General features: G+C 39.3%; 2 protein-coding genes across 2 annotated transcripts; one reads left to right on the top strand and one right to left on the bottom strand.

Moving 5' to 3' along the window:
* The first annotated feature begins 19409 nt into the window (after positions 1–19409).
* LOC138902282 (uncharacterized) lies at positions 19410–19901 on the top strand. Its single transcript, XM_070190125.1, has one exon. It carries the CDS (start codon positions 19410–19412, stop codon positions 19899–19901), a length of 492 nt encoding a protein of 163 aa, XP_070046226.1.
* Positions 19902–24264: 4363 nt separating this feature from the next.
* LOC138902281 (uncharacterized) lies at positions 24265–24657 on the bottom strand. Its single transcript, XM_070190124.1, has one exon. The coding sequence runs from the start codon at positions 24655–24657 to the stop codon at positions 24265–24267; it is 393 nt and encodes a 130-aa protein (XP_070046225.1).
* Positions 24658–60948: the final 36291 nt, after the last annotated feature.

Genomic DNA, 60948 nt, shown 5'->3' with positions numbered 1-60948 from the left:
CTGGACGTTAGTGATTGAATGTAGCTATTTTTCGGAGACTTCAAGGTATACCTGCTCGAGACCCGCAGGTCTCGAAGTCACCTTCCATTATCTTTTCATTCAGTTTTGTTTCCTATTCAAACAGTGTTGTAGTAGATATTCAAGATTATTCTGTAGAGCTTATGACTCAGTTCCAGATCCTACTTTGGAAGTTTATATGAGCTTATTAGTCTTACTTTAGTATTTTTATTTACTATTTCTATTAAGTTATTACTAAATGTTAGGCTTACTTAGTCTTAGAAACTAGGTGCCATCACGACATCCTAAGTTGAAAATTGGGGTCGTGACACTAAATAAGGGGGAGGCTAACACTAAGTTTTTTCACATTTCCATTATTCAACGGCGCAGACGAGGACAGACTACACCTGACCAGACCCCTTTCTGAAGTTGAAATCCACCAGGCCATCAAATCCTTTAAACCTCTTAAAGCTCCTGGCCCAGATGTCTTCCACCCAATATTTTTTCAAAAACACTAGACTGACACCAAGTCAGTTGTAATAAAAATTTGCAAAGATGCCTTCATGTCCTCCACCATACCACTCGAGCTTAATAACACCTTCATCACCCTTATACTAAAGGTAAAGAAACCCGAGCATATCTCGCAATATAGAACATTAGCCTTTGTAACAACAAAAATAAGAAGAACAATAATAACATATCCAGTATTATGCCTCAACCCTTATAACACCATTTACAAAACTATCAACAAAATTATTGTTAATAGAATCCGACCTTTACTTAAAAATCTTATCAGCCCCACCCAATGCAGCTTCCTCCTAAGGAGATGAGTTGTAGATAATGCCATCATCGTCAAAGAATCCATCCATTCATTTCAAAGAATGCTAGGTCGCATGGGCAATATGATGCTCAAATTAGACCTCGAAAAAGCTTTTGACATACTAGAATGATCCTTTATTCGAAAATCACTCCATAACTTAGGTTTTCCCACCCCCTTCGTTAATCTCATCATGAATTGTATCTCTTCTCCTTCCTTTTCCTTCATGAGAGGCATTCGCCAAGAGGACCCCCTCTTCCCCTATATCTTCATAATATGTATGCAATTCTTGAATCACCTAATTAAACAGGCCACCCTAAATGGAGACTGGAATCCAGTTAAACTCAACAGATCCGGACCACCAATCTCACACCTATTATTTGCTGACGGCCTTATTTTATTCTCCAGGGTTGATATATAGAACGCTTCCACAATTACCAATATCTTCAACTCTTTGCATATTCAGCCGGGTAGAAAAAATAAATTTCTCCAAATCAAAAGATTTCTTCTCCAAAAACGTATCTAGTAACACCCAAGTAGCTCTAAAAAATACTCTCAATATTTGCTCCTCTACAAATTTTGGCAAATACCTAGGTTTTCATCTATGAACACATTATCCCAAAGATTGAGATTATCAATTCATAATTGATAAAATGAACAACAAATTATCGGGTTAGAAAGCTAAGCTATTAAATCTAGCGGGAAGAACCACCCTTGTTCACTCAGTCCTAGCCACCATTCCTAATTACTCCATGTAAAACAACCTCCTTCCAGCTTCTACTAGAAACCACATCGACTGCATTCAATGCAACTTTCTTTGGGGTTCCACCCCTGAAAGAAGGAAGATTCATCTTGTCAATTTGGAAATAGTCACCATGCCAAAACACCTTGGTGGCTTGGGACTATACAAAACCCATGAAATGTTTTTTTCAATGCTAGCAGGACTTCTATGGCGATTCTCTCGCAACACAAGCACATTGTGGGCTAAGGTACTCAAAGTAAAATACACTCAGCACAAACACACAGGGACATACCAAGTAAAAGCAACTGACTCATATATATGGAAAAGCATGATCAAAGCTCATGGTCTATTTCAAGCAAGGTTCTCTTGGAAGATAGGTGATGGATCTACCATCAACCTCTGGAATGATAACTGGCTACCAAACAACAACCGCCTCTGCCAATCCATCCAAGGCCCCTTCAACCAGATGGAGGAGGAACTCAAAGTTTCAGCGATCATATCCAATCACTCTTGGTCGCTCGATAGTCTCTCATTCACATTACCACCTATTGTCATAGACCAAACCTACCATACTTACATCCCCTTCTCAACCTGCAGTCCAGATTACTCTTTCTGGAACTAAACAACACTTGGTATCTTTACCACCAAGTCAGCTTATCTACTTCAACTACAGCTCACCCACCAACTCTCACAAACCACACTCACCAATCGCCCTTGGATTTAGCATATCAATTGCTTTTATTAGAACAAGTTCTTTCTCTGGTTAATGCTCCAACACAAGCTCTCTATTAGGGACTTCCTACATAGAAGAGATATACTCCAATCAAATTACTTCCACTTCTACCCTGATTTTACGAAAGATATCCACCATATTTTCTTTACATGCACAAAATCCAGTTACCTATGGCCCATGTTCAATATAACCTTCCCTCAAAAGCACACCCTTGACATATGGCTTAAGGAAATATGTAAAAATGACACCAATATCACTACACAACATACAACTATCACTACCTCATACTCCACCCTCCTACCAGTCCTCATTTGGAATATCTGGGTTAACAAGAACTCAAACCTATTCAACCATGCATCCTCACCTACTTTCCCTCCAAAAATCATCCTGTAAGTCTAGGAATTCATCTCACTCACTACCCCAGCTTCCTCAAATCCCAGGCACTCTGTCCCAATCAAATGGATGCCACCACCCCCAACGCATTATAAGCTCAAAATAGATGGTGCCTTTGAACCAAATAGTCACCCCAATGGTGTAGGGGGCTGATCAGAGATCACACGAGCTCATGGGTCGTAGGTTTCGCCAAGAGCTTGATTGCAACATCCGCTCTACATGCTGAACTACTTGCCCTACTACCAGGGCTGGAACTTGCTTTCACAAAAAATCTTTTTCTAATTATAGTGAAAACAGACTCTCAGGTATTATGCAAATTATTTACTTCTCAACACCATCGCTACTCACATCTTATTTCTGATTGCAGTTTTCTTCTTGATGCTGTGAAACTTGATGCGATAGAACATATATTTTGGGAAGGAAATTCTGTGGCTGATACACTGGCTAAATATGGAAGAAATATGACTCCAAAAACTACCGAAGTGGACAACACTATATTTCTAGGAAACATCTCGAAACTTTTTTTAAAATGCATTCAATAAAAAAAATCGGGAAGGGTTGCTATGCGATCTCTATCCCTAGTTTGTAATAACTACTACAACAACAATAACAACAACAACAACCTAGTGAAATTCTATTAGTGGGGTCTGGGGGAGGGTAGTGTATACGCAGACCTTACCCCTACCCGAAGAGGTAGAGAGGCTGTTTCCGAAAGACCCTCAGCTTAAGAGGATAGTTTGTAATAACTAAATAGCATATTTTCTTTTAGTAATGAAGTATTCCTTTCCTTAGCAAAAAATAAAAGGTGCAGAATACTAGTAATATCATTTAAATGACGTAAATTTTGAACTGAGAATGACTTCTAATATATATATATATATATATATAAAACTTTATATATACTTATTTTTCCCCACGTATATGAAGTTCGACTTCAAACCACTAAGTTCTACTAAATTCACAAACTCATTATTGCATCTGCAGACTGCCTAAGCTAAAGATACAATCTCATAATTCATCTCAAATTGTTAAATAAATAACTAAATTAAATGTTTTAAATGAGAAAGTACATACATTTCAGTATCATTAATATAATTTATATTAGATAATCCAACCTACTATGAGAAGCTGGAGGATTTACGATTGGAGAAATTGTGGATAAGGTCATACTGACATGGAAACATACGTTCACTCTTTTCGCATTTTTCATTAATCTGTTCTTGAGTAAAATTCTTAAATAAATCCCATCCATATTCCACATGATTATCCCGTCATTGTAGATAGCAAAATAACTTCTTGTCTTCTTCAGGAGTTATACAATTTACCAATGTCATTGAAATAAAACTAAGACAAAAATGCAGATTTGCAACACTACCATAATTTGCTCACGATACATTTTTTTCGCGATATATTTCCTGCAAAATAAAAATTTGTGTTAATCAGCATCAACTCGCCCAAATCCCCCCAATTCAAACTATAATTTTGGATGATAAACGTTACCAACACATATACTACCTTATACAAAATGATCTCACAACTTTATGACAATATCAGTTTAAAAAAAAAAAATTGTTTGATGGGATTTAATTGATATAATTGAGTAGCAACATTTACCGCTGCTATATGGATGAAATAAAAAAGAATTATTAAATAGGAACTCTTTGCATTTTACACCCTAATAAGGAAGAAGTTTGATGGAATTCTTTCTCAAACGTTATCCTTGTTTCCTTCTAATTCATCTTCTTCTTATCTAATATTTGAATATTTCCTTCCATTTTATTTATTCCACTTTCCCCTCAGAAAATGAACGGTTTTAATATTTCCATCACTATACTTTTAAGTTTTAAACGAGGAATACCAACACATGATTTTAACCTAATAAGAGAGGTTGGACCGGTATTTTTCTTTATATATTTAATTTTGGATATGGTCAGTGCTGTCAATATGAGAGGAAATATTCTCTTTTGCGCACTTACTATTTAAATAGAAATAGCTTATAAAGACCTCTTGTGTTTTATTTATAGATCTTTTGTCTTATTTTTTACTGATCTTCTATGAAAAAATCACACAATATATATATAATAACAATTGTTTTGGACTACATAATAATTTCTCCATCAATTTCACATGGCAAATATCTTTCACCCCTTTTGCACTTTTCAATAATTTGTTCTCAAGTAAGATCCTTAAATAGGTCCCAACTATTAATCGTATAGGCTTCCACACAGTCCAGATAACAAAGGTACTCTATTTCTTCAGGAGTTTTACAATTTATCGATGTCGCAGGAAATAAAACTAAGACGAAAATGCAAATTTGCAACATCGTCATAATTTGTTTACGACAAATTCTTGTTTGATATATATTTCCTGCAAAATAATACTTTTGTGAGTGCCAATAAAAATTATTTGGTAACCTTCCTTTCTAAAACAAATCAGCACCTTATAATAAAAAGGCGTCTTTTTAAAGTGTTACCCAAAATAAAAAAGGTAGAAATATCTACTGAAATTTTAAAATCCACATTCCCAAATAGATATTTCAACAAGTGTACAAATAAATTTAAAAAGCAAATAAACTAAAATAAGTTTGCTTACGCAATTTTGATAGTCAAACTATGTCTGTAGAGTAGTTTTATTCTGATTGGTAATGCTTTATCAAATTCATGTGAGACACAACAAATGTTTATTTATTTTTCCTTTTTCCAACAATAGATGGTTCATAAATAGGTCTTTGACATTGTAACGTTTGGTCCAAATTTATTTACTCTTTTGGGAGTTTCAAAACGCTATGTATGTTTCATTGTCAATTGTGAAAATGACATGGACACATTCATCGCATGCAAGCAATAATCAAACTTACATTGAATGAGTTCACCAACATATATTATGGAGTAATTTTATTAAATGGCATAACAGTTGGGGATATGTTATTTATAGATCCATGTTACAATATCAACCACTTAAAGCAACCTATTTCTAGGCATTGTTTTTCAAAAAATTGTATACCAGAAGGGGACTTCTTGGGGGCAAAAAAGAAAGAAAATTTCTGGCCAACTTTATTAAATGTTCTTCTTCTTATATCCATAGTTAAGACTGTGTGACCTTTTATGGTTAACATTGAAAACAATTTATGTTTTGCAGTACAAACATAATTTTGCCCTTGCATGCATGTGACTTTGTTTCTCTCCACATGATCAGAACAGAGAAGAATAATAAGTAGAAATTTTGGGATATTAATGTAAAAAGTCATGTGTGATTACTAGGGGTGTACATAGGTTAGGTTGATTCGAATTTTTCGATTACCAAACCAAACCAATGGTGTCGGATTTTTAAATCTACAAACCAAACCAAACCAAACCAACAAAGTCGGGTTTTTCAATCTTGATTTTTCTCAGATTTTTTGATTTTTTTTTCCGGGTTTTCGGATTTTTTTACGTTAACAATATGTTAGACATTCTCTTGAGATGGATGTGATATATAACTAATTCTGTACTTTAAGACAAAACTTCAACGTAGAAGTTTTTTAATCTCCGATTTTCATGGCTTCATGTGGAAGAGAAATGAGTGCTGTTTTAATATATGAAATACAATCCCAAAACAAAGAAAGAACACAACACTATGCAAACTTCGGATTGGATTGTCTGAAGTTTGCAACGGGATAGAAGAACTTCAGACGCAATTATATGAAGTTTGCACTTAAAAGCTTACACTGTTGGGAAAATAAATATATCTTGTCCATGAATAATATCCACGATAAATAATAATAACACAAGAGAGTAACAATAACACCAAATCTTTTAATGGTGTAAAATACAATTCTCGAGCGGGAGCAATATTACCACTATAATATTACAACTTAGTATTGTCAAAAGATTACTACAACTTCAAAAGAAATAACACTCTTTATTTTAAAACATCTCACTACAATAATACTGCCACTCACTATTTACCTCACAGACAACAATCTGTGGATTACTCTCACTGCTTTGCTTTATGCTTAGCTTCTCTTTGTTTTTGGTATATTAAACAGAGAGGGAAGCATCTCTATTTATAGGCAAATTTGCCAACAAACCAACCAATCATATTGGCTCATTCAACAAATTGTTCAGCCGCCCAACTTGGCTTCAGCCGCCCACCTGCTTTATGCCACTTTTTACACCCTTTTCTTTATTTCATTTACGGGTCCCACAAATCTCCCCCTTAATTTTAAATTTTCTTTGTCATTCTAAGTCTTGATCTCAACCTCTAAAAATCTTCAAACTTGAGAGACTTTGTAAAGATATCCGCAACTTGATCATGAGACTTCACATATTTAAGCTCGACTTCTTTCTTGGCAATGCATTCTCTGATGAAGTGATACCTTGTGTCTATATGTTTGGTTCGATCATGATACATCGGATTCTTCGTGAGTGCCTGTGCGAAATTGTTGTGAATACAAATCTCTGTAGCTTCAATTTGTGATAAATTGAGCTCCTTCAACAATCTTCTCAGCCAAATAGCATGACATGTACAAGATGTTGCTGCTATATATTCAGCTTCACAAGTTGAGAGAGTAACAATGGATTGTTTCTTTGAACTCAAAGAAATAATAGAATCACCCAAGAAAAACACAAAATGAGTTGTATTTTTTCTATCATCAATATCTTCCGCATAATCACTATCACAAAATTCCATAAGGTTGAAATCACTAGAAGAAGAATAAAATAGCCCAAAGTCAATCGTACCTTTTAGGTAACAAAGAATTCTTCTAGTGACTTTCAAATGGGTGGAGGTAGGAGCTTCCATGAAGCGGCTTACTACTCTAACTCCAACGAGTATATTTGTCCTGGTACAAGTCAAGTACCTCAAACTTCCCACAAGACTTTTGAAAAATGTGGGATCAACATTTTTCCTTCATCAAACTTGGATAATTTTTTCCCACTCTCCATCGGTGTGTTCACGGTGTTGCAATCGAGCATGTTAAACTTCTTCAAGATCTCCTTCATATAGCTTTCTTGAGAGATGAAAATTCCATCCTTCATCTGCTTCACTTCTAGGCCCAAGTAGTATAACATGAGCCCTACGTCTGTTGTCTCGAACTTACGGGACACATCTTTCTTAAAAGCTTCAAATAAAATTGGATTATTACCCGTGAAAATAAGATCATCAACATAAAGACAAACAACCAAGATATATCTATTAGTATGAACTTTAAAGTAAAGAGCATATTCTTGGAGACAACGAGTAAACCCATTATCTTGAAAATACTTGTCGATGCAACTATTCCATGCTCGTGGGGCTTACTTTAATCCATATAAAGCTTTCTTCAACCGCAACACTTTATCTTCATGGTATTTTACCACGAAGCCCAATGATTGTTCAACATAGACTTCTTATTCAAGATAGCCATTCAAGAAGGCTGACTTGACATCTAAGTTGATGGATCTTCCACTTCTTTTGCGCCGCCAAAGAGATCAGCAAACGAATCGTCTCCATGCGGGCAACAAGTGCATAGACTTCTTCATAGTTAATGCCTTGCCTTTGCCTATAGCCTTTAGCCACAAGTCGTACCTTGTATCTCTCTACATCTCCATCAGCATTTTTCTTTGTCTTGTATACCCATTTTACTCCAATTGCGCGATGACCCTTGGGAAGAGTTGTTAACTCCCAAGTATTGTTCTTCTCTATTGACTCAATCTCCTCCTCCATGGCTTCTCTCCACCTTTTGTCTGTAACAACTTCATCAAAGTTCATTAGTTCACTATCAGCAAAGAGACAATTTACAAAATCAAAATTAGTAACTTCTTCTATGCCATCATAGAGCTCTTGAATGCACCTTGTCCTTTGCGGTTGCTTATTTGAACTTTGTTGAGAAGGAGGAGATGCAACATTGGTTGGAGAAGGAGGTAGAGTTGTATCCTGCACAAGTTCTACGATCTCTGCTTCTTCTTCATCGCCAAAGTATGGAAGAAAATCATACGAAGTTTCTTCCTGAGCTTCCCAATTCCATGCCAATTCTTCATCAAATTCAACATCACGACTCACTACCATCTTGCCGCTACTTGGGTTGTATAGCTTGTAGCCTTCTAAACTCGTATCATAGCCAACAAATACATGCTTGATACTTTGATCTTCAAGCTTTGCTCTCCCTTGATTTGGCACATGAGCATAGGCTATGCTCCCAAAGATTCTCAAGTGCTTGACACTTGGCTTTCTTCCACTCCATGCTTCTTGAGGGGTTTGATCTCTAACATTTCTTATTAGAGACTTGTTGTTCAAATAAACTGCACAAGATACAACTTCTGCCCAAAATTCTTTGGGCATACTTTTAGCTTTTAACATACAGCTAGCCATATTAAGAATCGTTCGATTCTTTCTCTATACAACTCCATTTTGTTAGGGTGTATAAGGTACCGTTAGAGGATAACGAATTCCATGAGACTGACAGAAGTCATTAAATTCTTTTAAAGTAAATTCGCCTTTTCTATCGGACCTTAATGCTTTTATTTCATAGCCACTTTTTTTTATCCACAAGTACTTTGAAATTTTTAAAAGCAACAAAAGCTTCAGATTTTTGGTTCGAGAAATAAACCCAAGTCTTTCTACTAAATTCATCAATGAAAAGTAAAAAGTATTTACTTTTACCAAAGGAAGGTGGATTGATTGGTCCACACATATCAGTGTGAACAAGCTGAAGCAATTTAGTTGATCTTGACATGGCCTCCTTTGGAAAACCCTCCTTGCATGTTTTCCAAGAAGAAACGTTCGCACAATTGATTAGGATGGTTGATTGATGGTATCCCTTGCACCATGTTCTTTTATCCCATTGATTTGAGTGCTTCCAAATTCAAGTGCCCAAAGTACATATGCCAATACCATGATTCATCTTACACATTAGCCTTCAAACATGTAATGACTTAACCGATCATTTTGATTTTTATAACCCCGTTCCCCTAAATAAAACTCCTTGTATGCACTTTTACTAATTTATGACTTGCGGGGATGGTTGGTTCAGAATTTGGAAGAGTTCGGGTTGAAATCGGAACACTTGATTCCTTAAGTTGGCCTTAAAATGCTAAGTTTGACTTCGGCCAACATTTTGAGAAAACAACCCTGGAATCGGGATTTGACGGTTCCAATAGGTTCGTATGATGATTTTGGACTTGGGCGTATGTTCGAATTAGGTTTTGGATAACCCGGGAGCATTTCAGCGCTTAATATGAAAATCAACTATTTGAAGGTTTAATGTTCTTTAAATTTGGTTTGGAGTAGGTTTTGGAGTAATTGAGGTCCGTTTGAAATTCCAGGCCTGAGGATACGTATGGTGATTTAAGGCTTGCACGCAAAATTTGGTATCATTCCGAGTAGTTTAAGTATGTTTCGTCGCGTTCGTAGTAGGTTTGAAAATTTTGAAAATTCTAAGTTGAATCCATTTGGTTCGAGGTATGATTCTTAGTTTTGGTGTTGTTTTACACGTTTCGAGGGTTCGAGCAAGTCCGTTTTATAATTTCAAACTTGTTGGTATGTTCGGACGGGGCTACGGGGGCCTCGGAGGTTAACCGAACGAGGCTCGGATCAATTTTGGAAATTTGAGCAACTGCTGAAGCTTCTAGTTTCTGCTACAATCGCACCTGCGGCTGGGAAGTTGCAGGTGCGAGTAACGCTGGTGCGAAGGAGCAGGCACAAAAGCGAAAATGGAGCAGGTGTGAGGGCATTGGTGCACATGCGGACGCGCAGAAGAGGCCCACTTCACCGTAGGTGCGAAGCCAGGCCAAGTGGAGAAATGCGCACTTGCGAGGCTTTTTGCGCAGGTGCGAAAATGCTGCTTGGCAGAATGAGTTAAAAATCGGGGCTCAGCCATTTTTGGCCCCATTTTCTCCATTCTTGGGCGATTTGGGAGCTTTTTGAGAGAGGATTTCAACTAGCAACATGGAGGTAAGTTAATTCTACACACTTTGAGTTAAATACATAAATTATGGGTAGATTATAACCTGTAAATCTTGGAAACCAAGAGTTTAGATGAAACACCTAGGTTTTGACAAAAATGAGATTTTACCCACGAAAATGGTTATGGAATTGGATGAAAATTATATATTTGAGTTCTTGAGATTATGGATAACGTTTTCCTCCAAATATTTCCAGAATCCCGGCACGTGGGCCCGGGGTGAATGTTAGGAATTTACCATTTTTGGATAGGGTAATTTATTTAATAGTCTAATTTCGAATTAGCGAGCATGTATTAATTATTTTATATAACTTTTGGATAGTTTCGGATTTTTCGGCATCGAACTGAGATTTTTCACGACCATGTGATCGGGAAGTGGGCTTTGAGACAAGGTAAGTCTCTTGCCTAACCTTGTAAGAGGGAATTTACCCTATAGGTGATTCATATTAATAATTGATGCTAATTGTGGGGGCTACATACGCACGAGGTGACGAGAGTCCGTACGTAGCTACTAATTATGTTAATGTCCGGGTAGTTTAGGACTCAAATCATAAATTACTTGTGATAATTGCTCCTTTTATTTAATTAAATTACTGGAATTATATTGCAAATTATTTGAGGAAATAATAAAAGATCGAAACTTCATATACTCGAATTTTTGTGTAAATTATTGAATTGTTAATAGAGATTGAACATACTAGGTGTTAATATTATTAATAACTTCTCATTCTGGAGGTTCATAAGAAAATATCCTCCTTTCTTGTGGAGCGGCCGAACGCTTCGGTAGCATAGATGCATATATGGATCGCGTCGCACGTCCCTCGGCAATGTACACGATACTCTGGATTAGGTCGTACGATCTTGGCAGAAATCGTACCTAATAATAATAATTATACGATACCTTAATATTTTAATTGCTGCTTGTGAAGTTAATTGATAAATTGAAAATTATTGAAATGTAAAGAATTAATTATTTCTGCTTGTTAAGAAAATTAATGTTGTTCATCTAAAAATCATGTTTAATTCAATATATTCTATTATAATATTATTGGCCCATAGTGAGTGTTAAAGTCGACCTCTCGTCACTACTTCTTCGAGATTAGGCTTGCTACTTAATGGGTACACATTGTTTACGTACTCATGCTACGCTTGATGTACTCTTTTTCTGCAGGACCTGAGACAGGTACTATCGGAGGACCTATCGGTGCGCACCCACGTTATCTAGAGGCTTAGTAGTGCGCCGTCTTTCTGAGCCGTTCTGCAGCAACTAGTGCCTCTTCTTGTATTTGTATTATGTCTATTTTATTTCAGACAGTATTTAGAATTTTGTATAATCTACTAGATGTTCATACACTTATGACACCAGGTCTTGGCACACACACTAGTAGAAATTATGGATTTAATTATTTTTACTTGGGTTTTAATTTATCTTGTTTTCTCATATCTTCCTTAAATTTTGAAATTTCGAAGAGTTTGATTACTTGGATAATTTTTAAAGAAATGAATATATGTTTAAATCATTAGTTGGCTTCCCTAGTTGGGATGTTGGATGCCATCACGACTTATAGGTGAGTTTGGGTCGTGACAAAACAATTTGCATCAATTGTTTTAAGATTAAGAGAAAATAATCTATTCTTTGTCATATGCACTTTAACAATTAGAATTCCACTTAAATCTCTAAGCCAAAGATGCATATTTTTCATGTGGATGTCATATTCCTTTTCAAGAAGTTGACCCAAACTCAAAATATTACTTTTTAATTTTGGCACATAATAAACATCTTGAATTAACTTGTGACTTCCATCTTTACAGGAGATCAGAATCGTACCTATCCCTTCGATTTGAATCTTTGAGGTATCTCCAAAGGACACATTACCTATCAATGTGTTATTGATCTCCACAAATTTCTCTTTGCATACACACATATGATTGCTTGCTCTATTGTCCAAATAGCACGAGCTGCAATCATCCCTGTCTTCTTCCTTGAGTGCCATCAACAACGTTGACTCATATTCTTCTTTTTTGTCGTCAACAAGGTTAGATTTTTCTTCAATATTGCTACGACATTCCCAAGAGTAATGGCCAAATTTATGACAATTATAACACTCAATTTTTGATTTGTCATACCTTGGTCCATTATTTTTTTGGTAGTAGTCACGTCTTCTTCCTCCTCTATGTCCACGACCACGACCTTTGAATGTCTGATGGATTTTAACTTCATTGTTGAAGTTGTTACCATTACTTCTTCCTTTTCCATGACCGCCACGACCACGTCCCCGTCCATTCCCTCGATAGCTCTTTTCACCTCCATAATCCTTGTAGGATGCCTGAGTTTTAAGAAGTTGCTCCAATAGAACTTCTTGTCTCCTTTTGATCTTTTCTTCGTGGGCCTGTAAAGAGCCCTCCAATTGCTCTACCATCATAGAGTCTAAATCTTTAGACTCCTCAATAGCACACACCACAAAATCAAATTTACGTGTTAAAATACGAAGGATCTTTTCTACCATACGGACATCTTCTATGTCCTCCCCGTATCTTCTTAGTTGATTTACAACAACCTCCACTTTTGAACAATAATCCGAAATGCATTCAGATTCTTTTATTTTTTTCAAAATCAGCTCTTAGAGTTTGAAATTTTACCTTCCTCACCTTGTCAACTCCTTGAAGAGAATTTTGTAAAATTCCCCAAGCTTCCTTTGAGGTGGTAGCATCTGCCACCTTCTCAAACATGGCATCATCCAAACATTGGTGCATGAGTGTGAGGGCTTGTTGATCTTTCTTCCTCGTTTTTGTCAAGACCTCTTTTTTATTTTGAGGCAGAACTTCCTCATTATCGGGGGTTTGCGTACCCTCTGTCTACGATTTTCCATACATCCTGAGAGCCAAGAAGAGTTTTCATACGTAGACACCATTTCTCATAATTATCTTTTGTGAGACGGGGGTACTGAAAAGATAGCGGACCATTATTTGCCATGGTTCTGATACTACGTTGTTGGGAAAATAAATATATTCCGCCCAGGAATAATATCCACGGCAAATAATGATAACACAAGAGAGTAACAATAACACCAAATCTTTTAACGAGGTAAAATATAATACCCGAGCGGAGCAATATTACCACTATAATATTACAACTTAGTAGTGTCAAGAGATTACTACAACTTCAAAAGAAATAACAGTCTTTATTTTAAAATATCTCACTACAATAATACTACCACTCACTATTTATCTCACAGACAATAATCTGTGGATTACTCTCACTGGTTTGCTTTCTGCTTAGCTTCTCTTTGTTTTTAGTGTATTAAAGAGAGAGGAAAACATCTCTATTTATAGGTAAATTTGCCAACAAATCAACCAATCATATTGGCTCATTCAACATTTTGCAACGGCACAACTTGGCTTCAGCCGCCCACCTGGTTTCTGCCACTTTTTTCATCATTTTCTTTATTTCATTTATGAGTCCCACAAATCTCCTCCTTATTTATAACTTCATATGCAAATTTCAGAACTTCACTTGTCTGAAGTGTGTTCCAAAGGAAATAAATTTATAAATTTTTGTGCAATACATAATATGATTTTAATGGCGCCCCTTTTGTGCGTTGGCATTTAAATTTGCAAGAATTTATGCCGGGTGTCCCCTGGAATAACATCCGTTTAAATTTTGACATTATTAAGAAAGCTCTAGCAATTTTAGACTCTCGCCATGAACTCCTTTTTTCCTCCTCCTTGTCCATCTTCTTCTCCTGCTGCTTCCTCTTTCTTCTCCAACTACTACTACTACTTCTTCTTCAAATAAATTATAAGTACGCAACTAAATTTAAAATTGTACTACAAAAACAAGTTGCATAAAGGTAAAAGAGTAATAATCATTTGTGCCGGCTGCCTAACACAGACAACTCTTTCAGTTTTTTAATCCGGTCACCTTCACGTAAATTGAGACGGATGGAGTAGTATACCTTTGAGCAGATTTGTGTATTGTAAGACAAGTATATAACGTTGTTACTAAAATATTTATGCTTATGTGACCATTTTTTTCTACTTTTGGAGCAGATTTATGTTTTGCAGAATATAACCTCTTTATATGCATACAGATCATCGCTTAATTGGTTGAATTAAGCTTATATCATTTTAGAGATGATTTTGTGGTGGTTTAGTTAGGAGATAATCTCAGGAAATAAATGAATCCCTTGAAGTATAACCATATAAATAATTTACTGAACAACTCATATGATAATTTACTGATGAAGACCATGCCTATGAACTTTTCTACATAAGCCAGTGATTATTACATAAGAACTCTTTCCTATAGGTTAGTCGTCTCTATGGATGGCAAACAGGTGGGTCGGATCGGATATGGGACGAGTTAAAAATCGGTAATACAAAAACGGATAAATTATCCGATCCTACCCATTTTTAATATAGATAAAAATAGGTACGGTTAACCGACGAATAATATAGATATCCATATTATCCATGACTTCTCGAATATGATCACTTTTGGGAGAATCCCTAACCTCCCAAACTTGAGGAACCCCAAATCGAGGCTTTATAAATGTAAAAGTTAAACTCATTAGTTATTCATTGGTTATGCATTTTCTAAGTGAATAATATGGTTTTTATCTATATTTGATCCGTTTTTAAAAAGTTCATTATCCAACCTATTCTTTAATGAATAATATAAGTGGATAACTGTTTTCTTTTATCCATTTTGCCACCACTAGTCGTCTCGGAGGAGCTGGATTTTCCATAGGACGCGCCGGTATAACGCCAGTATCCTAAATTGTAAAATAAATAACTAAATTAAATGTTTTAGACAAGAAAGTACACCTTTCAGTATCTTAATTATATCACATAGTCTACCCTACTATGAGAAGTTGGAGGATCTGCTGTTGGAAAAATTGTGGATAAGGTCATACTCACATGGAAACATACTTTCACCTCTTCTGCATTTTTCATTAATCTGTTCTTGAGTAAAATACTTATAGCAATCCAGATAGCAAGATAGCTCCTTTTCTTCTTCAGGAGTTTTACAATTTACTGATGTCTTATAAAATAAAACTAATACAAACATATGAGTTTGCAACACTGCCATAATTTGCTTACAACACTTTTTTTTTCGGGATATATTTCCTGCAAAATAAAAATTTGTGTTAATTAGAATTTAAACTAATTACACCATAGAGGGCATTGCTTTTGAAGTGTTACTCGAAACAAAAAGAAAGAAATATCTAGTGAAATTTTAGGGGAAGTATATTCTTGTGCATCCAGATAAGTATAGAGTAATTGCACTTGTTAATTTAAAATCCAGAAAACTTTTGGATGATAGACGTTATCAACACATTTATATTGTACATTATATATAATGATTCTCTTAAATTCTATGAAAAAATATTATTTAAAAGTTTTTTATATCATGGGATTTAAATCTTAAAAACGAGTAAAAACATTCACCACAGCCATGTACATAAAATAAAAAAGGAAATATTAAACAGGAGTTCCTTGTACTTTGCAACCCTAGCATATCCAGTATCTTTTTTTTTTATTTACACTGTATTCCCTCGGTTTTTACACTCTTAATCTATTTGTTTCCTTAAGAAAAAGTATAAGATAGTTCATTTTGTGAGATAACAATAGGAAGTATGTAACATAAAAAAAAAATATTAGAGGGAGAGGAAGAAGAGAATGAAAAAGAAATCTATCAAAATGGACCCTTTGTGAACTTTCTCCATCATTTATTGATGCTCATATTTTCTATAGTGAAGGGGTTTAATATTGATTATACCAAATGAGAAAATTGTAATGAATAAAAAGAAGAAGATGATTTACTTGCATTTTGATGTGGTTAAAATTTTGCTTTTGACAGATTCAAAAAATAAGAGAAGTGGAAAGGAATTGAAACATGGAACGGTGAGAGCCTGCTGGAAGGTTTTAAAATTGAGGAGATAAATCTTTTTTCTAGGCACATGATAAAAATAAGAAGTTTTCCCATCTTATCGCTCGTAAAATGAATTGTATTAAATTAAGCACAAAACGAAAAGGGATGAATTAGGAGGCAAATCATAAAACCTAAAAGGGTAGAATCAATAAAGAAAAACATAAATTAGGAGTATAAAATACAAAAAACTCAATAAATAGAAAAAGCAAGAAAGCATATAAATACATTCAAGAAACAACTAAAATTAAGTTGGCTTACGCAATTTTATTAGTCAGGCTATGCCTGCCAAACAATTTTGTTTTGATTGGTAATGCTTTATCAAGTTTATTTGAGACAAGAGATGGTTCATAAATAGGTCTTTAACATTGTAACGTATGGTCCAAATTTATTTTCTCTTTTGGGAGGTGAAAGCCATCACCCAGGCTTTCACCTCCTGTGGTGTTGGGGGTTTGGCTAGACCCATATCTTATCTATTATATAAACAAAAAGTACATACTTTCACCTATCATGAAACGAATTGAGTCTTCGATTTTCTACCTCGACCTGTCATGACGTCATCCTTGTGACGTAAGCGACAAGAATGACTGAAACGTCCCATCAGTACAGTTCCCCAAGTCATTAATGAGTGTCAGTTGGTGGTCGGCTACTAGAGCCTTTGAACCGTCGCCGTGAATCCAAAAAATAGACCTCTTCCTCATTGATTCAAACTTTACTTTCACTTCCTTTTAATCTCTAAAGCTTTTACATCTCTTAAGTTCTTCCCTTTTACAAATCTTCAGGTTTTGTTGTTAATCCTTTCTCAAACGTCAAGTCCTATTATCTTCTTCTTCTTCTTCAAACTTACACAAAAATGGAAAAAACATCGAAAACGGTACCACAAAAAGAAGCTGCTTCATCTTCTCAACCGGCTGGCGGGAAAACGCCGGCGGAGCCCCGTCTTGAGGAATACATTCCTGGGGGGTGCGCGCTAAACTCCAATTTAAGACCGATAAGGCCTCGTCATTTCCTGGTCGATGCGAGCCAATGTCGAGATATATATGCTCGATAACTGAGGGATACCTTAAGCAGGTAAACAAAGACTGCAATTGGGAGGTCAAAGAGGTGGTGATCCCGATCCCCGAAGAAGACATCACCAGCCATGTGGAAGAGTTTCTAAGTGTTTACACTTACTCTTTCACATTGGGCTCCCTCGTCCCCGTCATTGTTGATTTTTTCCGTCAATACCAAATAACCCTAGGCCAAATCCATCCTTCCCTTTGGCAAATTTTTATTCTGCTCCTATTCTTCGTGAGAAAAGTCGAGGGGCGCCCTTTCACCCTCGATCACCTTATCAGATTTAATAGCCCCCACCCTGATAAAACTCCAATGTCGGGCTACCAAAGTGGTGTCATCGAGCATATACGAGGACAATGATCGAGGCTGGATGGGCCGGTTCATTTGAGTGAGGACTTCCGACCTAATCCCAGCCGAGAAGATGCCATTTCCTGAGAAATGGAACATGAATCGTAAGTACCGTCTCACTATTAGCTTCCATGTATTATTTGTTCCTTTGTCTTTTTCTTATTTATGTCTTTTCGCTTGGATGCCCCGTGCAATTCCCGACCTCGAGAGCTGGGTTCGGAACCTGGCCTCGACCTCTACATACGCCGAGTGCTCATAGCGCGATTTAGCAAAGGGCCGATGGGAGGCCAATAATCATGGTAAGCCCACTTTTTGTGTATTTGTTGATTTGATTAAGATTCCCTTCTTCTACTTATTCAATTTTCTCGTGTACAGGCCTAGGCAAGGATGCGATCATGAGGCCCCCGTCTGGTGAAGAGGAGACTTCGACCCCGGTTTCGAAGCCAGCAAAGGATAAGAAGAGGAAAAAGACCTCAACCTCTAAGGATCCAAAGCCTAAGAAGAATCCGGTTCGTAAGACAAAGAAAGACACTGTTGCCCTGCCTGCAGATGTGATTCAATGGTTAAGGGAGGAAGAAGAAGAAGAAGAAGATGATGGCTCGGAACTGGTGGCCCGAGTGAAGAAAACTATCGAGGCCCCAAAGGCCGCTGAGTCGGTGGTAGTTGAGGAAATTCCGCCTCGAGCCGAGAAGGTCTTGGAAAAGGACTCGGGCAAAGTCCCCGAGTCGTCGAAGATCAAAGATGCCTCCCGCCGAGATGAGCAAAAGGTGGGTATGTCTGAAGGGGCCGACTCCGAGGCCCTTCGCAGTGAGGAGAACGCCCCAAGTGGCTCACTTGGGGCAATAGATATTGGAGACTCGCCGATTCTCCCTGCGTTTTCCGAGGAGGCAATTCGGGAGGCCTAAGCTACGAGGACTCCCGAAGTAGACGGGGCCTATGGAGGGGAGGACCCATTCCGTGGTTACTTTATCGGGGTCGAGGATTCTACCAACCTGAGTGAAGCATCGAGTCTCTTCGCTGAGGCTCAACAAGCCTTGAATCGGGTGATTCTCAACTCCCTTTGTCGATATCATACTTAGTTTATTTATTCTCTCTCTGTCTAATTTCCTTTCTTTTTTCCGTATATAGGCTTTGGTGCTCCATCAGGAGGCGTTTTCAAAGTCCCGAGCAGAGCTGAGCTGATCTGAGATTGACATCCGAGGGCTCACGGAGGAGAGAAATGCCCTTAAACTTCTCAGTGGGCAAAAAAAAGAGGAGGCCAAGGACCTCTGAGCCGAGTTGGCCAAGGCTCACCAAGATCAGACCGACCTGATCGAGTAGGTAATGAAAATCTTAAAAGCTCATGGGCTCGATTCGGGAATGGTGGCTAACATTTCAATCTCACAGTTACAGCAGAAGATCGAGAGGATCGAGCAGTTCCGCGAGGAGATCAACATAATGAATGTGGAGACCTTGGGGTAGAAATAAAGTATGGACCGCTTTGCTGCTAAAATAGAGGCTGCTCGAGCCCAATTGTCATCGGTCGAAAGTCATCTTCGAGGCATGAAGGAGAAGAGCTTAGCTCAGACAAAGAAAAAAGAGGAGCTCGAGGCTCGGTTGGCTTCCGAACTTGCAAAGGCCAAATCTAAAGCCGAAAAGGCAAGAGCTGAGGCAGAGGCGATCGTGGCTGTCTACCAGGCCGATGCTGAAGCCGCTCAAGTCCAAGCGAGAGAGGCAGCCGAGACCGCTAAAACTCGAGCACACTGGATTGCTGAACTCGCAAAATGCCAATCTCGGAGAGAAACCCTCGAGGAGATCCATGCTCGAGGTTTCGATCTTACCGATGAGATAGTAAAGGCTAAAGAGAACGAATCTGATGCTAGAGCGCTGGTCTCCGATGATGATGATGATGATGGCAGCAAAAGTGGGTCCGAGAATGGGGAGGACCTCGATGGAGAAGAGGCTGCCCCTAAAGAATATTAGGAATCTTAGGCTTTTTCTTTTTTATTTTTTATGCGGGACCCTGATCGGTCCTTGTATATATTTTCGTATAGATAAAAGATCTTTTTTCTCTTTGACTTGTCTTTATTCTATTTTCTGCCTCGTGAAAATTCTATTTCATTCATGCCTTCATGCCTTATGGAGATTTTGCTCACAATTTTGGGACTTTCGGCAACTAGATCAAAGTCGGACCAGTGTAGTCTTTAAAATCGAGTGAGTACTTGCTCGAACTCGAAGTAGAGTGATCCTTAGGTTTTAGTTGAGTAAGGAAGATTTCTCAAACTCAAAAAATAAAATGGCCCTTAGGCTCTTGAATTAGGCCGATATGGCCTCAAAAGAATGGCTTTTCCCCTTTTTCAGCTTGAAAAATTAATCATAAAAATTTGTCATGCCTTAGCACGAGATAAATTTGTTCCCATTAAGTTTTTCGAGGATTGGTGTTATCGAAATCCTTGGCTTTGTTATGCCTTAGCATTGAATTGTCCGGGAGTTCGAACAATTCACTACCCCTTAAGGTTTTTCGAGGGTCGATATTATCGAGACTCCTAGTAATTCAGCCAAGGTTTGCCTTTTTTAACCGGTTTATGAGAATATTTGAAGGCATGTTTTATAGCGGAATTCGGACATCTCCGAACCGTGTTAATTTGGTCGTAGCCTTTAGTTTGGGATTTTTCCCTTGGGCTTGTTTCCCTGCTATACTTTGAACTCGTTCGAAGTGTCAGTCCCCGAGTGGGATGGCTGTGGCCTATAAAAACGAGGATTGCCTTTTTAAGGTCTTACGATTTCGAGGTTTAGTAATTCGATCATGTCGATTTTTTGGACGACAGTCCCTAAGTATAGGGTAAATTGTTTGAACTTCAGTTGTGATCTGCCCTTAAGCCAGTTTCCACAATAGATCATAAGTATGAAAATGTAAAGTATAAATTTCTCTAAGGCATTGAACATCTGGTAAGGAAAAATATTTCTTTCTATAGATTATACATGCGTACACATGTGTACATGCTTTGCCATTAGGGCTCGAGTAATCCACATGGACATGGTTCATTTGACCGTTTGGTCCTTTACCTATCGATACCCTGTCGACACGAAGTATTTTCCTTGTAACTATCCGAGGGTTATGCCCCCCAGTATTCGAGGTTGATTGTAAATGAGCCTCGAATACTGTTGAACTGCTCTAATTTAGCACGAACAATGGTTGCCTCGTTAAAAACCTCGCCGCAAAAAACCTATTTGGGACAAAAACCGGTCTAAGGAAAAAAGAGTCCAATGTGTGCTTTCAGACCTAAGGACTTTGTGTTTGAAGAATCCTTTGGTGTCTTCGATTAAACACCTGCAAATGGTTAGTATAAAATATAAACAAAAATGGAGAAGGTCGTACCTTAGCAGTAATATCGTTTGAGGAGTGATATGTTCCAATTGTTTGGTAATTGTTCGTCGTTCATCATGCCATGTTTGTAGGATTCTAGAATTTCACTACAAGTAATAGTCTAAAAGAAATACAACTGTTTGGATGAAAGAAACAGTAAAACTGAAAAGATAGATGGGGACTTCAAGGTCTGTGAACGCCGACGGATCTACCTTGAATCTCCGGATAGCGGGTCCAACAGCTAAAATCTCGATCAATACGAGCCGGTACCAAAATCGGCATAGAACCGACCAAAGTGCATTATCAGTACAACCGACCCTATGTACTGGTAAGTGTCGAGCCTAACCTCGACAAAGTAATGACGAGGCTAAGGCGAGGCACCTACAAATCAACCTGTACAATTTAACAGTGTGTATATAAATAACAATAATGAAGAGCTAGACAAGAATTATCGGGAGGGGGAAATATTCTGGGGAAAATAAAAAATAAAAAGCTACAGCAGAATGAGAACTGGAACAATCAATATAATATGAATTAACAAGAGCACGAATACAGTAAAGAAAAAATGCACGGCATCACCCTTCGTGCTTTTACTCTCAATCTCACCATAAAATCAATAGAAACATCAAGATATCACCCTTCGTGCATTAACTCTCAGATCATGGCACGACATTACCCTTCGTGCATTAACACTCATAATATGGCACGACATCACCCTTCGTGCTTTTACACTCACAATATAGCACGTCATCACCCTTTGTGCATTAACAGTCTCCCTTACCATAATGCAATGAGTAAATAACAACAGGGAGATAGAATAACAAGTACAAACCTTACTTCAACATTTGGTTCCACAATATCAATCTCAAATTTGAAATAAATACTCAATTATCACCAAAGAATCCGTAAACATTATAAGAACGATCAATTTAACAACACTAGTATAAACACGTAGCAATTAGGCATAGGAAAGAGACAATATAAGAAAAACGGGAGAAACAGGGAAAACAGGTAAATTGGTGGCGCATAAGTATTCATCACCTCACATATACGCCGCTCACATAAATTTCACATAACAAATAGTGTGAGGTTCCTAATTCCCTCAAGTCAAAGTTAGACAAAACACTTACCTCGCTCCAAAGGCCACTCAATACTCAATCACAGCTTTTCCTTTAGAATCCACCTCCAAACCACTCGTATCTATTCAAAAATGACTCAATAATATCAAATATTGCTAAATAAATTAATTGCATTGCATAAATTTAGATTTCCCAAATTTTCCTCCAAAAAGTCGAGAATCGACCCCTGACCTGCTTGGTCAAAACCCGAGGTTCAGACCAAAATCCATTTACCCATTCACCCCAAGCTCGGATATATAATTGGTTTTGGAATCCGATCTCAAATTGAGGTCTAAATCTCCAAATTTCCGAAATCCCTAGTTTCTACTCAAACCCCAAATTTTACCATGAAAACTCTAGATTTGTGATTGATAATTCATAAAATATAATGGGTAATTGAATGAAAATGGTTTAGAATCACTTACCAACACCTTGGGGAAGAAAATAACTCTTGAAAATCGCCTCTAGCCCGTTTGTTTTGGAGAAAATGAATTAATGGCCAATTCCCGTTTTTGGATTCTTTTTAAGTGCTGGGCGACAATGTTCATCGCGTTCGCGAGAGCACTGTCACGTTCGCGAAGGGTATAGGCTCCCAAGCCTTCGCGTTTATGAGACCGTGTTCGTTTTCGCGTAGGCTACCCCCCCGGCCTTCGCGTTCGCGAGACATTGCTTGCGTGCGCGATGGAGGAAAGATTGACTCCCCCCCAGTGCCTAACACTACGCGTTTGCGATGAGCTTGTCGCGTTCGCGAATGGTAACGCCCCCATCGCTTTGTGTTCGTGACCATGCCTTCGCGTTTGCGAAGAAGAAAATTCTAGCCTGACCAGCTTACCCTTCGCGATCGCGAGAGAGCCTTCATGAAGGCGAAGAAGGACATACTAGAACACCTGCTGCAGCAAAAAACCAGATTTTCTAAGTCCCAAACATCCCGTAGCCTATCTGAAACACACCCGAGCCCTCGGAGCTCCAAACCAAACATGCACACAAGTCTAAAAACATCATACGAACTTGCTCGAGTGATCAAATCGCCAAAATAACACCTAGAACTACGAATTTAGCACCAAATCAAATGAAATTCTCAAGAACACTTTAAAATTTTTATCTTCTCAACTGGACGTCTAAATCACGTCATACTAACTTTCTTTCTCACAAAATTTCACAGACAAGTCTTAAATATCATATTGGACCTATACCACACTCCGGAACCAAAATACAGACCCGGTATCAACAAGGCCAAACATCAACCAATTCTTAGAAACAAATAAATTTTTAGACTTTTAGTTTTTAGGGACCTCCGAATTCGATTCCGGGCATATGTCCCAGTCCCATAATTCGATACGAACCCACCGGGACCGTCAAAACATGGATCCGGGCCCATTTACCACAAATATTGACCGAAGTCAACTAAAATTAACTTGTAAGGAAAAAATTCTTATTTTCTTCAATTTTCAACATAAATTTTTTTCGAAAATACACCCGGACCGCGCATGCAAATCGAGGAGGATAAAAATGAGATTTTTAAGGCTTAAGAGCGCAGAATCGAGTTCTAAAATATAAGATGACCTTTTGGGTCATCATTTCTCCACCTCTAAAACAACCGTTCATCTTCGAACGGACATAGAAAAGTACCTGAACTGGTGAAAAGGTGGGGATATCTACTCCGCATATCGGACTCGGACTCCCAAGTAGATGCCTCAACATGCTGGCCTCTCCACTGCACTCGAACTGAAGGGTAATGCTTTGATCTTAACCGGCGAACTTGCCAGGCTAGAATAGCCACTGGCTCCTCCTCGTAAGTCAAATCCTTGTTCAACTAGACAGAGCTGAAGTCTAACACATGGGACGGATCCCCGTGATCTTTTCAAAGCATGGACACATGGAACACCGGATGAGCTGATGATAACCCAGGTGGCAATGCAAGCATGTAAGCCACCTCTCCCATTCTCTCCAGAATATCAAAAGGTCCGATATACTTAGGGCTCAACTTGCCCTTCTTTCCGAACCTCATTACACCCTTTATGGGTAATACCCAAAGCAGCACTTTCTCTCCGACCATGAATACAACATCACGAACTCTGCGGTCGGCATAACTCTTCTTCCTGGACTGAGCTATGCGAAATCGATCCTGAATAATCTTAACCTTATCCAAGGCATCCTGTACTAAGTCTGTGCCCAACAACTGAGCCTCCGCCGACTCGAACCACCCAGCTGGCGACCGACACCGCCTACCATATAATGCCTCATAGGGAGCCATCTAAATGCTCGACAGGTAGTTGTTATTGTAGGCGAACTCTGCAAGGGGCAAGAACTAATCCCACGATCCTCCAAAGTCTATAACACATGTGCGGAGCATATCCTCCAAGATCTGAATAGTGCGCTCAGACTGCCCGTCCGTCTGAGGATGAAATGATGTACTCAACTCAACTCACGTACCCAACTCATACTGTACTGCCCTCCAGAAATGCGAGGTGAACTGCGTACCTCGATCAAAGATGATAGATACGGGCATACCGTGAAGACGGACGATCTCACGAATGTAAATATCTGCCAACCGCTCCGAAGAATAGGTAACTGCCACTAGAATGAAGTGCGCTGACTTGGTCAGCCTATCCACAATGACCCAAACTGCATCGAACTTCCTCTGAGTCTGTGGGAGTCCAACAACAAAATCCATAGTCATACGCTCCCACTTCCACTCAGGAATCTCTATCTTCTAAAGCAAACCACCAGGTCTCTGATGCTCACACTTTACCTGCTGGAAATTTAGACACCGAGCTACATATGTAATTATGTCTTTCTTCATTCGCCTCCACCAATAATGCTGCCGTAAGTCCTGATACATCTTGGCGGCGCCCAGATAAATAGAATACCGGGAACTGTGTGTCTCCTCAAGAATCAACTCACGAAATCCATCCACATCAGGCACACAAATACGACTCTGCATCCTCAAAACTTCGTCATCTCCAACAGTAACCTACTTGGCACCACCGTGTTGCACTGTGTCTCTAAGGACAAGTAAATAAGGATCGTCATCCTGCCGATATCTGATGCGCTCAAACAAAGAAGACCGAGTAACTGTACAACCTAGAACACGGCTGGGCTCAAAAACATCCAACCTCATGAACTGGTTGGCCAGGGCCTGAACATCCCATCCAAGCGGTCTCTCTCAAACTGGAATATAAGCAAGGCTACCAATACTAGCTGACTTTCTACTCAAAGCATCGGCCACCACATTGGCCTTCCTGGGATGATACAATATGGTGATATCATAGTCTTTCAATAGGTCCAACCACCTTCTCTGTCTCAAATTGAGTTCTTTCTGCTTGAACAAATACTACAAGCTCCGATGATCAGTGTATACCTCACATGGCACGCCATAAAGATAGTGCCTCCAAATCTTTAGTGCGTGAACAATGGCTGCCAGATCTAGATCATGAACATGGTAATTCTTCTCGTGAACCTTCATTTGTCACGAAGCATATGCAATATCCTTTCCACACTGCATCAATACTGCACCTAGACTAATACGAGATGCGTCACAATATACTGTATAAGATCTTGAACCTGTGGGTAACACCAATACCGGTGCCGTGGTCAAAGCTATCTTGAGCTTCTGGAAGCTCGCCTCACACTTGTCTGACCACCTGAATGGGGCACCCTTATGGTCAACGGGGCTGCTATGGATGAAAACCCCTTCACAAATTGACGGTAATAACCTTCTAATCTCAAGAAACTGTGGCTCTCTGTAGCTGATGTAGGTCTAGGCCAGTTCTGAACTGCCTCAATCTTCTTAGGATACACCTGAATACCTTCTGCTGATACAACGTGACCCAAGAAAGCAACTGAACTCAACCAATACTCGCATTTTGAGAATTTATCATATAACTGGCTATCTCTCAGAGTCTGAAGAACGATCCAAAGGTGCTGCTCATGCTCCTCTCAGTTGTGGGAGTAGATCAAGATATCATCAATAAACACAATCACAAAGGAATCCAAGTAGGGCTTGAACATGTTGTTCAACAAGTCCATGAATGCTGTTAGGGAATTTGTCAGCCCAAATGACATCACTAGAAACTCATAATGCCCATACCGAGTCCGAAAAGCTGTCTTAAGGACATCAGATGCCCTAATCCTCAACTGATGGTAGCCAGATCTCAAATCAATTTTTGAAAACACATAGGCACCCTGAAGAGGATCAAATAAATTATCAATCCTCGGTAATGGATACTTGTTCTTGATGGTGACTTTGTTCAACTACCGATAATCTATACTCATCCTCATCGACCCATCTTTCTTATTTACAAATAACACAGGTGCATCCCAGGGCGAGACACTAGGTCTAATCAAGCCCTTATCAAGCAAATCTTGCAATTGTTCCTTCAATTCCTTCAACTCTGGCGGGGCCATGCGGTATAGAGGAATGGAAATAGGTTGAGTGCCTAGAGCCAAATCAATACAAAAATCAATATCCCTGTCGGGTGGCATCCCCGATAGGTCTACCGGAAACACCTCTGGAAACTCACGAACAACCGACACTAAATCTATGGAAGGAATCTCTGCACTAGAATAGCGTACATAATCTAAACACCCCTTCTTGACCATATGCCGAGCCTTCACATAAGAGATAACCCTGGTGGTAGAATGGCCAAGAGTCCCTTTCCACTCTAATCGAGGAAACCCCTGCAAGGCTAAGGTCACCGTCTTGGTGTGACAATCTAATATAGCATGATAGGGTGACAACCAATCCATACCCAGTATGACATCAAAATCAACCATATCGAGAAGTAGAAGATCTACACGAGTCTCAAGACTCCCAATGGTGACCACACACGAACGATAAACACAATCTACAACAGTATCATCCCCCACTAGTGTGGACACATACACAGGAGCACTCATAGAATCACGGGGCACAATCAAATATGAAGCAAAATAGGATGACACATAGGAGTAAGTAGACCCCGGATCAAATAGAACTGACGCATCTCTGCTGCAAATTGAAACAGTACATGTGATGAAAGCATCAGATGACTCAGCCTCAGGCCTGGCTGGGAAAGCATAACACCATGGCTGGGACCCACCACCCTAAACTACGTCCCTGGGACGACCTCTAGTTGGCTGGTCTCCACCTTTAACGGCCTGACCTCCACCTCTAATAGTATGGCCTCTACCTCTAGCTGCCTGACCCCTGCCTCTAGCTGGCTGATCAGGTGGTGCAGCAATTGGTGCCGGAACCATGGCACGAGAACTCTGATGTTGTGAGCCGCCCGTTGCCCGAGGGCAAAATCTCAAAATGTGCCTTGGATCACCACAAGTATAATATAACCTCGGATGTTGTGACTGTTGACCCTGAAACTGACCCTGTCGGCCTGAATAACCACCCTGATAACTCTGGAGTGGAGGTGCACTAATAGGAGCTGGTGGTGCACTGTAGGCTAGCTGGTCGAAATAATGCATCTGAGGTCCACGACCACTTGAGGCACCGTGGGATGCCTGGAATGCTGAATGAAATGGCCTAGGGGGGATGGCCTCCACCAAAAGCACCCCTTCCTATAGATGAGGCACCGCTGAACTCACCGGAATAACGAGGTCTCTTGTCGGACCCCTAAACTCCCTGAGTAAGAACCATCTCGACTCATTTGGCAACATTAGTAGCCGCTTCGAAAGAAATCTCACTCCCAATCTCCTTAGCCATCTGCAATCTGATAGGCTGAGCAAGTCTGTCAACAACCCTCCCCACCCTCTCTATCTCGGTGGGAAGTAGAAGAATAACATGACGGGCCAAATCCACAAAACGGGTCTCATACTGAGTAATAGTCATACTGCCCTGCTGGAGAAGCTCAAATTGACAGCGATGCTCCTTTCTCAATGTGATAGCAGAAACTTCTCTAGGAAGGGCTGAGAGAACTGGTCCCAAGTAAGAGCAGGCAACCCAGCTAGCAAAATCGACCCCATTAGTCTCCACTATACCTATGTTCCGTAGAACCTCGTGACAGCTGTCAAGATACTCCAGGGGATCCTCTGAAGTAGCACCACTAAAGTGAAGAGAAAAGATCTCGGTAAACCTATCCAATCTCCATAAAGCCTCAGAAGACATAGCTGACCCATCATCGGTAGGTGCCGCAATAACCGGCTGAACTACTCCGACTGGATGAGCGGCTGGAGTCTGATACTGGGGAGCCATCTGCTCCGGAGTGTGAGTAGCATGAGTCTAGGCTCCTCCTCCAGCCTGAGAGATGGCTGGTGCCATGGGAAATGCGCCAGTATGGGCCATACTCTCCATAAGGCCCACCAAAGAGACCAAAGCGTCCAGAAGCACTGGGGTGGCAATGAACCCCTCCGGAACCTGAGCGGATCCGACAGGTACAGCCTGGGCTGGAACCTCCTCATCAAGCTCTACCTAAGGGTGCACTGCTGGGACTGCTGCTCGGGCTCTGGGATGAGCTCTGCCCCTGCCTCGGCCTCTGGCACAACCTCGACCTCGCCCTCTGCTCCTCATAGAAGCTGCCACTGGAGGCTCTGGTTGCTTCTCAGCTAAGGAAGTGGTACATGTTCTTGCCATCTGCGAGAGAATAAGAGTAGAAGAATTCAATCAGTATTGAGAAAATAAAATCGCATGACAGAGAAGAACAGAAGCGAAATTTGTTCCTAAACTTCATAGCCTCTAGAGGATAAGCACAGACGTCTCTGTACCGATCCTTCAGACTCTACTAAGCTTGCTCATGAATCGTGAGACCTAGGCAACCTAGTGCTCTCATACCAACTTGTCACGACCCGAAATTTCCACCGTCGGGACCGTGATGGCGCCAAAAATTTCACTTGCTAGGCAAGCTAACGTTAGAGAATCATTAACCCAAATCCTTATTTCCATTCAGTAGATAACAATAATTAGCTAAGATGGAATATAATAAGTGCGGAATAATATAAAAACTGCATTAATTACTACCACCTGGATCTGGAGTCACAATTCACGAGCATTCTAGAATTTCACTACAAGTAATAGTCTGAAAGAAATACAACTGTTTGGATGAAAGAAACAGTAAAACTAAAAAGATAGGCTGGGACTTCAAGGTCTGTGAACGCCGACAGATCTACCTTGAATCTCCAGATAGCGGGTCCAACAGCTAAAATCTCGATCAACCCGAGCAGGTACCAAAATCTGCATAGAAAGTGCAGAGTGCAGTATCAGTACAACCGACCCCATGTACTAGTGAGCCTAACCTCGACGAAGTAGTGACGAGGCTAAGGCAAGGCACCTACAAATCAACCTGTACAATTTAACGGTGTATATACAAATAATAGTAATGAAGAGCTAGACAAGAATTATCGGGAGGGGGAAACATGCTGGGGAAAAATACGAAATAAAGAGCTACAGCAGAATGAGAACTGGAATAACCAATATAATATGAATTTACAGGAGCATGAATACAGTAAAGGAAAAATGTACGGCATCACCCTTCGTGCTTTTACTCTCAATCTCACCATAAAATCAATAGAAACGACATGACATCACCCTTCGTGCATTAACTCTCAAATCATGGCACAGCATCACCCTTCGTGCATTAACACTCATAATATGGCACGACATCACCCTTCGTGCTTTTACACTCACAATATAACACGACATCACCCTTCGTGCTTTTACACTCACAATATGGCACGACATCACCCTTCGTGCATTAACACTCTCCCTTATTTTAATGCAATGAGTAAATAACAACAGGGAGATAGAATAATAAGTACAAACCTTACTTCAACATTTAGTTCCACAATATCAATCTCAACTTTGAAATAAATACTCAATTATGACAAGAAAATCCGTAAACATGATAAGAACGATCAATTTAACAACACCAGTATAAACACGTAGCAATTAGGCATAGGAAAGAGACAATATAAGAAAAATGGGAGAAACAGGGAAAACAGGTAAATTGGCGGCGCATAAGTACTCGTCACCTCACATATACGCCGCTCACATGAATTTCACATACCAAATAGTCTGAGGTTCCTAATTCCCTCAAGTCAAAGTTAGACACAACACTTACCTCGCTCCAAAGGCCACTCAATACTCAATCACAACTTTTCCTTTAGAATCCACCTCCAAACCACTCGCATCTATTCAAAAATTATTCAATAATATCAAATATTGCTAAAGGAATTAATTACATTGCATAAATTTAGATTTCCCAAATTTTCCTCCAAAAAGTCGAGAATCGACCCCGAGCCCACTTGGTCAAAACCCGAGGTTCGGACCAAAATCCATTTACCCATTCACCCACGAGCCCGGATATATAATTGGTTTTGGAATCCGACCTCAAATTGAGGTCTAAATCCCCAAATTTCTGAAAATCTCTAGTTTCTACCCGAACCCCTAATTCTACCATGAAAACTCTAGATTTTAGGTTGATAATTCATAAAATATAATGGGTAATTGATAGAAAATGGTTTAGAATCACTTACCAACACCTTGGGGAAGAAAATAACTCTTGTAAATCGCCTCTAGCCCGTTTATTTTTGAGAAAATGAATTAATGGCCAATTCCCATTTTTGGTTCTATTTAAGTATTGGGCGATAGTGTTGATCGCGTTCGCGAGAGCACTGTCGCGTTCGCGAAGAGTATAGGCTGCCTAGCCTTCGCGTTCACGTAGGCTACCCCCTGGCCTTCACGTTCACGAGACATTGCTCGCATTCGCGATGAAGGAAAGACCGCCCCTCCCCCTAGTGCCTAACACTATGCGTTCGCGATGAGCTTGTCGTGTTCGTGAAGGGTAATGCCCCATCGCTTCGCGTTCGCGAAGAAGAAAATTCCAGCCTGACCAGCTTACCCTTCGCGTTCACGAGAGAGCCTTCGCAAACGCGAAGGACATACCAGAACACCTTATGCAGCAAAATACCAAATTTTCTAAGTCCCAAAAATCCCGTAACCTATCCGAAACTCACCCGAGCCCTCGGGGCTCAAAACCAAAAATACACACAAGTCTAAAAATATCATACGAACTTGCTCGCACGATCAAATCACCAAAATAACACCTAGAACTACGAATTTAGCACCAAATAAAATAAAATTCTCAAGAGTACTTTAAAATTTCTATCTTCTCAACTGGACGTCAAAATCATGTCAGATCAACTCCGTTTCTATACCGGGCACCGGAACCAAAATACGGATCCGGTATCAACAACGCCAAACATCAACCAATCCTTAGAAACAAATAAATTTTTAGACTTTTAATTTTAATAAAAAATTCATAACTCCAGCTAGGGACCTCCGAATTCGATTCCGGGCATACACACAGGTCCCATAATTCGATACGGACCCACCGAGATGATCAAAATACGGATTCGGATCTGTTTACCAAAAATATTGATCGAAATCAATTAAAATCAAATTTTAAGGCAAAAATTCTTATATTCATCAATTTTTAACATAAAAGTTTTTTTGAAAACATGCCCGGACTGCGCACGCAAATCAAGGAGGGTGAAAATGAGATTTTTTAAGGCTTAAGAGCGCAGAATGGAGTTCTAAAACATAAGATGACCTTTTGGGTCATCACATATTCATAGCATCGTGATTTGACACTTCTGTTGCATATCGAAACCTGACGCTAGGTTCCCCGACTTCAACTGGGATCAGAGCTTCGGTGCCATATACTAAAGAGAATGGTATTGCCCCCGTACTGGATTTTGACATTGTTTGATACGCTCAAAGGACTCCAGGCAATATTTCTCTCTATTTTCACTTAGCGTCATTCAATCTTTTATTTAGATTTTGAATAATGGTTTTGTTTGTCGATTCTACTTGTCTGTTCCCACTAGGATGATATGGCATCGACATGATCCTTTTTATTTTGTAATCTTCGAGAAACTTTGTCACTTTGCTGTCGACGAATTGCTTTCCATTGCATACGATCTCGGCAGGCATCCCGAATCGGCATATAATATGGTCTCAGATGAAGTATATGACTTCTTTCTCTCTAATTTTCTCGAAAGCCTCTGCTTCAACCCACTTAGCGAAATAGTCAGTCATAAACAAAATAAATTTAGCTTTACCTGGGGCCGATAGTAGAGGGCCGACGATATCCATTCCCTATTTCATGAATGTCCACGGGGATAAGACTGAGTGGAGTTGCTCTCCGGGTTGGTGAATCATCGGCGCATACCTTTGACATTTGTCGCACTTTCGAACAAACTCTTTTGTATCCTTTTCTATATCAGCCCAATAGTATCCTGCTCTGATGACTTTTTGAGCCAATGATTCGGCACCGGAATGATTTTTGCATGTGCCCTCGTGGATTTCTTGTAGGACGTAATCGGTATCTCCTGGTCCCAAACATATTGCCAATGGTCCATCGAACATCCTTCTATATAGTGTTCCATCTTCAGCTAATGTGAATCGTGTGGCCTTCGTACGTAGAGTCCTTGATTCCTTAGGATCTGATGGAAGCTTCCCGTTCTTTAGGTACTCGATATATTTGTTCCTCCAATCCCAAGTTAGACTTGTGGAGTTGATTTCGGCGTAGCCTTCTTCGATTACTGACCTTAAAAGTTGTACGATAGTCTCCGAGCTAATCTCGTTGTCTTTGACTGATGACCCCAAATTTGCAAGGGCATCGGCCTCGCTGTTTTATTCTCGAGGCACATATTGTAGGGTCCATTCTTTAAACCGATGTAGAGTCACCTGTAGTTTGTCCAAGTACCTCTGCATTCGATCTTCTCAAACCTCAAAGGTTTTGTTGACTTGGATTACCACGAGCAGGGAGTCACATTTGGCCTCGATGACCACAGCTCCCAAACCTTTAGCTAGCTCGAGACCTGCAATCATGGCCTCGTACTCGGCCACATTGTTAGTTAACTTGGAAGTTTTGATAGCTTGTCTAATTGTATTGCCCGTGGGTGGCTTTAAAACGATGCCTAGGTCGGACCCCTTCATGTTCGGAGCGTCGTCTGTGAAGAGGGTCCACACCTCCGATGATGTACCCGACTTTAAAAATAGTTCCTTTTCGACCGCGGGTACGAGGGCTGGCGTAAAGTCGGCCACGAAGTCCGCTAAGATTTGAGACTTGATGTCCGTTCGGGGTCGATACTCGATATTGCACCCACTGATCTCGACGGCCCATTTGGCCAATCGGCCCGAAAGTTCGGGCTTATGCAAAATAATGCAAAGAGGATAAGTAATCACTACATAGATCGGGTGACACTGAAAATATTGTTTTAATTTCCTAGAGGCTCTTATTAGGGAAAGCGCTAATTTTTCTAAGTGTGGGTACCGGGTCTCGACCTCACCTAAAGTTCGACTAACATAGTAAATAGGAAATTGCGTACCTTGCTCTTCTCGAACTAGGACCCCACTTACCGTGATTTCCGAGACTGCTAAGTACAAGTAGAGTTGCTCGTTCACTTTCGGAGTATGAAGTAGTGGCGGGCTCGAGAGGTACCACTTTAATTCTTCTAATGCTTGTTGGCATTCTGGGGTCCATGCAAAATTGTTATTCTTTTTGAGCAGTGAGAAGAACCTATGACTACTATCTGAAGACCTCGAGATGAATCGGTCTAGAGCGGCTATGCACCCTGTTAATCTTTGTACGGCCTTAACATTGTCCACGATTGTTATGTCATCGATTGCCTTGATCTTATCGGGGTTGATTTTGATCCCCCGATTTGATACCATAAAGCCGAGGAACTTGCCCGAGCCGACCCCGAATGACCATTTCTCCGGGTTGAGTTTCATGTAGTATTTCCTTAGTATATCGAAGGTCTCCTGCAAATGTGTCAAATGGTCCTCTGCTCGCAGGGACTTAACTAGCATATCGTCAATATAAACCTCCATTGATTTACCTATTTGTTCTTTGAATATTCGATTTACTAAGCGTTGATAAGTGGCACCAGCACTTTTTAGTCCAAACGGCATTACATTATAACAATAGGTGCCGTACTTAGTGATGAATGAAGTCTTTTCCTGATCCTTCGGTATTTAATTGTACCCGGAGTAGACATCGAGAAAACTAAGGATCTCATGGCCGTCCGTGGTATCGATCATGCGATCAATATTCGGCAGAGGAAAAGAGTCTTTAGGACATGCTTTGTTTAAATCTTTATAGTCTACGCACATTCTAAGTTTATTTCCCTTTTCAGGGACTATGACTACGTTTGCTAACCATTCGGGATATTTTACTTCCCGAATGGATCCTATTTTGAGAAGTTTGGCTACTCATCCTTGATGAATACATGTTTTACCTCGGACTGAGGCCTTCTCTTTTGTTTTACCGGGCGGAACTTCGGGTCCAAGCTCAGTCGATGTGTAGTGATCTCCGGCGGGAACCCTGTCATATCTAGGTGGGACCAAGCAAAACAATCCATATTATTGATAAGAAATTTAATGAATTTTTCCCTGAGCTTGGGGGTTAACCCCGTACCCAGGTATATCTTTCGATCGGGTAGATGCTCGATCAGTATGACTTGCTCTAGCTCTTCGACTGTCGATTTGGTGGCGTCGGAATCCTCGGGGATTATGAAGGATCGAGGGGTCCAGTAGTCATCGTCCTCGTCTGTTCCCTTCTTCTCCGACTGAGTCGAGGCTGGTGATTGTGGTTGCTATTTAGCTTCCTGTTTTCCTTTGGACTCTCATCCCTTTGTTGACGAAAGCGCCGATACCGGTATTACTTCGTCGACCGCGAACATTTCTTTGGCAGCATGTTGTTCCCCATACACCATTTTTACTCTATCCAGTGTTGGGAACTTCAACATTTGGTGAAGGGTTGAGGGGACTGCCCTCTTATTGTGAACCCAGGGTCTTCCGAGCAGTGCGTTGTATCTCATATCACCCTCGATCATATGGAACTTTGTTTCTTGAATAGTTCTGGCTACATTTACTGGTAGGATGATTTAACCTTTAGTTGTTTCACTCGCCATGTTGAAGCCATTGAGAATCCGAGCTGCGGGTATGATCTGATCTTGTAGGCCGAGCTACTCCACGACCCTCGATCGAATAATATTGGCCGAGCTTTATGGATCAATTAAAACACATTTAACATGAATTTTATTCATAAGGATAGAGATTACCAAAGCATCATTGTGGGGTTGTGAGATCCCTTCTGTTTCCTCATCCTTGAATGATAAAGTGCCTTCTGGCACATAGTCTATAGTTCATTTTTCCCTGGTGATTGATACTTTAGTGCGTTTGAACATGGACCCTTGTGGAATATCGACCCCACCAACGATCATGTGAATCGCGTGATGTGGTTCTTCCTTCTCGTTTTTCTTGTTTGCATCCCTGTCTCTGAAATGGTGTTTAGCTCTGTCTCTTAAGAATTCTTGAAGGTGACCCTCATTGAATAGACGGGCCACCTCCTCCCTTAGTTGTCTGCAGTCTTCGGTTCTATGACCATGTGTACCATGGTATTTGCATATTTGATTAGGGTTTCTTTGGGATGGATCAGTTTGTAGGGGTCTGGGCCATCTAGTATCTTTGATTCTCCCAATGGCTGACACAATACCTGATGCGTCGATGCTGAAGTTGTATTCTGATAATCGTGGTGCTTCTGTGGGATCACCATGTTTATCGAAGCTACTTTTTCTCATGAGCCCTCGAGAGATCTTTCCTCGTCGTTCCTTCGATCATTTTGGATGGGATTGCATCCTGGGCCACTGTTTCTACAATCTGCATTGTATGGTTGATACCGATCTCTATTCGATCGGGGTTCTCTATCGATATCCCTTTGAGTTCTGCCAACGGGCCTGTTTGGATAAACGGAACCGGAAGGGGTCTCCAATTGATCATCCTCGACCCTAATCTTTGACTGATACCGATTATGTACATCGGCCTTGCTTACCGCTAGATATTCAATTAAATTCTACTTTAGCTATCGTGATGCCACTGAATTTCGTTCATTCAAACCTTGAGTAAAGTCTTGAACAGCCCAATCATCTGTGACCGGTGGTAGTTCCATGTGTTTCATCTGGAACCGAGATACAAATTCCCTCAACATTTCATTGTCTTTTTGTTTCACCTTGAAGAGGTCTGACTTCCTAGTCGCAACCTTTATTGCTCCGTCATGGGCCTTTACGAAGGAGTCTACAAGCATGGCGAAGGAATCGATGGAATTAGGCGGCAAATTATGGCACCAGATCATTGCTCCTTTTGACAAAGTTTCTCCAAATTTCTTTAGTAGAAAATATCCAATCTCATCGTCTTACAAGTAATTCCCTTTTATTGCGCATGTATAAGAAGTGACATGCTCATCAGGGTCGGTGGTCCCGTTGTACTTAGGAATTTCTGGCATTCGGAATTTCTTGGGAATGGGTTTCGGAGCCGCATTTGGAGGGAAAGCCTTCTGTATGAATTTCTTTGAATCCATACCCTTTAGAATCGGCGGTGCCCCCGATATTTGGTCAACCCAGGAGTTGTATGTCTTTACTTTCTTGTCATTTGTCTCGATTTTATTTTCTTCCGATTCAATCCGTTTAGTGAGCTCCTCGAGCATTTTCATAATGGCGGGGTCAGTCCCCGATTCGTTGGCGTTCCACCTTTCCGGCACAGGCTCGGTCCTGTGGACGACTTCTGGTTCGATCCTACTCGGTGTTTGGTGCTGATTTTGTAGTTGTGCTATAGCGGCTTGTTTAGCCTATAACATTTCGAATATCAATTGGAGGCTAATTCCACCATATTCTATGCCTTGCGTACCTCGACCACCTGATCGAACTTCCCTGCGTACACTACCTTCGGGGTCAATGTCCAAATTTGCATTTAGGGTGACATGTGAACTGACATCGATGAGATTTGCAATTGGTGCTCCCTCAAGGTCAGCCTGAGGCGCCTCGATCCCTGGGGCGGATATATTGTCATTTTCACCATGAAATCAGAGGCCGTTGTCACCATATGTAGGTGCTGCTTGTGAGTTTGACATGTTTATCCTGAAAACAAAGATTCTTACGAGAACAAGTGTAAAGCAGTGTGTGTTATTAGAATCAATATTAAGCAATCACTATTATCCTTGGCCCCACGGTGGGCACCAAACTGTTTTCCCTTAAAATTGGATAACAATTAAACTTATAATGTGGTTCTAAGGACACGTGATTTCACTTAATGCCAATTGATAAATATAAAGATTAATAACAGAAATGAACTATAAAGTAAAGCAAACCAGTGTTAGAATAGAACTCAGCCCTCAAGTTTGAATACCCTCGAACTGGTTGATGTAAGAATAATTAAAATATCATAAGCTGATGAACAATAGTATAAACAAGAAAGAAAATTATATTGCTTTAATATCTGTGAACCATGTGTCATACAAATGATTAGAACCATGATTAGCTAATTAACCATTTTTTATTTGATCTGTTACGAGATTTACGCCATGATCCTTGACCAGTCACGGATATCTCGCCTTTCTGTTATTGTGTTATCTTCGATCTTGCTCGATGTCTGTCTCATTTGGCTTCGATCGCTACTAGCCTCGATCTCGTTAGGTACCTCGATTCTAAACTCGGTACCTTACCCTCGTGATTTAGTCTGTTCCGTTACGAGGCCATTATTCGATGCAACCTCCCGGTCTCGGTCAAATAGTAAAATCAGATGGGTCCGATTTTAACTATATACAATTAGTCAGGCTATGCCTGCCAAATAATTTTGTTCTGATTGGTAATTCTTTATCAAGTTTATTTGAGACAAGAGATGGTTCATAAATAGGTCTTTAACATTGTAATGTATGGTCCAAATATATTCTCTTTTGGGAGTTGAAAGCCAATCACCCAGGCTTTCACCTCATGTGGTGTTGGGGGGTTTGGCTAGACCTATACCTTTTCTATTATATAAACAAAAAGTACATACTTTCACCCCTTCTACATTTTTTATTAATCTCTTTTTGAGTAAAATACTTATATAGGTCGTACCCATAAACCTTATAGTCATCTAGGCAATCCAGATAGCATGATAGCTCCTTTTATTCTTCAGGAGTTCTACAATATACCGATGTCTTAAAAAATAAAACTAAGACAAATATATAAATTTGAAACACTGCCATAATTTTCTTACAACACATTTTTTTCGATATGTTTCCTGTAAAACAATTTTTTTTGTTAATTAGAATATAAACTAATTACTCCATAGAGGGTATTGCCTTTGAAGTGTTACTCGAAACAACAAGATAGAAATATCTATTCAAATTTTAGGGGAAGTATATTATTTATGTGCATCCAGGCGAGTATAGAGTAATTAAATGCATTTATTAATTTAAAATCCACAAAACTTTTGGATGATAGTGTTAGTCAGTGTGTGACTCAAGCCCAATCCAACAAAGGAAAGCAGTTGGCCCAATAGTGTTTACTGAAGAGAACCGGCCAAGCTATACTTTTACTTGTATTATATATTTTTACTTGCATTTTTCTCCTTCCTATACTTGTAAATATAAAAGGGCATTATGTGGGAAATGAATGAGTTTTGGTCAATTATTATTTTGACCAGCTTATATCTTTCTCTCGAACATTTTGTATCTCTCCTCTCTTTTCTCTCAATGTTAGGGTTTCCTTTTCATTTGTTCTGCCATAGATGAGGTGTGTACCAAATTAACATGGTATCAGAGCACGGATCTAGATTCCTCTCATCGTGAGATCTCTTTCGATTGTACCCTTACCGGAAGTTTTTCTCGATTTGGTTTTGGTTGATGTTAGAGGTAGTCGAAATAGTGTTGTTCTCTTTCACCAGAGAAATTTGGGGCTTTTCAACTTCGATCCTTGGTTGAGGTATATCTTCTCTAAAACTTTTGGTTTTCACGAAGGTGCCATTACATTTGGGAGAGAAAATCATGTCTAGGGTTTGCGATTAGACGAGACCTTACTTCTTCGGGTTTTCAGAAAGAGGCTAGTTTATTGTTCCCTATTTGCTTATGTTGATTTTCTGTTGATTGAATCTATGTTTTACCTATGCTGTTATCAATCGACTTTTATCTTTTGTATTGTGAATTCATTCTGATTGGGTGTGAGAATGGGTAATATAATTGTTGGTTCCGCAAGTACACACAAGTATACGTGGCCGTCAAGTAATAAAATGACTCGAAAGTCGGATGTCAAACCCACAGAGACTTAGATTAACCGTTAACTAAGCAAACTAAAATCAACTTACTGTCCAATATGATCAAAAGTTTAACTTTTCTATTACAACTACCATTGCGATATTCAAATAAGTAACAACTAATTTATCAAGAATTCAAATATGTATGATGAGATTTTAATTCAGAGGAGATGAAGATTCTAGGGTTGTGGTTGGTTTATCAATCCTATTAAGTTCAATAATCACACTTGTTAATCCAGATTATGCATGGTTGCTAATTAACCTGATCGTTTATATGAATAGCATGTTCCCACAATACTACTCGCCTGCCTACAATATTGTGATGACCCAAAAGGTCATCTTTAAATTTAATAATTATTTTTGTATTCTGAGACCTCAAATAGCACTATTTAGCTTTTCTCAACTTGCGTGTGTAGTCCGTAAATTTTTTCGGAAAGTTTTTACATTAAAAATTGATTAAAATGTGAAATAGAGCTTTAAAACTCAATTGGGTTGCTTTGGTCAACATTATGAGCAAACAGACCCGGATAAGCATTTTGACAGTTTCGGTAGGTCCGTATCATAATTTGAGACTTGGGCGTATGCCCGGAATCGAAATCGGAGGTCCCTAGCACGAGTTATCGCATGTTGTCAAAAATTTTAAGTTTAAAGGTTTAATGACTTAAGAGATTTGACTTTGTTGATACCGGGTCCGTATTTTGGTTCTGGAATCCGGTATAGCTCCATTACTATATTTATGACTTGTTTGCCAAATTTGGTGAGAAACAGAGTTGGTTTGACGTGATTCGGACGCCCGGTTGTTAAAATAGAAATTCTAAAGTTTTCTTAAAATTTTTATTTGATATGGTGTCTGATTCGTAGTTCTAGGCGTTATTTTAGTGTTTTGATTGCGCGAGCGAGTTCGTATTGAGTTTTTGGACTGGTGTGCATATATGGTTTGCAACCCCGAGGGCTCGGGTGTAATTCGGATCATGATCGGCGCATTTAAGAACCATGAAACTACTGAACCTGTTGCTACTGGTTTCCTTTTATGCAATCGCGTGACTGTGTCTGCGATCTCGAAGGCTTAATGGTCACGGATGAAATTTGTACTATGTGATAGCATAGTGATGTCCGCGATTACACAGTTGTAGCAACTAAGTCACCGTGAACGCGAGGGCCAAGCCGCGTTCGCGAAGAAAGAATGAGGCAGAAGCTAAAGCACAAAATTTATGCTACGCGATTGCATAAGGTAGTCCGCGATCACGGAAGGCTGAGAAGTTGTGCTTCGCGTTCGCGAGAGCACTGCCGCGTTCACGTAGAGCAAATGCTGGGTAGCCTAAAAATGTGTTTCGCGATCATGAAGCATTGTCTGCGTTCGCATAAGGGATAAACCTGGGCAAACAGAACTTAAGTTCTGTAAATGGGATTTCGCCCCATTTCCTACCATTTATGATTTTGAGCTCGGGTAAGGCGATTTTTGGGCGATTTTCAAGGGAAAGAATTGGGGTAGGTATTCCGTATCCTATATTGATTATATTTCATGATTCCATACTCATTTACATCATGAATCCGTGAATTTATGGAAGAAAAATTAGATTTTTATAAAATCTTCCAAAAATGTAAAATTAAGATTTGAAGGTCAATCCGATGTCGGAATTCAATAATATTTGTATGGTTGTACTCATATCGGAACAGGTGTTTGGATTTTGTGAGTTTTTTCGGGATTCGAGACGTGGGTCCCACTGTCGATGTTTTAGATGAATTTTGAATTTTAATCCGGAAAATTAGTAAATTAATAGGGAATTAATTTCTACGATTTTTATTAAGTGTATTTAATTGTTTATGACTAGATTTGAGGATTTTGGACACGAATTCACAAGGCAAAGGTTTATTGAAATCTTGAATTTGGTTGCAAAGCGAGGTAAGTGTCGTGGTTAACCTTAACTTGAGGGAATAGAACCCTTGAATGATTTGTTATATGAAATTCATGTGAACGACGTATAGGCGAGGTGACGAGTGTGTATACGTCGCCAAATTAATTGTTTGCATAATTACTTAAATATCATAAATTATTTTTAGACACAAATTAATTATTATAATAATTATTTCTCTCATATTCATTGTCAAATATTAATTCTTGAATTCATGCAATAATTGTTACATGCTTATTTGATTTATGTGTCTTAATTGCTGCTTAACATTTAGCATATTAAATATACAATTACCTATTTTCTCTCTGATTTTCCACAATTAATTGCTACTTGTCATTACTTTTTTCCTGAATAAATTATAATCATTGTATGCTTTGTTGCCTAATAATTTCTTATTGAATGTGGTATTTATTGGAGTATTTTTATTACAATCAAGAGTTGTTAATTTTAAATTGTTGGAGCGGGTTGCACGCCGCAACGAAAATGTATTGAAGAATTATATTATTGGCGCGGGTTGCACGCCGCAACGGAATTAAAAATGCATATATTAGGGGATCGGGTTGCACTCCGCAACGAATTATATTTTAAGTTTATATTGTTGGAGCGGGTTGCACGCCGCAACGAAAATTTATTGAAGAATTATATTGTTGGAGCGGGTTGCATGCCGCAATGGAAATGGATTGAAATAATAGTTGGATATGACTGCCGAGTTAGCTTCAACTGTTGAAATGAGTTACTTATTTTATTTTTATTATTGTTGTTATTACTATTATTGCTTACAGGTTATTGTAAGTGTCCTGCCCTAGCCTCGTCACTACTTCGTCGAGGTTACGCTCAACACTTATAGAGTACATGGGGTCGGTTATACTCATACTATACTCTATACTTCTTGTGCAGATTCCGGAGTTAGTCCTAGCGGCGTATTGTAGATTGTGCTTGGATTCAGCTACCAGTGGAGACTTGAGGTATATATGTACGGCGTTCGCAGTTCTGAAGTCCCCTTCTATTATATTTTAACTGTGTGTTTTCTTTCAGACAACTTTATTTTGTTCAAACTCTTGTTTGTATTATTCTAGAAGCTCGTGCACTTGTGACACCTGTTCTAGGTTGTACTTGTATTCATTATTTGTTGCACAATATTTATGGCGTACTTGTCGCCCTGCTATGTATATTACTGGTTGATTATTGTTGCCATCATTGTTATTTGTTTTCTATTATTTTTGCATACTATATTATATAGGTTATTAGACTAGTGATTGTCTCGACTGTACCTCGTCACTACTCCACTAAGGTTAGTCTTGATACTTACTGGGTACCGACCGTGATGTACTCATACTATACTTCTGCACATTTTTGTGCAGAGCCAGGTGTTGGAGATATCAAATTTGGACAGAGTTAAAGTGTGATCGCAAGGATTCAAGATAGAGTTGCTTGGTCGTTGCAGTCCCTTGGAGTCTTTCCATTTTATTGTACTGTTAATTATTAATCAAATAGTATTGAGTATTCGATCCTTGAGATCATTTCACGTATTCAGTTAGAGTTCGTGACTCAATATTACTAGTCTTGGGAGGTTGTTATATTTGTAATTATTTTTGATGTTGGTTTATATAAAAAAATTGCTTGAATTGTTATTATAATCGGCTTACCTAGTCTTAGAGACTAAGTTCCATCACGACGCCTGTGGCAGAATTTTGGGTCGTGACAAGTAGATACTTACCCCGTTTCGCAACCAATTTCAAGAATCCAATAATCATCAGTAGGCCCCACATCTCAAATCTCAGAAAAACTTATGAAATCCGAACACCCGTTTTGAGACGAGTCCAACCATACAAAAATTATCAAATTCCGATGTCAAATGGACCTTCAAATCTTAAATTTTTATTTTTGAAAAGTTTTACAAAATTTCCAATTTCTTCCATCTAAATCAGAAATAAATGATGAATATAGACTTAGATTTATGAAATATAATCACTATATGATAAAGAACACTTATCTAAGTTGAAATCGTGAAAAACTCCTTTGAAATCGCCCCTAAACCGAGTTCTAATTGAGGGTTTGTTAAAAATGGGAAAATCCTGTTTGGGTCTATTTTAATTACTAGGCGTTAGACCTTCTTCACGTTCACGAAGGGCCTGTCGCATTCGTGATGTGCAGCAGCCCAAGTGGCCTACGCGTTCGCGAGTCCTCCCACGCGTTCGCGAAGGCTGTTCCGCCCTGGCCTTCGCGTTCGAGAGCCAATACTCGCATTCGCGTAGAAGAAACAACGATTCCCCCTCCCCAGGTCACAAGCATACGCGTTCACGGGAAGCTGGTCGCGTTCGCGAAGGGTAAGGCCCGCTTACCCCCTATTACTTCGCATTCACGACCCAGCTATCGCGTTCGCAATGAAGAAAATTTCTCTATCCCAAATTTTTTCTTCGCATTCGCGATGAAGGCTTCGCGTTTGCGAAGCACATGACACCAGAAGCCAGTAGAAGTCCCAAAAACCAGATTTTTCAAAGAATTAAGGTCCATAGGCTATCCGAAACTCCCCCGAGCCCTCGAGACTCCAAACCAAATATTCACACAAGTCCAAAAATCTCATACAAACTCGCACGCGCAATCAAAATACCAAAATAACGCCTAGAACTACGAATTAGACTACAAATCAAATGAAATTCTTAAGAAAACATTAGAATTTCTATTTTAACAACCGGGCGTCCGGATAACATCAAACTAGTTCTGTTTCTCACCAATTTTGGTAGACAAGTCATAAATATAGTAATGGAACTATACCGGGTTCCGGAACTGTCAAAACTGATTCGAGTCCGTTTGCTCAAAATGTTGACCAAAGTCAACTCAGTTAAGTTTTAAGGCTCTATTTCACATTTTAATTAATTTTTTATATAAAAACTTTTCGAAAAATCATACGGACAACGCACGCAAGTCGAGGAATGATGAATAGTGCTTTTCAAGGTCTTAGAATACTGAAATAATTATTAAATTTAAAGATGACCTTTTGGGTCTTCACATTCTCCACCTTTAAAACAAACGTTCGTCCTCGAACGGAATTAGAAAAAGTACCTGAGCTGGTGAAAAGGTTTAGATATTTGCTCCGCATGTCCGACTCGGACTCCCAGGTAGATGCTTCTACCAGATAATCTCTCCATTGTACCTGAACTGAAGTATTACTCTTAAACCTCAATTGTCGGACCTGCCAGACTAGAATAGCTGTTAGCTCCTTTTCGTAAGTCAAATCCTTGTCCAATTGGAATGAGTTGAAATCTAACACATGGGATGGATCACCATCATATTTTCGGAGCATAGACACATGGAACACCGGATGAACTGCTGATAAACTAGGTGGTAATGTAAGCATGTAGGCTACTTCACCCACCCTTTCAAGAATTTCAAAGGGTCTTATATACCCAGGGCTCAGCTTGCCCTTCTTTCCGAACATCATTACACCTTTCATGGGTGAAACTCATAGCAATACTCTTTTTCCAACCATGAATGAAATATCATGAACTTTACGGTCGGCATAACTCTTTTGCCTAGACAGAGCTGTGCGAAGTCGATCCTGAATAATTTTGACCTTATCGAAGGCGTCCTGTACCAAATCGGTACCCAACAATCGAGCCTCTCTCGGTTCAAACCAGCCAACTGGCGAACCACACCATCTTCCGTATAATGCCTCATATGGAGCCATCTAAATGCTCAACTGATAGCTATTATTATAGGCAAACTCCACAAGTGGCAAGAATTGGTCCCAAGAACCTCCGAAGTCTATAACACAAGCGCAAAACATATCTTCCAATATCTGAATAGTGCGCTCTGACTGTCCGTGTGTCTGTGGATGAAATATTGTACTCAAATCAACCCGCGTACCTAACTCACATTGTACAGCCCTCTAGAAGTGTGAGGTAAACTGCGTACCTCAATCTGAAATAATAGACACGGGTACACCGTGAAGGTGGGCAATCTCACGAATGTAAATTTCAGCTAACCGCTGTGAAGAATAGGTAACTGGAACTGGAATGAAATGTGCTGACTTGGTCAACCTGTCCACAATGACCCAAACTGCGTCAAATTTTCTTTGAGTCCGTGGGAGCCAACAACAAAATCCATAGTGATACGCTCCTACTTCCACTCAGGAATTTCTAACTTCTGAAGTAAACCATCAAGTCTCTAATGCTCGTACTTCACTTGCTGACAATTTAGACACCGACCTAAATATGAAATTATATCCCTTTTCATTCTCCTCCACCAGTAATGTTTCCGTAAATCTCGATACATTTTGGCGGCACCTGGATGAATAGAATACCTGTAACTATGTGCCTCTTTAAGAATTAATTTACGAAGCCCGTCAACATTAGGCATACAAATACTACCCTGCATTCGCAGATCTCCATCTTCCCCCACAACAACCTGTTTGGCATCGCTGTGCCGCACCGTGTCCTTAAGGACAAGTAAATGAGGATCATCATATTGTCGCTCTCTGATGCGCTTATTTAAAGAAGACCGAGCGACTGTGCAAGCTAGAACCCGACTGGGTTCTGAAACATCTAACCTCACAAACTGATTAGCCAAAGTCTGAACATCTGCAGCTAATGGCCTCTCACCAACCGGAATATATGCAAGACTGCCCATACTCACAGCCTTTCAACTCATAGCATCGGCCACCACATTGACCTTTCCGGGGTGATACAAAATGATGATATCATAGTCTTTCAACAACTCTAACCATCTTCTCTGCCTCAAATTAAGATCTTTTTGTTTGAACATATACTGGAGGCTACGATGATCAGTAAATACCTCACACGAGACACCGTAGAGGTAATGCCTCCAAATCTTCAGCGCATGAATAATGGCTGCCAATTCTAAGTCATGAACATGATAATTCTTCTCGTGAAATTTCAATTGTGGCGACGCGTATGCAATCACCCTGGCATCTTGCATTAATACTGCACCAAGACCAATGTGAGATGCATCACAATAAACCGTATAAGATCCTGAACCTATAGGTAATACCAATACTAGCGCCGCAATCAGAGTAGGCTTGAGCTTCTAAAAGCTCAACTCACACTCGTCTGACCATATGAATGGGATACCTTTCTGGGTCAGTCTGGTCAATGGGCTTGCTATAGATGAAAACTCTTCCACGGACCGACGATAATAACCTGCCAAACCCAGGAAACTCCGGATCTCTGTAACTAAAGTAGATCTAGGCCAATTCTGAACAGCCTCAATCTTCTTAGGATCCACCTTTTATGCCTTCTGCCGATACAATATGCCCCAAAAAGGCAACTGAGTATAACCAAAATTCACATTTTGAAAATTAGGCATATAACTGATTATTTTTCAAAGTCTGAAGCACACTCCGAAGATGCTGCCCATGCTCCTCTCGACTGCTGGAGTAAATCAAGATATCATCAATGCCAAAACCACAAATGAATCCAAATAAGGCTTGAACACCCGATTCATCAAATCCATAAATGCTGCTAGAGCATTTGTCAGCCCAAATGACATCACTAGGAATTCGTAATGCCCATACCGAGTCCGAAAAGCTGTCTTAAGGACATCAGACGCCCTAATCTTCAACTGATGGTAACCAGATCTCAAGTCAATCTTTGAAAACACGTTGGCACCCTGAAGCTGATCGAATAAGTCATCAATTCATGGCAGTGGATACTTGTTCTTGATAGTAGCCTTGTTCAACTGCCGATAATCTATACACATTCGCATTGAACCATCTTTCTTCTTTACAAATAATACTGGTGCACCCCAGGGCGAGACACTAGGTCTAATGAATCCCTGATCAAGCAAGTCTTGTAATTGCTCCTTTAATTCTTTCAACTCCGGCAGGGCCATACAGTGTAGTGGGATAGAAATGGGCTGAGTGCCCGGAGCTAAATCAATACAGAAATCAATATCTCTATTGGGTGGCATCCCCGACAAATCTGCAGGAAATACTTCTAAAAATTCACGAACAACTGGTACTGAGTCCATAGAAGGAACATCCGCACTGGGATCACAAATATAAGCCACATAGGGTAGACACCCTTTCTCGACCATACGCCGTGCCTTCATATAAGAAATAACCCTACTGGTAGAATGACCAAGAGTTCCTTTCCACTCTAACTGAGGTAACCCCGGCATGGCTATGGTCACCATCTTAGCATATCAATCCAATATCGTATGATAAGGTGACAGCCAATCCATACCCAAGATGACATCAAGATCTACCATATCAAGAAATAGAAGATCCACACTAGTCTCAAGACTACCAATAGTAATCACACACAAACGATAGACATGGTCTACTCCAACAGAGTCTCCCACCGGTGTAGATACACATACAGAAGCACTCAGAGAATCACGAGGCACAAACAAATATGAAGCAAAATAGGAGGACACATAAGAATAAGTAGATCCTGGATCAAATAGAACTAAAGCATCTCTATGGAAAACTAGAATAATACATGTGATCACGACATCGGATGACTCGGCCTCAGGCGTAGCTGGAAAAGCATAAAATTGGGGTTGGGCCCCACCACTCTGAACTGCGTCTCTGGGACGGTCTCTAACTGGCTGGCCTCCACCTCTAACGGCCTGACTTCCATCTCTAATGGCCTGACCTCCACCTCTAACTACCTAACCCCTACCTCTAGCTGGCTGAGCAGGCAGTGAAGCAATCAGTGCTGGTATGATGGCATGAGAATCATGTTGAGATCTATTACTCAACAACCTAGGGCAATACCTCATGATGTGGCCAATGTTTCCACACTCATAACACCCATCCTGATGCCGTGGCTACTTGTCACGCCCCAAACCGATGGGGCGCGATGAGCTCCCGGTACCTTACTTAACCGAGTACCAATGTTACGTATCTTTCTTATTACATCATCATAGGTAAGTGGGCCAGAAGGGGCTTCATGAGATAACTAGATTAAACATAAGGGAATACTCAATATAAGACGACCCAATCTGATATAGAAACTCAAACCTATGACATACGGGCCTATAAGGCCAATGTGGTTCATTATATACTTAAAATATAGGTTGACAAGGCCATACAAGTATCTGTATACATGACATCTGTCTACAAGTCTCTAAGAGTACATAAATATCATAAAGGTCGGGACAGAGGCCCGCCATACCAATCAATACATGTCCTAATCATACTGACAAAATAGTAACTTCGGAGCAAATGGAGCGCACCAACACCTTTCGCTGAGCTGATAGCCTACTTGGAGGACCCTCATCCTGTCTAATGGGACCTACGGGCATGAAACGCAGAGTCCCCTAGCAAAAGGGACGTCAGTACAAATAATGTACCGGGTATGTAAGGAATGAAAATCCGTAAATAGAAGACATAGAGAAACATGGAGTAAAAGACTCAACATGTAAGTCTGAATGGCTCTGTAAATGATTTCATGTTTATAATGTCATGCATATGCGTATAAATGTCATATCATGCATAGGTATATGCGTTCATAACATCATCAAGCCTGTGAGGGCATCCCATCATATCATCTCGGCCACTGTGGGCAAATCATCAACGTATACCAGCTGATCAGATGGTGGTGCGTATATAACGCCGTAACCTTTTCCCATATCCCATATACATATATATATATATATGCGTATATGACACCATCTGTTCATGGGTCAATGTACATGTATAAATACATGAAATGCATAAGAAATACGTTAATAAGATTTCTCGGAATATCATAAAAATAATATGCATGTCGGGTAAACTTTATCAAATACGTATTTTTCTGAGACCCATGAACAGAATATATAATAATAATTCACATGGGGAATCAATAATATAGACACCCTTAATACTTTTATGAATAGAGTCATTTATGAAAATTGTGCGTTTACTCGTTTCGTTTGTATCGTATGGATTATGCCAAAAGGAAAGAAGGGATAGCCTTAATATACCTGAACCGATTCTCTTAACAATCCCTTTAACACCGTTGATTGCGAAAATGTGTAACGGCGGATCGAAGTAGGGAAAAATCCGTATGACATTTTTGAGAAAGATTGCACTATACTCCCTTATAATTATCAAATCTCACGTTATGATATATGACCCTCACGTTCCTAAGAATGGATACGTGACTCTCACATTCTTAAGACTTACAATGTCTTTCCTTTTTTAAATGTATATATGATCTCACGTTCTTTAGAATGCCAAATCACTCATCTCTAATTTAGAAGGGTCTTATATTCGGATTTGTGTGGGCCCACTTCATGTGGTGGCTTAACCACATAATCCTTTAGTTTGCCACCTTTTCTAATGACTTAAGAGTCATACATGTTAAGGTTGTTTGCTGCCACATGGGTGGTTATCCATTCTCAACAATAAACCACCAATTATCTTAATTAAGTATTTATCTCCCACTAAGATTAATAATTACTCGATTATTCACATAATTAAGAATTATCTCAATTTACTTAAAATATTACTCACTTTTAATACACTTTATACACCTTAGTATCATGGCCATGTGGGTATCTTGTATGGTACTAGTCTATAAATACCAGATATTTTAGCTCGGGTCGTATTTTATCCAAAATGTCAAACTTCGACGAAATTCATTTTCTTCGATTTGCTTACCCTCTCACCTTCACGGATTTACTCGTCACTTGTTTGAAATTACATAATGATTATAATCTCAAAATAATCCCATTCCCAAACATACGTCGATTAACATACGACGAAACTTTAACATATGAAAATGCGGGATGTAATATCTCATTTTCGGGCTTTCATCAATTTACTTATGGCGTACTTTTACGTACGCAAATATGGGGTGTAACACTGCTGAAGCGGACCCGAACGGGCCGAATAACCGTTGTAGTGACTCTGGAGTGGTGGTGCACTGATATGAGCTGAATGTGCACTAAATGTTGGCTGCCCAGAGTAAGGCATAATAGGACCAAATTTTGGCCGCCCAGAGTAAGGCATAATAGGACCGTGACTCCTTGAAGCACCGGGAGATGCCTGAAGTGCAAATGAAATGGTCTGAGAAGATAACATCTGCCAAAATTACCCCTGCTCCAGACGAGGCACCACTGAAACCACCGAACTGACGAGGCCTCTTATCAGACCTCTTCCCTCTCTCCTATGCAAGAACCATCTCAATCCTCCTCGCGACATTAGCAGCTGCCTGAAAGGAAATCTCACTTCCGGTGTCCTTGTCCATCTGAAGCCTGATAGGTTGAGTGAGTCCCTTAATAAACCTCCTCACTGTCTCTCTCTCAGTAGGTAGTAAAAGAAGAGCATGACAGGCTAAATCCACAAAACGGGATTCATACTGAGTGATATTGCCCTACTGTAGATGCTCAAATTGCATGCGGTAATCCTCTATCAATGTGATAGGGAAGAACTTCTCTATAAATAGATGTGAAAACTACTCGCAGGTCAATGCATGCGATCCAACTGGTCTGGTCAATGTATAATCTCTCCACCACCTCTTGGCAGGACCCGTCATCTGAAATACAAAAAAATCGACCCCATTGGTCTCAACTATACCCATGTTTCACAACACCTCATGGCAACGATCAAGATAATCCTGTGGGTCCTCATATGGTGTACCACTGAAGTGAACTGGAAAGAGCTTGGTAAACTTATCCAGTCACAATAAGGCCTCAAAAGACATGGCGGGCCTATCACCGGTCTGTGCCGCAACAACTGGCTGAACTACCCCAACTGGCGGGGCTGCTGGAGACTGATTATGGGGAGCCATCTACTCCGGAGCGGGAGTAGTGGGAGTTTGTGCTGCTCCCCCAACTTGTGAGATGGCTGGTGCCACTGGAAATGTACCATTCTGGTCCACGCCCTCCATAAGACTTACCAAACGGACTAGAGCGCCCTGAAGCACTGGAGTAGCTATGAATCCTTCCGGGACCTGAACTGGTCCAACTAGTACAGTCTGAACTGAAACCTCCTCTTGAAGATCCATCTGAGGTTCTACAACAGGTGCGGATGCTCGAGCTCTAGACTGAGCTCCACCTCTGCCTCGGCCTCTAGCACGACCTCTGCCTCGACCTCTACCCCTGGCCATAGTTACCACTGGGGGCTCTGGTCTCTTTTCGTCGATAGATGTATTACGTGTTCTCGCCATCTGCGAGAGAATAAGAATAGAATGGTTCAATTATCGATGATAGAATAAAATCGCACGGCTGGAAAAGAAAGAAGTGATATTGTTCCTAAACTTCATAGCCTTTGAATGATAAATACAGACGTCTCCGTACCGATCCTTCAGACTCTAAGTTTGCTCGTGACTCGTGAGACCTATGTAATCTAGTGCTCTGATACCAACTATCACGACCCGAATTTCCCACCTTCGGGGCCGTGATGGCCTCTAACATTTCACTTGCTAGGCAAGCCAACGTTAGCATATAATTAGCCATTTTGACACAATTTTTAAATTAATTAATAACAAAGAAACAAATGCGGAAATAAAGTCTGAAATAAAGTGAATAATACATAATAATCGTGATATCTAAATACCATTCCAAAACTAGAGTCACAAGTGCATAAGCTTCTAGAATGATACAAATAAGGGTCTGAATAAAATAAAGCTGTCTGAAAGAAAACATATAGCTAAAATAAAGTACACAGGGACTTCAGAACTGCGGACGCTGTGCAGTTATACGTCAAGTTTCCTTTGGGTAGCTGAAATCCGAGCAAGTCTATAGTACATCGCTGGGACCAACTCCGAAATCTGCACAAGAAGTGCAGAGTATAGTAGCAGTACAATCAACCCCATGTACTGGTAAGTGTCGAGCCTAACCTCGACGAAGTAGTGACGAGGCTAAGGCAGGTCACTTACATTAACCTATACACAATAATAGTATTAACAATAATAATAGAAATAAATCAGGTAACTCATTTTAATAGTTGAAATCAACTCAACAGCCATAACCAATTATTATTTCAATCAATTTCCGTTGCGGCGTGCAACCCGATCCCACAATATATTCATATTCAATTCCTTTGCGACGTGCAACCCGATCCCAATATATTTTTTTAATCAATTCTGTTGCGGCGTGCAACTCACTCCTCCAAAATATTCATTTCAATTAATTATGTTGCGGCGTTCAACCCGCTCCTCCAATATATTCATTTGAATCAATTCTGTTGCGGCGTGCAACCCGTTCCTCCAATATATTCACTTTCATTTTTGTTACGACGTGCAACCCGCTCCTCCAATTTATTCATTTGCCAATTCTTATAAAAGAAATTTCTCCAATAAATGCAATAATTAATATGAAATTATAAGACAACAAGCATACAATAATTATGATTTATTAGAAATAAGTGATGAAAAGTAGAAATTAATTGTGGAAATTAAGGATGTAATAGGCATTTTAATATGCTAAACGTCAAGTGGCAATTAAGTCACATAAATCAAATAAGCATGTAGCAATTATAGCATGGATTCAAGACAAGATATTGAGCAAAGAACACGAGAGAAACAATTAATATAATAATTAATTCATGATTTAAAATAATTTATGATTTTTTAAGTAATTAGGCAAACAATTAATTTGACGATGTATAGGCACTCATCACCTCGACTATACGTCATTCACATGCATTTCACATAACAAATAATTTAAGGGTTCTATTCCCTCAAGTCAAGGTTAACCACGGCACTTACCTCTCTTTGCAACCAAATTCAAGAATCCAAAAAACCTTTGCCTCACAAATTCGTGTCTGAAATCCTCAAATCTAGTCATAAACAATTCAATATACTCAACATAAATCGTAGGAATTAATTCCATATGAATTTACTAATTTTCCGGATTAAAATCCAAAATTTATCTAACAAAATCATTAGTGGGCCCCACGTCTCGAATCAAACTTACGAAATCCGAACACCCATTCCGAGAAGAGTCCAACCATATAAAAATTATCAAATTTCGATGTCAAATGGACCTTCAAATCTTAAATTTTTGTTTTGGAAATTTTTACAAAAATTTCAATTTCTTCTACCTAATTCCAAAATAAATGATGAATATAGACTTAGATTTATGAAATATAATCACTATATGATAAAGAACACTTACCCAGGTCTAAATCGTGAAAAACTCCTTTGAAATCACCCCTAAATCGAGTTCTAATTGAGGGTTTGTCAAAAATGAAAACAAATCCCGTTTGGGTCTGTTTTAACTACCGGGCGTCAGGCCTTCTTCGCGTTCGCGAAGGGCCTGTCGCGTTCACGATGTGCAGTAGCCCAAGTGCCCTTTGCGTTTGTGATATTATTTGAAAAGCATATAGGCGAAAGATTTATATTTGAAGGACTTGATTATTTGGTTGTACTTGTACTCATTATTTGTTGAGCAATATTAATGGCATCCCTGTTGCCTTGCTGTTTAAATCACTAGTTGATTGGTGTTGCTATCACTGCTATTTGTTTTCTATTATTTTTGTATGCTATATTGCACATGTTATTTGACTAGTGAGTATCTTGATTGTACCTCGTCACTACTCCATTGAGGTTAGTTTTGATACTTACGAAGTACCGACTGTGGTGTACTCATACTACACTTCTGTATATTTTTGTGCAGAGTCAGATATTAGAAATATTGGATTCGGACAGGGATTACCAACTTGTCACGACCCAAAAATCCCACCACATGCGTCGTGATAGAACTTAGACTCTAAGACTAAGTAAGCTGATTATAATCATAATTCAAGCTATTTTTTTTAAAAAAAGCATATAATTTAATACAACCTCCCAAGACTGGTAATACCGAGTCACGAACTCTAACTGAATACATGAAATTATCTCGAGGGTCTAATATACAATACTGTTCGAATAAGAAATTAATATTACGATAAAATGGAAAGACTCCAAGGGACTGCGATAACCAAGCAATCCTTCCTTGAATCCTTGCGATCATACTCTAATCCCTGTCCGAATCCAATATCTCCAATACATGGCTCTGCACAAAAATGTACAGAAGTGTAGTATGAGTACACCACAGTCGGTACTCAGTAAGTATCAAGACTAACCTCAGTGGAGTAGTGACGAGGTACAGTCAAGATACTCACTAGTCAAATAACTTGTGCAATATAGCATACAAAAATAATAGAAAACAAATAGCAGTGATAGCAACACCAATTAACTAGTGATTTAAACAGTAAGGCAACAGGGACTCCATTAATATTGCTCAACAAATAATGAGTACAAGTACAACCAAATAATCAAGTCCTTCAAATATAAATCTTTCGCCTATATGCTTTTCAAATAATAATCTTCAGGATATAATACTTTCCAATAAATATACTTCTAATATACTCCCTTCAAACAAATATCTTTCAAATATAATTCTTTCAAGTAAAAGTCACCATGTGACACCTCATTTAACTTTTCTGGTGTAGAAAATATATTCAATATATCACGTCAAATGGCACGGCAATAGCTTCGTGCACTTGTCTCATTCTCACCCAATATATATATATATGTAGATCAAATCAATCTACACGGCAACACCCTTCGTGCATTTATCTCTTTCTTACCGTGTATACATATGACAGTACCAACTACGTGGGAAAAATGCCAATAACAATAAAAGAAGTAAAGTGGGAGGCACACAGTCAACGACCACGACTACAAGTGACACAGAAAACATAAGTGCACAATAACAACACAAGATAAAGGCATGAATGTATACACAACAAAAAGATACCACAATATAATGTATGTCCCTCGTCCTCGCCTACACGGAAACACTCTTTGTGCTTTTACTCTCATCCTTACCTGATAATATAAATGAAATGGCACGGCATCACACTTCGTGCTTTACACTCTCAATGGCACGGCATCACCCTTCGTGCTTTACACTCTCAAATGGCACGGCATCACCCTTCGTGCTTTACAATTTCCCTCACATGATAATATAATTCAAATGGCACGGCATCACACTTCGTGCTTTACACTCTCCCTCACATGATAATATAATTCAAATGGCACAGCATTACCCTTCGTGCTTTACACTCTCAAATGGCACGACATCACCCTTCGTGCATTACACTCTTCCTTACCAAGTACATGTATATCATTAACAAGCAAGGTAGGAAGCATAAATAACATCAAGGAGAGTGTTTAAACCAAAACACAATACAATAATTCATATCACAATTTACCACTGACCACAACCAAATTCCAAATATGTAGCAGAATCAATAAAATTCTTAACAAATAGCCCAAGGCTCCACGCAACGTATATAAAACCTCAAAACAATCAACAAAGATGGAAAATACTCAGTATAGGGCAATGCCTTCATTAATCTAAATTCTTAATAATTATATAAACAACTCTTCTTAAGCTTATTTAATTAATTATTTACAGATGGAAAATTCATAATGAAATTAATTTCCAAGATATATCAAATCATCAATTCACGGAATCTACATAAATATATAAGTAATAATCACATCAAATTGTCATATAAAAAAAATTCAACAAACACGAATTGAGGCATGAAAAAATAGATGATATAATAAATGCCAACAATTATCCAATTTACTACACAATATGACTAAGACCTTAACCCAATATATTTTGCACATATAAGCCCGAGTACGTACTCGTCACCTAACGTACACGGCTTTTCATATTTCACAAATGGCACATAAGACTCGATGCCTAAGGGGTAATTTTCTCACTCAAGGTTAGGCAAGATACTTACCTTTTTGAAGTTATGCTGATATTTCAAAATTGCCTTCTTGCTTGAATTGACCTCCGGACATCTCAAATCCCAATCCATATGATGAAAATCGCCTAAAAATCGCTTCAATCCGAGCTTCATAGCTCCAAATATGTTAAAAATGGCTGAAACCTCGAAATATAGCTACTGCCCAGGAATTTACTCTTCGTGGTCGCAAAGCACAACTTTTCTCAGCCCAAAATTTGCCTTTCGCGATCGCGAAGAATAAGTGTCCAGCTCTTCCAGACAACCTCTAGTATAATGGTCATAACGTTTTGTACAAAACTTCAAATTGCAAATGGTTTAACTTTCTAAAAATTAGACGCCAAGGGCTACAACTTTAATGTTTTTCTCATCTCCCAGTTCCTTATATATTGCAATATATAAGTTTCCAAAATTAGCATTGTGCAACACAAATTTCTTCTTAGCGATTTCCAAACTCTTTCCAGATAGCCTGTCGTATATTAACCATAACTTTTTGTATATAACTCCAAATACCAAATGATTTGCTTTTCTGAAAACTAGACACAAAGAGAAATTAAATTTTATTTTTAGATCATCTCCAAATTCCTTATAGATTGCGAGATATAAGCTTTCAAAGTCGGATCAGTGCAACATGATTTTCCTCTACGGGATCGCGAAAAGGCTTCCGCGATTGCGATTCATAGTGTCCAAACAACAAAATTGCTCTTCGCGATCGCGACCGTTTGTCCACGATCATGATACATACCTTTGTGGCAAAAAATCAGCAACTAAAAATGGCCTAGAAATGGTCCGAAACCACCCCGAAACTCACCCGAGCCACTGGGGACCCCGTCCGAACATACAAACAAGTCTCAAAATATATTACGGACTTAGTCGAAACCTCAAATAACATCAAACAACGCTAAAACCACGAATCATATCCCAATTCAAGTTTAATGAAACTAAGAAATTTCAACTTCTACATTCGACACCGAAACCTATCAAATCAAGTCCGATTGACCTCAAATTTTACACACAAGTCATAAATGACATAACAGACCTATGAAAATTTTCAGAACTGGATTCCGACCCCGATATTAAAAAGTCAGCTCCTCAGTCAAACTTCCCACTTAAACTTCATATTCTTTTCATTTCAAGCCTGATTTAACTACGAGCTTCCAACTAATTTTTCGGACACACTCCTAATTCCAAAATCACCATACGAAGCTATTGGAATAATCAAAACTCTATTTTGGAGTCGTTTACTCAAAAGTCCAACTCTAGTCAACTCTTTTCATTTAAGTTTAAAACATGAGAATTGTTCTTTCAATTTAATCCTGAATCTTTCGAAAATCAAATTCGACCACACCCGCGGGTCATAACACATATTATGAAATTGCTCGAGACCTTAAATCACTGAACGAGGCGTAAATTCTTAAAACGACAAGTCGTTTCGTTACAATTACAACAAAGAGAGTATATATTAGTCATGGGATTATAGATAATACAAAAACTCACTGGATTACCTAGCATGTTAACATATACGTATAAAATCAAAAGTGATGACAAAAATAACCCTCTTTTTCCTCGTTCACTTAGAATCAACAAATTACGTCATAAAAGAAAAATAATCACTATACTATGAAATAATTTAGACGAACAGTAAGACTAAAATGAAATGCGGTCTCCTTCTGTATGCATGCATATATATATGTTCACATCTTTACGGATAGATGAGAAAATTTCGATATTATGGCTGCGCTAATTTATTTATTTATTCTTAGAAAATGGAAAGATACTTCATTACTAAAATATAAAGAGTTTGGTCATTATAAACAAGGGAAATAGATCGCACAACGATCATTCTAGCTTGATCCTTATTGAAAGCACGTAAATAAAAAGGCTACATTATCCACTTCCAAAGTGAGATGAATCGAACGTCTTTCATATCCAGCCAACTTGTTAGCCACAGTATTGCCCTCCCTTAATATATGGGATATCTCGTCCATTCCCATAGTATTAAGAAGAAAATAACAATCATTAACAATTTGTGAGTGACGAGTAGTATCGATAAGAGATAAATTTGATAGTACCTGAGAATTTGTTTATACTAGTACTTTCAATTATTTTTAATTGACTTCAATTTTTAATTTGCTTTTAATTATAGTCTTTTAATATTTCGCTTGTGTTGCAACATGGATCGATAATTATAACGACCCGACTTGTCATTTTAAGAACCTATGCCCATTCATCTACTTAAAGCCCCAAGCAACTTCGTAATACGTATTCTGACTTGTATGTGCGGTCGTTTGATTTTCGAAAAATTCAGAATTTAAATTGAAAAAACAATTCTCATTTTTGAAGCTTCAATGAAAAGAGTTGACCAGAGTTTGACTTTTGAGCAAATGAGTTCGGAATAAAATTTTGATAATTCCAGTAGGTCCGTATGATGATTTCGGACTTGGACGTATGTTCAGGTCGAGTATCAGGTGGCCCGGGAGTATTTCAGCGCCTATTACTGAAGGTTGGCATTTTTAAAGTTTAAAAATTTTCTAAGTTTGGGTTGAAGTGGATTTTGATGTTATCGATATCCGTTTGGGATTCGGAGCTTGGGAATAGCTCCGCATGGTAATTTTTGTTTTAGGGGAGCGTCCGGATGTGGATTTGGAAGTCTGTAGGTCATTTCGGGGTCATTTGGCAAAAGTTGGAAATTTGAAGGTTTTTGGGAGGAGCGATAAGGGTGACTATTGATATTGTGAGGGCGGAGGGATAAGAGAGGCTATTATAGGAGTGATAATGATGGCTATAGAAGAGATAAGCCTGGTTATTGTCAGGGATGATATGCGATAATGTGGGGTTATTGTGTCACTGTGATGATCCAAAATGTCATCTTTAAATTAATAATTAATTCTGTATTCTAAGACCTCAAAAAGAACTATTTATCACTCCTCGACTTGCGTGCACAGTCCGTATAATTTTTTGGAAAGTTTTTCTATAAAAAATGGATTAAAATGTGAAATAGAGCTTTAAAACTCAACTAAAATGACTTTGGTCAACATTTGGAGCAAACAGACTCGGATCAGTATTTTGACAGTTCCGGTGGGTCCGTATCATAATTTAGGACTTGGACGTATGCCCGGAATCGAATTCCAAGGTCCCTAGCTCGAGATATGGAATTTTGATGAAAAATTAAAAGTTTGAAAGCTTAATGATTTTTAAGAATTTACTGATGTTGGATTTATTGACACCGTGTCCGTATTTTAGTTTTGGAGCCCGGTATAGGTCCACTATAATATTTATGACTTGTATGCCGAATTTGGTGAGAATCGGAGTTGATTTGACGTGATTCAGACGTCCGGCTGTGAAAATATAAGTTTTAAAATTTTCTTGAAAATGTTATTCGATTTGGGGTTCAATTCGTAGTTCTAGGTATTATTTTGGCGATTTGATCGCATGAGCAAGTTCGTATCATATTTTAGGACTTGGGTACATGTTTGGTTTGGATCCTTGAGGGATCGGGTGAGTTTCGGATAGGCTACGGGATGATTTCAGACTTAGAAAAATCTGATTTGCTGCAGACTTCAGGCTTCTGGTGTGTTCTTCTTCGCGTTCGCGAAGGTACTCTCGCGAACGCAAAGAACAAATTGGGCTGGCACGTTTTGTGCTTCACGTTCACGACAGAGGGAATGCGTTCGCGAAGGGTCGAGGTGCAAAGCTTCGCGTTCGCGATTGAAGGCTCGCTTTCGCGAAGGGAAAGAGGCTGGCCAGGAAAATTACCTTCGCGTTCGCGAAGGGTATCTCACGTTCGCGAAGGCCAAGCCAGGCAAGCATCGCGTTCGCGAGGTGGCCCTCGCATTTGCGAAGAGTAAAATTGGAAAGCACAAATTTGTGCTTCGCGAACGCGAGTCATTGACCGCGTTCGCAAAGGGTAAAACTCCGAGAAATAGAATTTAAGTTTTGGAAAATGGGATTCGTCCCATTTTCAGCCATTTTCCATTTTTGAGGTCGGGTAAGGCGATTCTTGGGAGATTTTTACGGGAAAACATTAGGGTAAGTGCTCCTTATCCTATATTTATAATATTTCATGATTCCATACCCATTTACATCATGAATCCGTGAATTTATGGAAGAAAAATCAGATTTTTTATAAAATCTTTCAAAAACAAAAATTTAAGATTTGAGGGTCCATTTGACATCGGAATTAGATAATTTTTGTATGGTTGGACTCGTCTTGGAATGGGTGTTCGTATTTCGTAAGCTTTTACGAGATTTGAGATATGGGCCCTACTGTCAATTTTTAAAGTGAAATTTGGATTTTTATCCGAAAAATTAGTAAATTCACATGGAATTAATTCCTATGATTCGTATTGAGTATATCGAATTGTTTGTGAATAGATTTGAAGCTTTTGGAGATAAATTTAAAAGGAAAAGTTATGGCCGAGTAATTGATTGAAATTTGCAAAGCGAGGTAAGTTTCGTGGTTAATATTGACGTGAGGGAATAGAACCCTTAAATTATTTGTTATATGAAATGCATGTGAACGCCGTATAGGCGAGGTGACGAGTGTCTATAAGTCGTCAAAATTAATTTTTTTCATAATTATTTGAAAATCATAAATTGTTCTAAGATATGAATTAATTTTTATAATAATTGTTTCTCTCCTATTCTTTGTCAAATATTAATTCTTGAATTTCTGCAATAATTGTTACATGCTATTTGATTTATGTGTCTTAATTGGTATTTGACATCTAGCATACTAAATATTAAACTGCCTATTTTCTCCACGATTTTCATAATTAATTGCTAATTGCCATTTTTTGTTCACAAATAAATTATAATTATTGTGTGCCTTGATGCTTAATAGTTTCTCATTGAGCGTGGTATTTA

This window comes from Nicotiana tomentosiformis, chromosome 12 (genome assembly GCF_000390325.3).
Source record: "Nicotiana tomentosiformis chromosome 12, ASM39032v3, whole genome shotgun sequence".
Lineage (NCBI taxonomy): Eukaryota > Viridiplantae > Streptophyta > Magnoliopsida > Solanales > Solanaceae > Nicotiana > Nicotiana tomentosiformis.
The sequence above is the reverse complement of the archived record's forward strand: the minus strand, read 5'-3'. Positions and strand labels throughout refer to the sequence as shown.

Coding starts and splice junctions, on each gene's coding strand:
- LOC138902282 (XM_070190125.1), top strand. CDS start 19,410: ATGGACCGCTTTGCTGCTAAAATAGAGGCTGCTCGAGCCCAATTGTCA.
- LOC138902281 (XM_070190124.1), bottom strand. CDS start 24,657: ATGGCTCCCTATGAGGCATTATATGGTAGGCGGTGTCGGTCGCCAGCT.